Here is a 68,440-nt window from a genome sequence, read left to right as displayed (position 1 = left end):
GATGACTGATATGGAACGGTCTCGATCCTGCGGCTCCTACCTCTCGGCGATGGAATTGTTTGCAGGACGACTTGTCCGACCTCAGCTCAAAGTCCCTTGCTGCTGGGTATCTGGTTGACGCGCCGCGAGAGGGCAACTGCCCCTCAATAAATAGGAAGGCTTCCCACCTCAGCTTTCCTCTCCCCTCTCATACCTTTAGTACAGACTACGCACGCATCTGGTCTCCAAAACATGGCCGCTCCTGAAGTTCAAACCATATGTTCCCTGCCGCAAAGGCAGCGAAAGAAAAAACACCCAGATCTCGCGCCCAAGGAACGTCGTCATGATGCCACGTTACTAGAAACTTGCGGCGAAGGCCAATATTCACAGCATAATGCAGAAGGCTTGTTGACGATGAACGGTATGCCGCTGAAGGGAAATCGTACTGGAGATAAATTCCTGCTGACATTTCAAAGACCAGGAAGTCGTGATGGCACTCGATTGGTCCGGCCACAATTGGTCCGATGACATGCAGTTTGTCTCGCACCCCATGGACAGGTGTTATGCTTCCAATTCTGGTGGCGAAGTCGACGAACACCTCGGCAGTGCGTTGAAGCCTGTGGCGGCTCAGCTTGCAGCGGACAATCCTCAGGCAATATCAGGTAGTCACCACCTGCCACACTGTTCATTTCGCGGGACTGACAGAATTTTATTCAGGTTCCATCGTACGGGTGGAAGATATCCAGGAGGGGATAGCAAGGCCACTGAGAAGTCTCCAACGCTGATAGACCCAGCCGCCCGGCAGCGGTGATGGGCCCACGGTAGATGTTGCCGATGACAATTTGATCCAGACAGCGTTGACCTGGCCCAAAGCCGGTACTGCCAAGCAGTCGGTGGATCTTTCAAGGCTCGGTATGGACCAACTCAGAGGTCCTCACTACTCCTCCCCTCTTTCCTCGCCGGGCTCGAGCGCATCTGCTCCTGCACCCGCCAATGCTGAGAGCCTCTCTCTGAAGAGCCCCCTTAATGACGATGCGGGCTTTCAGCATTGGCTGAATGAAGGTCAACAGCACGTCATCGCACCGATATTCAACAGGACGAAGCGATTACTGGGGGACAGCCATCATGGCAGTGGCGCTGATGATCAACAGGAAACAAAACGTTTAAGGTTATCCTCCGCGGCTGAACCTCGCACTTTGCTGCATCAACCAGGTGTTTTCGATATTGCCTCGATCCCAGTCGACGATGGGATTGATTCTCAAGACCAGGGCCTCGACTATTGGAGACTCGTCGCATCAATGGCAGTCACGACGACAATCTCGATGACAATCGATTGGCTGTGAGGGCACTTGCCCGCTATCCCACGAGCGGCTCCTATCCAACCGCGGCTCATCAGGGCGGCCTTATCAGTTCTCCTGCAAGCCTTGGCTCTGACCCTATTGCTTTCTTCTGCCACGACGAGTCAACCTCCCTAGACGGCACACAGCGGTCGCTGCAAAATGGGCCCCATTCCGCAATATCGTTCCGTGGACCGCAAGAGATGGAACAATCTGGACAATGTAAATCATGCGCGATTTTTCGTGCAGCTCTCTTTGAAGCACTGTCCTTACTATCCAACCCATTCCCTAAGGATGTTTCGGGCAAGGCAAGGCATAGCCAACCCGTGAGCAACACCCTGAAGCGGCATTACAACTTGCGCGGAAGGTCTACGGCTCCAGAGAGCAGTCGCAGAGTACCTGCCAACGCAGAGTCTCTGAGTCCTATCGACGAGAATCGCAATGGGAGTGATGATAGAATTTCTGGTAGCGACGACGAGGACGATCCTCTAATCGTCAATAGCGGTAAAAGGGTGCTTGCCAAGCGCCGCCGGTGGTCAGCGCTAGAGGAACGTCGGCTAAGAGCATGGAAGAGGAGAACAAGTCGGAGTCCTGGATCGCTTCCAAGCTCAATCGGACGGTGTCGGCGGTCAAACAACAGTGGCGCAAAATGAGTGAGGAATAATAGTGTACCGCATCTGTAACTGTTGGTGAAATGTTATTTCAATACACATCGGAATAAGGAGGTCACACAGCTAGGTTCAAGATGCATGTTCTATTTCTAAAGGGGCAGTCTGAAGGGGCTATTTATACACGAGGTCTTAGGGACTTCTGGGGACCTCCTGAGTAAGGTGCTCTACCCACACATACGTGGCTGTGCCCACGCATAAAGGGGTAGCCTTCCTTACTCATGAAGTCCCCATGCGTTCCTAATACATAGGCCAGGAATCCCTTCTCCAGGTCCATCCCTATCGGGGCTGCCCCAGTCCACCGACAGTAACTACTGAGGGCCAACTCGCTCCTCCTACTTACAGCATGATGGATAACATGGATAAATATTCATAGGGCGAACCAAGTAGTATTTTATATAGCTACTTCAAGCACGCTCCTATCTTACCTCTTCCCGACAAAGCCGTCGTGCAGCCAATCCCGAGCACGAAAAGGGCTGGCAGCGAATCCCCGAAGCTTCAGCATCATCCTTCGATATATCTCACCTACACAACACAGCAACCAGAATCTACCCCACGGACCTCGGAAATTCACCTGCACATGCATTTTCCTGAGCACAGCCTGGGCTCCTCGAAGCACCCTGAGCCGCCCTGAGCCGATCCTGAGCCGCCCTGAGCCGATCCTGAGCCGCCCTGAGCCGATCCTGAGCCGCCCTGGGCTGCCCTGATGACCTGAGCTGCCCTGAGCTGCCCTGAGGGCCTGAGCTGCCCTGAGCTGCCGGAATACCGCCTGAGGCCCTGGGCTGCCCTGAGTTGCCGGGAAACAGCGACAGGCTTTACCCAGCTTGCGTGCAGGGTATCGACTAAACCATTTATGACTAAGTTGCCACCATTTCTAGGACACTGATTTCACTCGTTCCCACGCCCAGTGCTGAGCGGCTGAACATTATGCTGCATGCTTGTCCGAGTTGGCGATACATGGAAGACCCATGGCTTACCCCGCCTATCGAGCTTGCCAAGCTGCCGTACAGTACAGTAGTATAAGGTTTATAACATACACCGAAAACTTTTGTGCGCCAGCTTTACGTGTTAGGGCTTTGTGAAATACACTCGTTTCAGTTCGGGCCCGTCACCACCGGCTATTGTTTTATTAGGTATCATTCGTGCCCTCCGCAAATGCCAAAGATTCCCGATGCAAGCTTTCTACCATGTCCAGATCACACAAACATTTTGCTTTAAGATACGAAATTGCAACTTGACACATTGAGGGCAGAATCACCCATAGTCTGTGCGACGCGTTGGGTGCATGACCTCAATCATGTTACCATACTTGCGCTTTGGCAAAGCTTGCTGTCCCGTGTTTCTCACGGACACTATTTAGACCTTCTGCTGATGCTATGGTCGCCGCCCTGCCGTCTAAACCGTTCACCAAGAAGTCGCTTCTTTGCATAGCGTCTAATGAGGCTAGGTGATAACTAATCATAACCTCAGTCCAGGATCTGTAATGTTCTGAGCCCCAGTTCTCATTGGGCGGAATCATTCATACATACTGATCGATATGCTGGGACGGCTCTATTCAGACGCACACCTTGGCCGTCTCACGAGACGTGCATAAAGTGCTCGTATGTACAAAGAGCCCTCCCAGCCCAGCATCAAAATTTCGCTCTCATTTGCCTCCAAGCGGAGTCCACATATCTACATGATCCTTAACTGACTTTACTTTTGTAGCTGGATCCTTTCTCCTCACGGTAGCGAACCAGGTTAAGGGAAATATGCACATTAACATTGAAAGCCAGCTCGGACAACACAAGAGCACGTTGGCGCTCAATTTGGATCGGGGAGTTCGCGGCGGCTGGGTTGCCGGGGCCTGGTGTGTGTTTACTGTACTCACAGAATTGTCGCTCAAGGTTGCAGCATCGCTGACCGGAGACCATCATCCTTGGCGCGGGGGCAGCAAACGGCGCCTATCAATTCTCCTTCCTCGATAGAACACCGGAGCTACGCTACTGTATCATGCCCAAATACGTCCTAGGTGTGCAGCCATTATCCCTGCAGCATAATATCTTTCGGAACGAGGGGCTAGGGGACGTAGAAGTGCATTTGGCTGCAGTGTCGCGACTTGCAGAACGAGGACATCTAAGCTGCCTGGGTGTGGCAACCATCCCACGAGTGGGGTGAGATGCAGGAGCGTGTCACGCTGCAATACATACTAGGGGGGCCTCAAAGTCCGCCAATCCCCGTGACTGTGGTGGCCGACTTTGAGGCCCCCGTATTACAGTACTGTACTGCAGAGGAGCACTCATCTCGACAAAGGTCGTACGAAGCTGAAGCATGCTGTGACTTGTAGAGCAATGGCACCTTGTAAGCAGCACGTCTTCCTGCAGTAGATAGAAGCGACTACTAACCTTAGTAAATGTACCATCCAGTTCAAAATGCGCTACGTCTCCTCACTCTCCTGGCAGAGACGCGCAAAGTGACGATCATTTCTGTCGGCCTCGACAAAGGCACTTTCCGGCTCTATTTGCGTGCTTCTTGACGCAGGCATCGGCTCCGAGCGCTGATGAACATTTCCATGCCGCAGACTGATTTCTCTCCTGTCAGCCTTGGCAAGGTCCTAGAAGCGGTTGTCGCGGAACGCCGGAACGCATCTCCTACACAGCGGAGGCCCGTAGCCTCCTCCCCGCAAATCACCTCGGGGCGAGAAAACGTAGGTCAGCGGAGCAAGCACCCATGCTCCTGCAGGAACAGACTTACATGGTATGGCGAACTGGCAAGGTGGTCCTTCGATATCAAAGGCGCGTACAACGGGGTCTGCAAAGAGCGAGTGCTGGAGAGGATGAAGCGAGGGGGATACCAGATAGACTGGTGGATTGGAGGGATGCGTTCTGCTCCGGGACGGACGGCCTCAGTGGTAGTGAGCGGGCACACGTCCGAGCAACGAGTCTTGCCCCAAGCAGGTCTGCCGCAAGGATCACCATTGTCGCCAATTGCGTTGCTGTTCTTCAACGCAGACTTGGTGCAGAGACGCATCAATGCCAAAGGCGGCGTGAGGGCGTTGGTGGACGACTACTCACTCAGCCTCGGTGACGGGGCCAACGGCGGAGGCGAACCGAGAGGGCATCCAATCAATCATTGCCGAAGCGCTCCAGTGGGAAAGATGCAGCGGCGCAACGTTTGAAGCGGACAAAACGACTGTCATTCACTTCACAAGAGCAATGGAGCGCACCTGCGACACACCGTTCATGACCAAAGGACAAGAGGTCATACCGAAGAGCAGCGTGAAACTACTAGGGGTGGTCGGGCACAAAGCCGGTCCATGGAGCAGATGGCTAGAGCGGCCGCCAAACGGCTCACGGCCGCATGTCTTTGCGAAGACTGAAGATGATATCCCTGCAAATGGCGAGAAAACTGTTTGTCGCGACGGTAGCGCCAACCATGCACTCCGCCTCTAGTGTGCGGATGCACACGTGCGGCGTGAGAGAGGCGGCTTAGCTAGATAGGGCCCAGATGGTTGGGGAACAGGGCTGTCACGGGAGCCTCCGGCACAGTTGCAGCGGTGATAGCCGAGGCTGAGGCCGGCATCGCATCGTTTCGAGAACGGCACGGTCAAGTCGCGGCGAGGTTCTAGATCGGCCTGCGGACGCTCCCCAAGACGCATCCTCTGGCATCATCAAAGGTCAAAGCGAGCAAGCGACTCGTCTCGTCGATGCGAAGGATTGCCTCGATGATCGCGGAGTCAGACACAGAGCGAATGGAGATCATCCACGAGTACTCTGGCACCACGGAACGACCGCGTCGTGGGCGAGCGGGATCAGATACAGGTGGTCAAGCCAAACGACGTGGAAGGTATCGTCGTCGCCACTTCCAGCTCGCAGAGGAAGGAGGTGTCGTTCACGACACTAGCCTCAACAGCACGAGCGAGGTGCTGGCCAGCTACTCGGTCACCCTCGGATCGAGGGATGAGCAGAACCCGTACATAGCAGAAATCGCGGCAGTGGCAATGGCGCTGGCCAGCTGGACTGCGTCACCGAGATTTGACGATCATGACGAGCAACTGCTCGGTATTGAGGTAATCAGGCGGGCACGCCAACAGTCTGGCCAGTGCACAATCCTACAGATATACGACCGCATCGATGCAACAGAGTCCGGGTGGGCGAAAAATATGCCTGTCAAACGATTGTCTACATCTTTTCGAACCCGGCACCAGAAGCCCTCATTATGCAGCTGACCAACCAGTGTTTGGATGCTGCTCTGGCCTTGATGTAGGTCTCTTCTCGTCGCCGCAATCCAATTATAAATGTCTTGTTGGCCGGCAAGAGTACTCGAATGGCTATGAAGATATGTTATGATATCCCGAGGAGCACTACCAGACGCCACAAGATCTGAAATATTGGTAGCGTCGCGCTCTTCGAGTCGGCGATGCACTGGGTGTGCCGACGGGTCCCCGCTTGGTGAGTGGTTGTGCTCAGCGCACTCCTTGTCTGGTCGATGGCTGAGAGTCCAAGTGTGTCCATCTAGTGACTCTTTAGCTAATATTGAGAACTTGCAACCCGTTTTGCGACTAGAGGTTTGGCGTGCTCGTTCGACTGTGTCGGTCGGTGGCAGTCTGTTCCGGTCGCGGGCGCACACTATTTTGACCCTCCCATTTGGAGTCTTCTTCTCACGAAGAGAGCATGCAAGTGGGCATTGATTGTGTAACAATAGGGGTGATGTGTTGTATTTCCTTGTGTCTGCGTCCTCCTTTTCAATGCCCTCTTCTAGGCTCCCTATTTATATCCCTTGGTTCCCTATTGATATCCCCTTCTCAGTTGTATAGGTACAATATCTAGGGCCGGGCTCCTTTCCCAGCCCCCTTTGCATACTGACTTTCCTAGTCGCCGAGGGCTCTTTCAGCTTCACCCGTATATGCAGTCTCTCTACAGCTTGTGTGGCTGCCTAATGCGGTCTCCTAATAGCCTTCTGCAGCCTCAGAACTCTCTGCAGGCTGCCTTTCTGTCTAGCCTGTCGGGGCCTTAGCTGTATACCCTTATGGTCACCCCGAGCTCAAGATCTCAGACGTGCTTCGCGACACTTCTGGAGGCGGTGATGGCCGAGCGGATTTCCTTTCCGATGGAAACGTTTGGGCTGTTGCCTACTAACCGCTTTGGAGCCAGGAAGAGGGGTTCCGCAGAGCAGGCTCTCGTGCTCCTACAAGAGAACATTTACAAAACATGGCGAATGGGAAAAGTGCTTGGTCTTGTGAGCTTCGACGTAAGGGCGCATATAACGGAGTGTTCAAAAACAGGCTTCTACAACGGCTCGCAGCGAGAGGCTTGGCAGATGATCCCCTGGATGGGTCGATCGTCGTCGAAGAAGCAGGCCTCAGGAGCTCCCACGTCAAGGCATATCAGCACCGTGGAGAGCTCCTGCTAGGCCTGTACCTGTACGACTACGTATCGCTCGTCAGACTCAAACGCGATAGCAACGACGGGAGCTGTGCAGGTTGGGGAGAGGCCCCTGTCGAGGATGGGCGACCGCCAGGAAGACGTTGGGTTCAGGTGCTCAGGCGGCCGGGAAAGCAGGCCACCGTCCGCCTTCAAATACCTGAGCAGGGACTTTGCCCACGACGATGAGGATTCGTGTCATCGGGGGATTGTGCGGAAACCGTTTCGCCGGCGGATATGGGAGATCCCAATTTTTTTTCACCATTGAAAGGCAGCCGTGCAGCAGCTTGCGCTAACTTCTTTGTACCATGGGAGTTCTTCCTGTGCGAAGAAATGGGCGACATCAACAGCATCCGGGCGCGGGCGCGAAAGGCGCTGGCTCCGAGAATAGGATGTCTCATCAATAACGTGCAACTGCTTCGACGACCAGCCGAGGACGCAGAACGCGACGCCAAGCGATGGGCATCCTCCTCCGGAGATGGCCATCCGACGGTCGGACACGTGGGGACGGACGATGCGGGCGCAGAATCTACAGTGATGTATCAGTCTAACAGCATCGGAAACGCAACGCGGCTGATCGACGTTGTCCGAGGTGCAGTGGACTCGAATTAGATGGCGGCTAAGTCGCCGGAGCTCATGGCGATGATGCAACAGCTCTGTCGGTTCCAACAATCCGTGTTGTGCTCGACGGCCGAGCTGGAGCCCGCCGTGGTTACCCGAACGTGGTAGGTAGGTAGGATTTATTTCGCCCGGAGGAGGTCCCTATAAGGCCTTTACACAGTCTAGAGTACAGTTCCGCACGTTTGTTCCTTGACTCCCAAGCCCCACAGATCATCTTACGCTGCGCCAACCGTACCACTGTTTTGCTCCATGACAGACCTGCTTGAAGGTCAATTTCTCCAAGTGTTCAGCATCCTATTCCCAGCAACTGAAGCGCGATGTGTCGAAGTTGAAGCGTGGTTGTGTTAGTCATTGATGGTGGTTGGTACGCCGATTGTGTTTTCTCATGACGCTGTTCCCTGTTGACGGGCGGGAACCCGGGTGTGCCCTGTTTCACCAGGGGTGCCTCCAGCCGGCTTCGAACCGACCCTTCTGCGACGCAGAGGCTCCAGACGTGTCACCACTACGCCATGGAGGCACCCGAACGTGGGGCGAGACGGATAAGTATGTAGGGGCGGGTATTTTCCGGGGCCGCACTACCACCGCAAAATCAGGTCAGGGCCATCAAGTCGCAGCAGATGAGTGCTTCGAAGGGAGGGAGAGGATGATCCATGGCATACCGTTACAAGATATAACCGTGGTCCGGAAGGCGACCGCCGCGCTGCGGCGCTGCATCGCGGAGAGTCATGGCCGGCCACGGGAGGACGATGTCGAAATGGCGACGGCCGACTTGACTTCGATGAGACCGCAGACGACGCAGAGGCGGGAATGCAAGCCCAATTTGGCCTATCAGCCCTTTCTCGGCGACGGGCAGAGAGTTGGCAACACGGCTGACAAAACGCAGTCGATCGCTTTCTCAATCATATGCCACCAGTTCTGCCAGTTCGTCGGCGGTTTCGAGGGCGGGACCGGTGAGTCGCAAATCATCGAGGCATTCGTTGAGTTGTTCAGTAGGTGGAGCCTTTCGAATCGTCTGCTGATCACGGCGACGTCAGGGACTGCCGCAGCGCGGATCAACAGTATCAATCCACCCAGGTTCTCCAAAGACCAAGGGGCGGCCGCGAACACGGCCAGGGATGTCGACGAGGTGCGACTGACAAGCAAGCTTTCGGATGGATTGGCAAGAGAATGACGCGCTGGTCATAGCGGAGAATTGTTGCAACCCCACGATAGAGTGATGGTGAAGCCAAGAGATTGGCGGAGTGGTTGGCATGACCGGATTACCAACTGTTGTAGAGACGAGTTGCGGGGTGTCGCTCCTACACCCTTCCGCTGCTGTCTGGTTTGGGGCAGCAATGCTACTCGGCGCCAGTTCACTTTCTGGCTGCAGTGAAGACAATGTTGCTTATCAAAGGGTGCAGTCCTTATAGCTCAGTACTACCAAGCAGCCAGAAATGAGGTGCTGTCAGTCGCCTAAGATAGAGGACTTGCTGCACTGTTGTGAAGCCAGAATCGGCCGCAGGTACGGTAACAGGAACCTAGGCATCCATGATCGGCGGAAGTGTCTAGGAGTGACACCCCGCGTTTTCTGTACCCAACCTTCTCCCCCGAACTTGTGCGACAGCTGGTAATTTGGCCCTACAATCATCCGCGAACCACTTGGGTTCACCAGCATTCCATTGCATCGTCTGAGAGGAGTTGGAGCCGGCCCAATCCCTCCATAGTTTTATTTTGCCACACAAGGTTCAATCCTCAGTTCCGAACCTCCGGGCTGCTATACTTCCTCGTTGAGGCCCCACGGCCTCCGCGGGGACGGGACGACGAACTGGGTCTTGACGAAGCAAGGTGGCTTCAGTTCGTTCTTCGGATGTACCCCAAACGTAGAGTGACTCGACCTGAAGGATTATCAGAGTGTGTCACGACATGGTTGTCGTCCAAGGTCGCCGGGTCTTAGGTTGGCCCGTCCATCTCACCCACGCCAGCGGATGACACGACGACAGAAGAACCTTCTTCTTCCGACCTGACACCGACTCAGAGGCATGAACCTCCACGAGGTTGCACTATATGACCTCATCCATCGCCACCGAGACTGGATGGCCCACTGACAATCACCCACAGTCCCTCTCTATAGGAAGTCCCAGATTAGTACCTCTCCCACTCCAACTCCCAAGCCCGCAAGGTATCAGGCAAGCATGGGCTTCGACCTCCACACCGGCGAGACCAACGACCCGAAGAGTGTGCGCAACTGGTGCATCCATATGATGGCCAACATTGCCTCCATGTCCGCCATCGCCAGTAATTCGCCTAAGACTGCGCGCGCCTGAAGAGTGTTGCTAACAATTCCGCACGTACCAATGCATCCATCAGTGGGCTACGACACGTCTGTTATTTCGGACACCATGGCTCTAGACTCGTTCCGCCTCGACATTGGTCTCCTCTCAGCGTTGGGCACGTATCGTGACACTCTGTGAGGCAACATCGTGTCCACGTTCCAAACCGGGTTCTTCTTCGGCTCGCAGCTGACCTTCCCACTCGCCTAGAAAATTTGGTCGGAGAAAGGCCATCTTTGTCGCCGCGACTGTCTTCGTCACCGGCGGTGTGTTCACGACGGCGGCAACGGCTTGCTCGCCATGCTCATTGTCGGATGTGCCGTTGCCGGTCTTGGAATCAGGGCATCGCCGCTGATTGTGCCCGTGTATATTGCGGAGACGGAGATTACGTCTCAGGGAGGTGACATGCTAGGATTCTGGGTAAGACTCAGGAAAGCAAAGCACAGAGCGGCAGTGGTGATTCTGACACGTCAAAGATCAACTGCGCCTGTGACCTCCTCGTTCAAGGCCGCCCAGTGGATCGTTCCCCTTGGCCTGCGGCTCGTTCGCGGTGCCCTCCTTCTCTTGGGCATGCTGAAATGCCCCGAATCGCTGCGATGGCTGGCGAACCACGACCGTTGGGGAGAGGCAGAGAAAGTGTTCGTCGGCCTCCGCGCCCTGCCCGCCGACCCCCAATACATCCGAGGCGAGCTCTCCGAGATCCACCAGTAGGTCGAGGAGCGCACGGCGAACCGCATGACGTTCCACGAGATGTTTAAGCGCCCCTTCCAAAGGGGGTAACCGCGTCTCCGTTGGCATGTTGCTCTTGGTATGCCAGAACTTCCCCGGCGTCAACATTATTACCTACTGTACGCTCCCGATCTCCGTCTGTGTCAGTTGTTAGTGTACGCTAGGCTGACTTGGCAGACTCACCTCGCATCTTCGAGACACTTGGCCTCGCAGGACCATCACCAGGCTCTTCGCTGCAGGCTTATAGCCTTTGTATCTTTTCGTTCCTGCTTCTCAACGCCTTACTGCTCCGAACTGGCAGGACGTGAAGTTTCAACCAAACAAGCTACTAACTAACTATAGTGTCGCATTCAGACCCTTCCGGATCAAGACGCAATGGATGTTGACGACACGATACCTCACCGCACCGCCGTCGCGCAGGTTTCGCTTTCGTTCTTGTCAGTTAAAACTGACAGGTTGCAGTGGGTGAAAAAGGATTATTGATTGTCTGTCTAAATGATGGTAAGAAGTTTGCTTTTATACCAGTAGTGCTTTGTTTTGCCTTAGGTGGCGATGTTGCCACTTGCCACCTAGGCTGCTTAGGTGACGTTGTTATCTAGAACGTTCAACACCATCGCTTTAATCCTTAGTAATGTGACAGCGACATTATTGCGCAGTTCATCCAACAGTTCTACAAGCCCTCCGCGCAGGACCCCTGCCTGCGTTATGGCATGACGAGGCTGAGAAGCTTGGCACTTGGGCCGTTGAGCACGACGATATTCTGAGGAATTTTCACGACGGAGCGCAAACGAAAAGAACCTCACGCTTCTCTCCAGCGTCGTAAGGCTTTAGGAGATCGCCAATTCGGACTCGCTACTATTGCAAGGAACCGTACTTTAGCAGGATGAGCCCGGAGAGGACGGCGGGTTTCTTCCCTACTCCAAATACATCTAAAAAAGCGGTGCCGTTGGGACCAGACACGGGTGGTGGTGGGAAACAAGGATGACACCGAGGCAAAAATCAGTAGTTGGGCCCAGCGACGGAAGCGGGCCAACGGCCTGGCCTGTCTTTATTAGGCTTATTCCACCCCATAATTCTCAGTTCCAAGAAGTGATACTAGAGACTAATTGAACGAAGGTAAATAGCCATCTGTCGGGTAAGAAATGGCAGCGATAATTTATTTGGCTTTCAAAACATTTGTTTAACGCGCTGCGCGAAAAAATGATACAAAAACGCAGGAGCCCATCGCCGAGGCAACAACTGTTGCGATTGAACTTACTTCTATTCAATTCTGTCTGACAGCTCTCAACATACATATATACATAGTGGCACGTCCGTGCCACTATCCAGTGACTCACCACTTGTAAGTGCTGCCTAAACATGTCTTGGTCCATGTCTCATATCAAGTCAACAACAACCCCGTTGATATTTTTCAAGAACTTCCTATTGTTCGGATCCTCTTAGTCATTGCTGTTGGTACAAGGCAAAGGAGCGAAGATAGGGTTGTCTCGGCATAACCTAGATATTCTATCGCACGGAGGATGAGCAAGTGAGCATAAAGATCAGGGACTGGAAGACTCTTGATTCTTCTAACTTCTATCTAGAGCGTAGCATGGGCTGCATCTTTATAGGCGATGCGAGTGAACAAACTAGAACCTGATGGAAGGTTCTGTGACTGTTAAGCTGGTGACTACTGTGCGAGTCAGGGTTTCAGTCTGTTGGAGGCTGATGTACCCTGTGTGACATATTCTATTCGGACTTGGTATCCATGCCGAAATGGCCCGATCTTCCCATCTCCTTTCCCACACTACCTGACCGAACTCATCCACGACGAGCTCTTCGGCCTCTTCCAAGGCCCGTTTGCCCCGGAGATCGTCAGTAGACGCCCAGGTTGGCTTCCAAATGACCTTATATTCGATGGATCCGTTCCATGCCTTTCGTACCTCCCCCAAGCGTAAAAAGTCGTATTCCTGAGTGGTGCAAGTCGCAATGCGCTTCTTTTGAACACGATACGAAACAGAAGCAGCAGCGCGTGGCGCAGACTTCCTCTTACGCCTGCTTCGGCGCGGCTTGGTTACCTCGGACTTTTACAAACTGTGATCGCTTCGGAAGCACCTGCTGCACGTGTGATGGGCACTCAGGCTCGATCATTACGTTCTCTGCAAAATACTGTAAGAACTGCAAGTGCAGGTTGTCTGCGAGAGAACTCATAATACCTTGATTTGCCAAAACGCTACGCTGATGTGTCTTAGTTTGCTCACTGACGACCCTTTCGCACTCTGAGGAAAGAGACTGAAGACGGTTGGCGTCCATTGTTGGGCCTATGGTAGGTGCTGGGGATTGCGCGAGGCATGAGGTTGTCCCCTGCATCAATGTCTCTGGGCCCGTCGAATTGACAACGGAACGCCAAACTTGACGTCGGGGTTTCATCAGGCTCCGAGATGGTCTGAATGGGTTCACTTGTGCTTCCTGATTTGCTGCTGGAGCCAGAGTTGCAGCTCCTTGAACTGGACGGCGAGGAGACGGGGTCGAGGACGGGAAGTTCCACGTGACTGCAGAATGGTGGGATGAGTGACCTTGACTCGGAGAGGGCCAGCGGTATGTCTTCTTCAGAGTTATCCGGTCCATCTTCACAGTGGTCACGTAGGAAACAAAGATATGGAAGAAAAGTGTTAGATGGTGAGGAATCCGGGGAATGGGGAATCCGTGACCCATTTATAGACAATCTGAGCCCCCCATGCCCTCAGCTATTGAGTAACGAGAAGAGGAAGACGGGGCCAGCTTTGCCGAAGTCATCACTGTGACGTATCAGTGCCTCCTTCCCAAGGCGCAGCCCTTCCACCCACCTTGAGAGTCGTGGGCGGTAAGGGACAAGCTGGGGACAAGCTGGGACAAGCTGGGACAAGCCGGGGACAAGCCGGCAATGCCAACAGCCCCTTGTCCCTTTCCACTCTCCACACTCTCTTCCCTCTCACTGGTCTGGTCACCAGCCCTCCTCTTCCTCCACGAGCATCGCTTCTCCTGCCCCGAGTTGAGTTGCATCGCAAAGCTGCAGCAGAGTAGGAGCAAGCACCCAGTCTCAGTGCGCGCCGGGAAGCAGCTCGCCCAGGTAAGATCACCGGACCACATACCCCATAAACGTCACCTTTAGAATAGTCCGTCGTTGGGCGCCCTGGCACGAGCCGCGGCGAGGAAAGCTGTGTACCCGAAACTCGTACGATTCGACATAGCCTGCGAGGTTGAGGAAGGATCATTCTACCTTCATGCGGACACTGGAACAGAGTGAACCAAAATGGTGTTCTGTTGAAGTCATGTAGGTAACAGTACAACTTGCAAGGCGCGTTCTGTCCCTGAAGAATATGTCGATATGACTCGCTCGCGTAAGTCAACTTCGAGAGGAGACGAGGGCAAAATTTGCCCATGAAACGATGTTGGTGCTCATGTACGGAGTTGCTGACTTCCAAACTTCAACGCATTTCTTCCGCCTCAGTAGAGTCAACAAGCTTTACTCAACGACTCTACCTATCTCTTAGGGCGTAAGTTTGACAAGGTAGAAGAAACGACTCTCCAAGCTCTACCCCGACTATAGGGCTTCAAGTGGCCAAAGCGACTTACACTACTGTCCGCTACCCAGAGCCCGCTCAATGGGTGGTTATCGCTCTTGGGTGAAAAATGGCATACCTACGCTACGGCCGAATTATCAAAGTGTTTGATCTCTCATGTTTATCAATGGTGGAAGCTCTCATAAGCTACTAAAGCATACTAGTGTTTGTCCTTTCTGAGGCAACCTCTTCGCTTTGACAGTCTGACTTGGCTCCTGTGACTCTTGGAGGAGCACTGCCGTCTTTTTTGCCATCGCCAGACCTATTGAAATCCGAAGGCGTTCTCCTCACCGCAGGCGGATATAGCTTCTCCTGAATCGGCAATCAGCGTTGGGACTTGTCTGCGAACAGGTCCACCCACGAGGTCAATAGTAGCTGGGAAAGACGAATCGTTCGTAGAATTATAGTCATAGGTTTTAAGTTTTCGTCGCACAAGTATGTAGACGTCAGCATCATATCGACGGCTTATTTGGTGGCATCTCTTCATAATACGTGACGTCGCCCTTGAAAAATTGTCCCATGTTCTGTCTCGCTTCGATGCCGGATTCATTCCCGATATTGTAGACCGTCTAGATTTCAGAGCTTTCGCCGCCGTCTTTTCATGGATAGCGGTCTTTAAAACCTTGCTCTGCAACATTAAGTAGCCATTTGCTGCTCAAGGTCGCCATGATCTTGTCTATATGTCGGCTGTGCTCACTACCTAATGCCGTAGTACATACTGCCTGCTAAGATCTGCGTTTTTCAACACAGGTGATTTAAGCAAGTGGTCCGGGCATTCCAGGCAACACAGCCAGAATAAGCCAATGGTACATACGCAGTAACATGAATCCTGCTCTTCTTCGAAGGTATGACTTCTCACCACACGACGGCTATGCACCATTTACGCTGCTTGCAGGGCTTGTCACACAACAAGAGGCACGGACAGTATGGATGACTGAGCAACGATCGGGAAGGAGATCCCCTGTGAATCGGGCAACGAAAGACTCTTGATTCTCTATCTAAGTGATGGTGAAAAATTGGCTTCTTATACTTGTGATTTTGGGCTGAGTGGCGATGTTGCCACCCAGGCAGCATAGATGACGACGTCACCTAGAAGGTTCGAATCCATCACTAATATGGCATTACGAACTGCTTGCTGCCTGTTAGGCAGCACAGTGAATGAGCGTTCCGATCTTGCCGCTGCTTGTTCATTCGCTATACCATAGTTACCCCACAGTTATGCAATGTCGGTACAGCTGGGTATAATTGTGAGGGTTTTGTCGGACAGTAGTGTCCACACCTCGCACGCGACAGCGGTTGATCTTTGTGGCATCAGTCGCTTCTTGTTCTTTAGATAATTCTCATCAATTGACTAATGCCACAAAGATCAACCGCTGTCACGTGCGAGGTGTGGACACTGCTGTCTGACAAAAGACAAGACAGAGCTGAAGAATATGTGCTTCGCGTATATTCTATCAGCTCATCATCCTGGGACTGTACTGTAGTCATTTTTACGATCATTAAGTCACTCAATAGCGACCGTACGTGCGGGAACCTGTCGCACGCCTAAAAAACTGGGGCACTGATCATTCAGGCTCCAATGGCAATCTTTGGAAGAGAACACCAAATTGTGCAGATATCCTCTGGCTACGTAAGGTTATTCCCTTGTGAACGTGGGAACTCTAATTGGAACCACGGAGCGAAAGTGAAGTGGGGGCTGCGATGCGCTGGCAGAGGCTGTCTCTACAGTGGTCGGGCATAAAGGAACAAGGGAAACCACAAGCTCCTGTCGGAGGTTCTTTAGAGATCAACAATTGAATCACTGGCTCCGTTCTTCACTCTCTGTTTCGTTGTGCTTGTGCGCCTCACAGAACCATGGGAGGAGGGAGCTATTTCAAGATCAACATGTAGTACTGAGTGCAAAGTATAGCCGTATCACGCTCCGGTTTGTATCGGGCCGGCCACCATGCAGTTCTACCATATATGTTGCAGGTTTATGCGAAGCCATCGAAAGAGCACAGTTGTATTCTTGGCCGCCTCTGGTGGCAGGTTACGAAGGGCAGTATCCAACCAGCACCGAATCGAAGCGGTCACAATAAGTCACTGGCCTTCAAGCGTATACGTCGTACTGTCCTTGCTGTGTAGGCAATTCTGTCCCCAACAGGAAGTAATAGGTATGAACCGGCGAGGTTAAAAGCTGCCGAGTAAAGATTGACGAGGTTTAGAGCGGCAAGGTTTAGAGCGGCAAGGTTTAGAGCGGCAAGGTTTAGAGCGGCAAGGTTTAGCGTGGCAAGGTTTAGCGTGGCAAGGTTCGACGCGGCAAGGTTTGGTTTGATGCGGCAGGTACCACAACCAAACCCAACTGGTGCATTCGCGCTAACCTCACGTGTTGAGCAATATGTACAGTAAAGCCCGGACGACGCGATACCTGGATCACAATGTACCTTTGAAAGTGATGAAAGAGTGAGTCTATGTAGAGCAGCTTCAAGTGCATGCGCCCAGACCGCGGCGTCCGAGGTTACCTAGTAGAACGGACCAGACTTTCTGGCCGGCATGAGTGGTGCGAATCGGATGCACTAGGTACCGGTACACTGCCGCCTATTTGGAACCATGAGACACTTTTGGCAATCTCCGCATTCCAAAGTCCTTAGAGGATCATATGTAGACAGGATCTGTTCATGCTAGGGACGTTGGCAGTCGGGAGCCATGTACGCTATTTTCAGCGTGTTTGGGCTGCTGTGTTGCGAGACAGAGAAAAATGGCCGCAATGGCCATCATTTTTAATCGTCGACAAGTATGTATCTCCTATGTACGAACGAGCTACTGTTAAGAAAACAGTAGCGCGATACTTCGATGTGGATAATATGCACCGTCTATTGACCCAAATCTGGGACAAGTTTATACTTTCGAAGGCGGACGCTGTACCTGAACCCCTGTATGTATGTAACACCATAGCAGGCATTTCCTCCGTCTCTAGCGAACCCGACATGAAGGCATTTCAGAAGCAAATGGTTTGCCTGCTACTTTTGTCCCGGCCTTGAACCGCCCATCCCTTCCTGACTCCGTCCCCTTGCGATGTGGTCAACTTAGTCACGGTTATTAATAAGTGTTGTGTGCTGCTTGCATCTGGCTTTCACCAGGCTACTGGTTGTGTGACGCTTCTTTGCTCGCATTGTGTGTCGCTGCACCCTCGGGATACTGACACCGTTCATTCTGAGATGGCCCCGCTATGGTCTTGGCACTTGCTTTGGCGGAGTTTGTCAGTGCCCAACGCCCACTGCCGCAACCTCAAGCCCGCAGTTCAGGCCGAGAAAGGCGTTATCCGCCTGGCTCGCATGCCATGGGCGCTGGGGTGTCGAGTCGTCCGCCCTTCGAGAGAGTGAGTTCAATATCGCCATCGGCTTCTCAATGAGCAATACTGGCTGGAGCTTCTCTGTATCTGCGCAGCCCGCGGCTGGCAGACCAATATATTCCCCCTCCGTCTCTGAGATTCCAATTTCGATAGTCCGGACTGCAAATGACACCTCAGGAGCAGCTTCACAGGCGTGGAGCTCGTTTGGCGGGGATGTCCAGGGCGCGAGCAGATCGACTCTACAGCCTGCTAGAACCAGGAAGCTGGATACACCGAGCCAAGAGCTGAATCCACCAGGCCGGTTTACAACTCTTACTAGCTTTACAAGGTTCGATACTCCTAGCATTATTTTTCGCTCAGGCTGTCCGAGTCAAAAGCCAAGAAGGTGTAGTAACAAGGGTTATGTCAGCCCAACCCTTCAAACGCCCGGGTTATACCGTCCACCTTTGCATTCGAGACCTCGGAGACGGGAAACCAGGTCGATTCAACAGCAGGCTTGGCAGCATCAACAGCAGCTGAAAAGCTCAACTCATTGAGACCTCCAGAGCCCTGGACTGCTTCCGGTTCGAGAACGATCATCGTCCCGAGTTCCGCCAGCCCCAAAGCCCAAATTTTCACCTGGACAGGTAGGATGGATGTGTCACATCATGAGCAAATGTCTTTGGTCCAATCAAGCGCCCCGTCATTTTCGGAAAAGTTTACTATTCCCGCCACTGTAAGCAAAGTGATTCTAGCTGACACACGAAATGTGTCGACAAACACCCTGGAAACGCCCATGACCCAGCCACAGCTTTCAGCAAGCAGGAAGATGCCCACAGCTTTCACGATTAGTCGTTCCGCTACAACAGAATCGACCCGGGAGTGGTTCACAAGATCAATATCATCCGTGCTGCACTTGGATCCCAATATATCATGGCAATCAGACATTCTAAGGCCGGCTTCCATACTTCACGTCTCCTATTCTCCAACATCATCGAAGGAACGCCTCAACTCCAATATTGCAATGCAAACAACGCCTTTGGGCCTGTCTTCTGCTTTCGGTACCGCCGACCCCCAACCGTACAAATCTATATCGACGCCCTTAAAGGAGAGCCAATTTTCTCGTCGATAGTTTCAAGCTTGATTCCAGTGCTCTCAAGCGGTAGACCTATCGAAGCGGGCAATGCAACGCCCCGGCTAAGATCCACCACAACTAGTTCTTTTGCAGAATCCTTACCAACTCATGGTAGCCCTAGTGATGATAGCAACTTGGACCCTCTCGCGCCCCCTCGCAGCAGACCTTGGTCGAAGGTTAGCTTCTCGGATTTGAAGCACCCCTTATCAGATTCCGCACGGCAATTTTCAACAAGCAAAGGAGCCATACACCGGCATACCAGCCTGAGTCTCTCGAATCAGAAGCCCTCGCCTGGGGGAGGTTTCGACAAGTTTGGAACATCGCAGCCTTATCCGGTTTTCGAACCGACGCATCTGGAGATACTTGATATTAGCATCTCAACGTATTCAAATCCAATGGATTCGACTCGGCCCTCTGTTACTCCGAATTTGAGTTCAGGGTCCTCGGCTTTCGTCTTGACCGGACCCCCTTCGACACAAACATTCCAAGTGGCCAGTACAGAACTCGTGGTTCCTGATCCTCCGCCTCCCACTACATTAATCACTGAGCCGACTTGGGTTATTACACAATCCAATGCAGGAGACGGAGGTTCTCCTGGGATGCAGCCGCCGGTCATCAAGTCTCATCAAGCTGTTACTCCTGAGAACTTCTTGCCTCCAGATAGCCCTGCAGCAAAGCTCACAGTAGCCTCGTTACACTCAACAACGGATGTCCGAGCTTTGATTCAAAGCTCCGTCGACGCAAGTCCGTCCGTCGAGCGAACGACTGAATCATTTACCATGCGCACCAGTCAAGCCTTTAACGGAGTCCCTATAGATGTTACCACCATCTTGTTCGCGAGCCAAGAAGTTGTACCCTCAATCGGTCTCAAAACATCGCCGAGACCAACCTCGGCTTCGCTTGAGGCTGCAAAAGCTTTCTTTTCCAAGCCTCTCCCCACAAACCCATCTGATAGAATCTCGCCCAGCGGCCGCTATCAAACGCCTCCGCCGGAAACTGTTCCGATCCAAATAGGGTTTCTATCCCCTTTAAACTATACTTTTATTTCGAAGAACCTAAGCGCTGCTTCAGTTATTCTCCAACTTTTACCCCGAGCTCTGGCCGCTACCAGCACGTTTCCTCTGACACACTTCCAGTGTACGCGTTGGAGCCCTATGATACAAGAGACTCCTGGGGCTACATCACCACTGTGGCCAAAGTACATTACCCTGAAAATTTGGTAGACAAGCTCCAGATAGACTTGTGGATGCCTAGCTCGCGAGTTTATCACCACGAGGAGGATGCCGTCAATAACCTCACTGCTCTCATCAATCCGAAGATTGACGTCCGAGACAACGTCAAATCCGGCCGAGTAACGACTTACGGCGCTCTTCCCACGAGCACTAGTTTGGTTCAGAGCCACGACGCGTTTGATTCTACTGAAGCAGGAGGTCAAGGTCCGAGAGAGAGGTGACATCTATCGGCATCATCACGGGCACCGTTGGTGCTAGTCTGCTTTGCAGTACCGCGCTGTTCTTGCTAATCAGCCGGCTCAGGCGCGGAAGAAATTCACCTCGGAGTTCCGAATTGAGAACTGCCAATCGAAGTGGTCGCAGAACGTCACATCTTGACTGCGGAGCAGCAGCAGAACTTTCAGTCGATGACGGTCTCCTTGGCCACGATGCACGGCCTCTTGATTTGCGGGGTCACACCCGCAAAGTAAGTCTAGCAGCCAAGGAATCAAGAGTCATAGGAGGTTGATATCTGCTCCTCTTGCCGTTTCCAATTCACTTGGATGGGTCAACGAGTCTGAAGCGAGTGTAGATACAAAGACGTCACATAAGATGCATATTGAGCGACACACGTAGGGTTATTGATAATCTGTAGCAAGACGAGATTGGAACAGAGTCGTTAATGCACGGGATGGCTCCGGACAGACAGGTTCCGACAGACATATTGCAGGGATTATCGCGCTAAGCATGGGTTAAAAGCCATCGCGCCTTGACTACAACCTGAACGGGCACAAGTGCCATTTTTCAGTCTGAAGGGAAATCCACTAGTATACAATCCTGGGTAGGCCGCTGTTGCAGTTCCAACTGCGTTTCATCCTCCTTGGAAGCCTTCCGCTTCTTGCACCGCGGCTTAGGCATATCGGGTTCCTCACCCTTTCGGGCCTTTCCCGCTCTATCTGGAGACTTCCCAGTAGCAGTCGTCGCCTTCTCTATATCCTTCGTGCTCCGTGTTCGACTACGTCTCGTTTCCCGAAGAAGCTGTGGCGAAGTTGCTAAAGGAGAGGACGGGGTCGAGGAAGGGTCAGGAAGCTGATCAACTCCCTTCAGCAAATCCGAAGTGGCTCGGTCCGCTCGAGCGGCAGTATGCTCTGCGGCCTCACGGCCGGTCATGGATCGCCTTTTCGTGCTACCGTGCGATTTGAACCTCTTCAAGCCAGGCGAATGCAGTGCTTCCGGCAATTCCGGAGGCAGGAGGGCTCTTGACTGTACCTGCGCCTGGAAATCTGCTATTAGACGGTCATTCTGTAGGCGAAAGAGTCTCGAGAACTCCTCTGCCTGCTGTCCGCCGAGGCTCCCTGTACTTGAACGACCTCCAATCCCGATTGAAGAACCATGTTCCTACCGCCATCTTGGTAACGATCCCCTGGATTTTTTGTGACCTCGGGAGCTGGCTGCTTTGCATAAGACATGGTCCAGCTGCGTACCACCGCAGGTCCGTCGAGTAACCGGCGTGGATGAAGGACATTGAGTGGGACATTGAGTGGGACAGGCCAGGACCTGACAACAGCCTCGTACAGCCAGTGTCGACAGGGCAGGCCGTATCTGAGTGGGAACTCACACGCGAAGGGACATCCAGGTTCGTTGAGAAGGCCCAATACCTTACCGCTCCTTCTCGAGCTCAGTGTTTTGCCTCCATCTTAGAGCTTTTTGCTGCCTCCCACTCCGGAGCTAGCTTGCTTAGAACGTAGTGTGGAACCTTCCCGATAAGAAGGCGGAAAGCAGCTCGGTCCAACAGCCTTGGGACGTCAGCCCTGCTCCGATCCTCGTCTTCAGTGATTTTTTGAGTTAATTTCTTCAAGCTTTCGGCCAGTTTTTGACAGGATGCCTGCAGGGGGAAGCTGCCTGTTCAGAGACTGTTTGACCACGACATGGTAGCTTTCGTTCCTCTGCGTGCTGTTACATCCGAGGTTCGGGTACTGTCGTGTGTGTGCTCGGACAAATTGGCGCTCTTTCGGTTGCCAATTATTCTTGAGATAAAGGCGTTCCGGCTCCCGAATTTCTGCGAGCAGCTCGCCTCGCCGTTCTTCAAGTCGCGCCTCATCGGGAGCTTGTATGTAATCCCAAACAAACCGAAGTAGCTCTTCCCTTCGTTCCTTCGTATATTTGCCCGAGTCTAACAATCGCTTCTTGAAGTTCTCTGCGGCATGCCATTCACAGAGCTGCAATATTTGCCCATCTTCACCCTGAGGATCAGCTCGCTTGGGACGCCGCCATCGCGGCAGCGAGCCCTTTGGTTTGATCCCCGAGAACGACTTGAGGTGGTGGGCAATCGTACCAGACCAGTTCTGCCAATTGAGCATTCACAAATTCGAAGGCTTCAGCTGATTCAGATGTTATAAAGGCGAAAGCCAGAGGAAATGTCTTGCCTGTGTTTGTGATTCCCACTATGACAGATAAAGGCAGGTGGAGGCAATTGGTGTTGAACGTCGCATCGGTTTGCATGAGGAATCCGCTGACGAATCTTCTACCCAGGCGGATCTGCTCGGAAGAACAGAAGAACAGGTGCTCGAGTACTCGCGCTGTCCGTCGTCCTTGGTCGTCAAGAAGGTATTTGAAGAAGCAACGAACACGGAAGTCCTCGAACTCCAAACAAGTGAGCAAGACGTCAAGCGCTTCTTGACTGCTGCGTCTCCTTCAGACCGGCTCAGGTTGTAGAACTCCTTTGCAGAAAGACAGTTGCCTAAGCCGTGTTGGTCGAGAATCCGGGTTGATTCAGTTGCTGACAGGCCGGCAGTCCGATGCGCGAGGGCCAGATCGACTGCCGCAGCCCGCTCTGGGATACGGGATCTATGGCAGGCGTAGTGGAAGGGATTTTGAAGTGGCGGATGCGTATGGTACGCGTAAGTGAAACCGACCACCCAGCCTTTTCGCTCTTCTATCCTCCGCGGCCGCTCCGGATAGTTTTGTAGGAGACATAAAGACTATAAGGACACTCCTTGGCCTTGGTGTACGTAAGCTCCTTCTTTCGGTCCCCTCCCTCTGTGACGATGTCCGGCAGCTTTCGAGTATTTCGGGTACCTCTACCGTGATGGATACAATTCACTCGCAGGCGGTCGCGTACCTTGCTGGCAGTGACCAGAGCGAAACCCTGGGTGAATGCATAGTTTTGGAACCAGTGAAGGGCTTCCTCGGGGCTGTTCACTTCGTCACCGGTAACAGGAGCGCGGAGATGCTCTTGCGGTAGGGCTTCTACAGCTTTGTCGAAGCCGGAGCGGACATCATCGGGGAGGCTGTCGCGGTACTGGATCTCCATCGCGTTCGCGTTCGCGTCGGACGAGATGCTGGATCTCCATTGAACCTGAACAACGCGATTCTTATTGCGACGCGCACCCTAGCAAGGGGCGATGAACGATTATTCCCGTTCAGGTTGTAGTCAAGGCGCGATGGCTTTTAACCCATGCTTAGCGCGATAATCCCTGCAATATGTCTGTCTGAACCTGTCTGTCCGGAGCCATCCCGCCTATACGACATACCTATCCTTTAGGCAATTGCTACACCGGCATGAACAAATGGCTACACCGGCATGACTCTTATACCGGCATGACTTTTACAGCCTCTGATTCGCTCCATTCGTTCCTTGATCCACAGGTACATCCGCGTGAAGGCGGTGAAGCCAAATCTCTTAACAAGGCCCCATCTTCAACTGAGGCGAGCCGCGAGCACTAAAATGAAGTCTAGTTTGCAACACGAAATAATGTCAATTCTAGTCCACCCTTAGGGACAGCTATCTACGTCTCTATTATCTAACTACTATAGAAGGAAGAGCCTCCTCGTCGCTGTTAAGCAGCTCCCACTCACTTCTTCGCCTGCCGCTGCTGGCCAATGCTCGTCCCTATGCTACTAGACGAAGGTGGTCTTGAACTATCAGACTGGTTCTGCCGCTGTCGTTTTCGAGGGCGTGATTGGTAGCTCCGTCGTCGTCGGTTTCTTACCGAGTTAGATCCAAAGCCAGGTTGGGACATAACTAATGCCGAATTGGCGGTCTTGATCGCGATAGGAAAAGTGTCGCACGCACGGAGCAGAACATGGTTAACAGGGCAGTCGATTCGACGATGAAAGAGAGAAAGAGGGGGACTACTTCAGTACAAGGGAAAGAGCTGGTTTGTGGTGCAGATAGCCTTGAAAACGAGGCTGTGGCGATGTCTGATACAGCTTGTGTTTGAGTGTTGGTCTCAGCAAGGAGTCCGAAACACTACTGCTCCTGCAGTCCTGTGGCTTTGCAAAGTCGGGAACAATTATTCTCAGTAGGCTTCGCAACGAAGGAGTAATTAGCGTGATAGCTGGCTGGCGAAGATGCGTGGCGTCGCAATTTGCAGAGTAAAGCCCCGGGGTACAACGGGAGCTGTTGGCAGAATCCAAATGCACTAACAACAAGGGATAGACCAATCAGAGGCCGTAAAAGTCATGCCGGTGTAAGAGTCATGCCGGTGTAGCCATTTGTTCATGCCGGTGTAGCAATTGCCATCCTTTAACCCTAAATTGCCCTTTGCCTTGAGAAGTTGAACACTTTTACTAAATTTAAAACTTCTCATTGGAAACCTAATGCTTGGATTAAGAAAATGTTTGCCAATGCGAGTATCATCAATCGATACATTGTGTGTGTTGCGAAGAACGTCTCTTGGTCGAGTTAGCCAGGTCACCCATGGGCAGCTACGCCAACAAGGGAGCTGACAACCGCGTCTAACGAGGAGGCTGAAAGCTCCTATTAAAGACTGGAACGTCTCCAGTCGAGAGGCTGGGGCCCCAGCCTGCCTTAACCATATACATATACTACGAGTTTAGGACAGAAAGAGAGGAAGACAGAGACACGAAATACGATGCAACTACCCCATTACTACATCATATGCCTTTTCTGCAAAGTTTCTTTGTGAGTGTGCACCACTGTGCGAAGGGTCTGAAAACGTCCGAGAAAGTAAGAATCCAGGATTACAAAGTCCGGAAAACAAAGGGGTACCATGCTTACCCCCTTCTGCTCACCCCTTATGCTCCGCCAAATGAGACAAACCTCACCCAAAATCTGATTTTTGAACTGCTCATATTTCGGCGAACTATGTACATATAAATATAAAAGATACATCATTTGAATGAGAATTGAACACACTAATTGGTTCTTGGTCTTTTTATGACGCGACCCTGTCGCGTGGTGCGCTGCGGAGGCCCAGATACGTTGACCTCAATCACCGAAGCTGTCTCCGTCTCCGACTCCACCACCTCCTCTAACCAGTCGCAATCCACCACAACGGCTTTCTTTGGACTCCCAATTTCGGGGACGGCCTCACCGGCCGCCAAAGCTTCGGCGAGACGCATGAAGCGTCTATTTGGGTTAGGGATCGCTCTTCTCTTTCTTCCTCTCTTCAGCCTGTCCACTTCCTCCTCCAGCCTAGCAATTTTACTACCATGTTCTGCTAGTGTCTGTTCTTGAGTTTCCCAGCCTTTCGCTGTCTTGGCATATCGCCTCCGAGTCGTAGGTGTTCTGTTCTTGCCAAGATCACGAATATGGCGGCTAGATTTCGGGGTGTCGTCAGAGTCCAAAATGGCCTATGTTCCGGGATGCCGTAACTTTGTCTCCTTGGATCTCAGGATGCCCCAACGCCTTGGAACGCGAGATTGGCCAATTTCCAGTGGTTCTCCAACCGGACAAGATGTTTCTTGTTGTCATTCCCGTTTGACGTGCCGTGGCATACGCACGTATAAAATTGACCTTGTCAACAGGCGTGGAATCCGTCAAAGAAGCCAGTCTGTCAAGCTCCTTCCGGTAGGCTGTCTTTATAGCATTGAAAACAACGTTTTCTAATGGCTGGAGGCTACGAGAACAGTGAGATGGAAGATAACAACAGTAGACATTGTTCAGAAAGCACGTAGCCATCCACTTATTCTGTCGTCAAATCAGCAGGGCCTCATCGCCGTAAAAACAAAGTACGAACCGTTGCATGACTCCCATGTCCATCCAGAATGATAAGCCTGGCCTCAGAGTCGTCGTCAGGTCGCGTCTGAGGCAAATAGACTTCCTCAAGCCATTCGACGGCAATGTGGTTGTCCGTCCATCCATTTGGTGAAGTTATGTAGTTCCAATCCGCAAATTCTCGAAACTCGTCCTTAAACCACTGTGCCTGGAGATCTTTGCCCTTAAATATGATGCCAGGAGTCAAGGCGCGCCCGTCGGCGGTGATGGCCTCTATAAAGTGGTCCAGCTGCGGGACTGGGGTCCCTTGAGAAGAGTCTTCCGTTTAGGGTCCGAACTTCCAACCACCAGACTGTCCAGACCTAGCAAAGAAATTGTATTAGCTTATATCGCCTATGGAGAGTTGATTGCATACCAAAACCCGACATAATCCCCCCTTCATCAACATTCACGGTGTTCTCCGGCTTGATCCACCCGTACTCCTTCTCCCTGACGTCAAAGTACCAGTGCACTGCTTTGGGAGTAAATGAGTCGAATCTGTTGGCTTCCTGACGCCTACCGACCTTGCTTCTAAGTTCTGGATGGCGTTGAATGAACTTTTCTACCCAATGACGTCCCAATCTTGAGTCGCAGCCTTGCTGTTTCAGAACGGCAACAACGCAGGCGCGGATTTGACTCTGGGACGGAGCGTAACCCAGAGATTCTTGGCGAAGAGTCCATGCAACCAAGTTGGCCTCCTGGTCTCTGGATAGGAGTTTTCCAGGTTGTTCCTGGTCGGTTAATGCCGACTGACCTCGCATTCTGCTGGAAATAGTACTCTGGGGTATCCCCCATTTCTGAGAAGCCTGGCGCTGCGACAGACCGTTATCAGTGACATCGAGGATTGCCTCAGCCATCACGTTCTCTGTATAGATGGAACGAGGCCTTTTTGGAGCCATTTGTGACAGGTGGTGGAGGATGAGCAAGAGTGGAAAGCAAAGGAGGCAGGAGGAGATTAGGGGTCGAAATTGCCATTTCGCGATGCCGGGGTGTCACGAGTCACGACACCTATGGTCATCAGCTGACTTCACAAAATGTAAGTTCAGTCATTTCTATACCCGTTACAGGTGACTGTTTGTCAAAAGCTTTAAAATTGAGTAGATTCTGTATAAGTGAAGTTGGTCCAATTTGTATGGAGCGGCAACATTTTTGCGGAGCATAAGGGGTGAGCAGAAGGGGGGGTAAGCATGGGTAGTTATCCGTACAACACATTTTGCTGAACGTACAACAAAATGTGGCGCAGATCGCGGGCAGCGCCGATACCGCATTTTTGTGTGCACAGGAGACCGGCCCCTTCCAGGGTCCGCCAATGCCTTGAGGAACGGGACGAGAGTTGGGCATAGCCGAGCGCGAGCATTCGGGTTGTTTTTATAAAAACAAGTCTGTTGGAGAAGAGAGGTGGTAGTGCGGCTGCTTGGACCCGCTACAGCACCTTACCTGTTCACAAATGAGCTTCAAATTGATTCAGCCTCTTCACACAAGCAACCTTCAACGAATTGGTCATCGGAATTAGGTCATCATGGCCCTTGAGTGCAATAGCTGCAAGAAGTCGCCGCCTGAAGTTGCCCTCCTCAAGAGGTGCGCGAAATGTTCCACCACGCCGTACTGCTCCAGGGATTGCCAGAAGGCAGACTGGAAGGTCCATAAGAAGGTTTGTGGCAAACAGGCCGACGCCACGACATCGTTCCAAGATGGGCCTACAACGGGAAATTCATCGCCTCCGAAGGGGTTGGAACAGGGCGTCATCCGCCCCTTCACGCGTCTTGAAAATCGCACTTGGCTGCATGATCGATCGGAAAGAGATGTCTACGGGCTGCTGATCGACGCCTACCGACTGCGCGTTGAGGACATGTACAACATTGAAGGCGAAGCAGACGCGGATAGCATATATGGTGGTGCCGCCAACGGGTTGCGTGGCTTCAAGCGTTTCCTGGAGCGCGTCGAGCGTTGTCCCGGTATACTGCCGCCGTGGTGGGATGCAAAGAAGAAAGAGTGTGAGACACTCGGTATGACCCCATCGCAATGGCACGACCTACGAAGCGCGGTGGAAAAGAGCGACATCATCGAGCAATATGGGGATTCCCGATTCCCGATGCAGCTTCGGATGTTTGCCGAGTCCGTGTACGGTCGAGCTCCGAGCGGGACAAGTGGGACGGCGATGAGTCAAATGATGGTCGCGATGGAGCAGGGTAAAGCAGAGGGGATGGAGTCGCATATGATGGACATGTCAGCAGCCATGCTTGGTCGGCGGTGAAGGGATACGCTTGGTTAGTCGACAGCACCGCAGATCGAGTAGAAGCTGGCCGATCGTGGCTACGACGTACGAAAGGGTCAAACTATCGGGATGGTTAGTATACTGCCACTACTTTTCGAAACCTTGGCCTCGTATAACCGTCTCGTTTCCGCGGCCAAGTTCTTGAGTCTCTGCATTCCATCAAGTATGGCCTGATCCAGCCCATTGCCAATGAAATCATGGTACCTCACGGGACCAAGAAGCTTGATGCCCCGAAGCGAGGTGCACCTGGACAGTTGCACATAGAGGCTCGTAAAATCGCACTTGGAGGGTTCACCATTGGTCACACGATTTCCACGCAGCTCCAACAGTACCTCCACGAAGGTTTTACCCTGGGCTTTGTAATCAGTGAGAACGAACGCCGGTACGACGGGCAATCCACGTCGCGTGCATCTTGCCGACAAGAATTTGAAGTGAGAGTTAGTCGAATCAAGTGTATGTGACATGGGGCGGATGAGAACCGTCCCCACCGGGAGGGAGGGTATCGCCAAGGCTTTCGTCTCCTCGGACTGCAGAAGAATACCGAGCGGCGGCCCGAAGTGGATGGTCACGTCATCCGCCAAGTGGTATCCTGGGTGATTGGGATCGAGTATTACGTCCACGGCAGTAAAGTCCGCCCCATTCACCACTTTCAAACCCGTGTAGATGTTTTTGTTCACAACCACAGGCATGCCCTGAGCGTAGAAGAAGACGCCGGGGACTTTGCAGGCAGAGTCGTCACCTTGTCCTATGGTTCGCGCTACGATGTTTGGAGAAAGCGTGCCGTTGCGCCAGGTGTGAGTCGAGACAAAGATACGGATATGCTGCCTGTTGAAGCGCGCCCAGCCCACGACGGCTTCCATGTTGAGGGCCCACCGGGTGCGGTTCAGCGGCGTTATAGCACGCAAACCGTCATGGAAGGTGATTTGGGAGCGTCCTACAATGTTGGCATTGAGCAAGCTCAGATCTTGCTGGGTCTGCCGGCCGTTACGGACTCGATCCAGGAGTGCGCGGAGTTGGGGATCGTTGCGTGCGCGGACTTGGTCTTCGAGGAGCACAACGGTTTTGAACATGTACCACAATCTGCAGCCGCTGTGGTGAGAGATGGTGGCTTGTCGCAGGGGGGTCTGTGTTCGGTCCGGCGGTCTGTTGATCAGGAGGCTTGTTTCCCGCACGGGGGCGAACTGGTAGAAGTCTCCCATCAGTAGAACGACAGGCATCCCACCAAACGGCTCGTCCGGACAGTCACGGAGTGCCTGCAGGTGACGACTGACGTTGTGCAGAGTGGCTCCTCCCAGCATACTGACCTCGTCAATCACGAGTACCAGCTTCAGTTTCCATATCCATTTCTTCGCCTCCGAGAAGGGGGGAGGCGGTTTGTTTGGATCGCGATGGGAATCTAACCCACAGGCCGAGTGGATCGTCGTGCCGCCAATCTGGGCCGCCGAACTGCCTGATGTGCCGGTTATCTGCAGAAGATGTGGCTGGTCTCTCGCCGCGAACACGCCCTTCAGGGCATCGATAATCCTTGACTTTCCGTGCCTCCCGGCCCGCCGGTATATTGAAGATGCTGACCAGCTGAGTCCGGATCGGCAGTATACTTGTCCAGAAATACGCAAACGAGTTGAAGGGCCATGGTCTGTAGATAGTTCAGTGTAAAGCTAGCGGCGGTGGTGCGTCCCATCTCCACGAAGCTAGTGACCGGACTGACGTCGACAAGCATCCGAGGGCCTTGTTCATCGAGGTCACTACCCGGGAGCGCAGCGGCGGACTCCATATCGCCGTAACGAGCTAGGGTATCGTCAATGTCGGTGCCATTCGCGGACAGTACGGTGCGCTGAGAACCAGCCTCGATATCATCCAGCATCCGAAGATGCAATAGTCGTTGGGCTTTGGCCGCTGCTTGGACATCGTCTCGAGAGATTGGAAATTGGCACAAGGCGTCACCTTGATCATGGGGTATATTCCGGTATAGATCGTCCTGACGTAGCACAAAAGGCTGTTCTTCTTCAGCCGGGTTCTCTTCGCACAGGTCGCGTATTAAACCTCCAAGGACGGGGGAGTCTTTCGTGGCGTCTGTATCTTGCACGGCATTTCGCAAAATCTGGAGTAGAGCTCTGTAGGCCTGACGATGGGCCATCGCTGGAGGCTCCTCTTCGTAGCGGCCATCGTCAAGTGGGTACTCGACGTCAATTGTGTCGTCACCTCCGATCGAGTGGCCCAGAGCTTCGCGTCTTTACGCGCGTCCTCGGCAGACTTTCTCAAAAGACAAATGTTGGAGACGTAGAAACGGAGGCGGGGACAAAGCCGCGCTCGATGCGTCGTCCATATGTCGGTTATATCGCCTTGGCTCTCAGAAATGAAGTTTTCCCAAGGGACGAATAACGCCAAATGTAGGACAGAATTTCTGCACAGGCCGTCAGACGGAGCCAAAACGGTGCCGGGGGGTTAGAGAGTACCGCTTAATATACACTGGGTGATCGTCGTCATGGTCGTCGCTGATGTATCCTTGGAAGATCGGGACGGCGTACTGGTCGGGCCGTCGAAGCTTTTGCATCCAGCCGTCACAGTCGGAATCCTGCCCATCGAGAAAAATGTGAGATTCATCTTCACTCCGACCCTTTCGACGCACCAAATGAATCATCGACATGTAGTCATACAGGCATAAGTCCCGTAGAACATGGCCCCGGTAGGCGTACGCATCTAAGCATAGAAGCGTTCGCCCTCCTTGCCTCAGAGGGATGGTCTCCGGGGGCTGTTCAGCGTCCGTCAGCTCGCCGGCCTGGTGGCGGAGATGTGCCCATAGCCGAAAGATTGTCCAGTAGAGGGCCGTCAAGTTCAGGAACGACCAATGCGGCACGTTGGTAAAGTCGGTGTCATATCAAGGAGGTGGTAACAGACCTCGACGGCCGAGAGTTGTCGCTCGGAGAAGATCCGATTTGCCGTTCTCATCAGGAACTGACGGCTCTTGTTTAAAACTGCCTGCTGCCTGTCGTCGGGCAGGGTGGGACCTGGCGCGCGACACCTCGCACCACCGGCTTCGCGGAGTTGGCGGGCAACCTCGGTGGCGAGCAATGCGCTTCCACATCGGCGTATCCAGTTTGGTGGCGTAGTTCGTGATGTAGTACACCATGGCCAGGCCCTTGGTTTTGGTCAAGATCATCGAGACGTCGTGATTATGACGAAGGCCGACCGCCAACGACTTGTTGTACCGGTTGACGAGTGGATGGTTGCGCCGGATCTGAAGCAAGCCATCCTCTGTGAAGCCTGTCTCCTCGAAGATCTTCCACGGTGCCTTGAAGCGGCAGGCTGTCCGTCTCTGTTGATCTGCCCCCCTGTTCGATGACCCCCCTTTAGAGAATACTTAAGGCAGGTGTATGTGTGGGAGTGCACTTGGCAACAGTACGCGATGAAATTGGATTCGTCTTCAAAGGCCGAAGTGAGAGCCAAGGTGCTCCTCATGACCTCCTCCACGGGTTCGATGGGCTTCCTCTATTGTCGCACGGCTTTTCCGGCATCTTCATCTAGGCACTCATGAAAGACGGAGTCTATGTATCGGATCACCTGGGCACGATACGATTCTTCCGCGGGATTGGCCATGTCGTCCATCAGGTTCGGTAACCGCATGTTGCCGTCCAGCCAGAGGAGTCCATGCAAGTGGAGGCTGCCTCGCTCGTTCGTTTCCACCGTGGCGTAGTAGTGGCTGATCTTCCCGAAGATCGATTCCTGGCCTGTGTTCACGTATTTGTCAAAGAATAGAGATATTTCTCGGTGGAAGAAGATGGCCGAGCTGACCGGATCCATGGTGCTGAGGGCGATTCTGTCGTACCTTTCACGGAGATCGGCCAAAAGCTCCTTTGCAGACTCATAATCATGGAGCCTATGAATGGCAAGCTTCATCTTTACCGGATTATTTATGTCGTTGGGACTGATGGTAATCCAGATTGCAGGCATACCGGCCCAAATGTCCAGAGCTTGGATCTTCCTCCGCATAAGCAGACGGGATTCGTTGAGAGCGGCTGTGCATGACCAAAATCGACAGCTCGCGGAGCAAGAGCGATATGTCGGGGTCCGACGTAGTCCTTGTCTCCCGCATCTCCGCCTCGGCCCTCTTCAGTCGGTCCTCGGTCAAGTTCGCATAGGCCTGCTCAAACCTGTTGAAGGAATCTTTAGCGACACGAACCATGCTGATGCGGCGGTTGGAGGAGCGGAGGAGGGTGTTGAATACTAAGAAACAAAAGACAGGATGGGTGGCGAACCGGCCTCCATGCCGTTGCAATACGTATTTGGCCCAGTAATTAAGCGAGTGATTCGGACGACGGTCGGCAGGGCCGCCTTGTCGTCTGTGACTCGAGTCGCACTTCGATTTCGGGCCGCCCCTTCCCAGAGGGTTGAGTCTGCTCGGTCGACAGAGTACAGTTCAAATCGCAAGATTCGGCGATGAAAGTAGGATCGATCGAGTTCACCAGTTCATCGATGCTTCTAAAGCTGTTTTCCTGCAAGCCTCGATCGGTGTCCGGGACTATGTGGTCCGTTTGTGTCTTCTCAACAGTCGACGGTTCCTCTCTTCGCATGCGGTCCATGATGACGGTCGGAACAGTGGAGCCGTCGGCATACTGCCAGCCGTCCATCTCTGCTTGGTTGATTGCGATACCCTCATAAAGCGGGTTGTTCCTTTGTAGCCATGCCAAGGCAGCTGCCACTCGAGATTTGCGCACCTGAAGCAGGTTTCTGACGTCTGCGGAGCCAGGCTTAGCCGAACCGCTCCAAGAGACGTGAATGTTCTCGATGGCCTGCAGCAAGGGATGAGGAAGAACCGTGGCCACGAGATCGTCCACTTTGTTCGGAAAGACGACAATATGTCCTTTCACGTGCTTGCGGTAACTGATTCCCGAACGGGTCTTGTTGTCGACGGTGAACTTAGTGATATAGCCAAAAGGTGCATGCAGGGCAATGAGTCTCTCTTCGACGGGAGAGAGGTCATCAAGCTCTTCGGGGTACCGGTGCTCACAACCGATGGCCATGTTGTTGACCGAGCAGGCCTTAGGCAGCCGCCCACTGTCGAAGCTGGCGCGACACTCGCGGCACACGTCAACTCCGGCGCCCTCGTGCGACGGAAGGCACGCATCACACTCCTGGAGAGCCATGGCCGTCTGTAGCAGCAAGGGTGACAGACGACCCCTCCACTGCATGGTGGTGAGTTCGCAAGGCGATGTCTTCCTGTAGCAGAAGACGCAGTGGAGACCGGCAACGTCCTCTCATCCGTAAACGCTTGGTAGAAAGACTTGGAGGCCTCAACCTGAAGGGCAAGTGGAACTTCGTGGCACCAGGATCGCGTTGATGACGCAAGCTCCTTGACGCGGAAACAGGCGTCATAGTGATGTAGAGTGGACTCGACAGAGTCCCGCTGGAGTTGAACGGTTTCTCGCATCGGCCGGGGCCTTTTGGGGCGCCTTGGCTGCGTGGGCGGTGGAGTGGGAAGTGCTTGCTCTTCTCTAGGTCGTTTTGGTGATGGAGTGGCTGGCGGCTGCGTGTGTGCGGCATATTGGTATTGAGCTTCACGGCGGCGGGTTTGGTCTTCGGCGCGCCGGCGATCCATATCGTGCAAGACACGGAGGATCTCGTCATGGGGAACTCTGACAGTCTGTGACCGGCGCTGATAGGACCGGCGCGATTCAAGATCCCTTAAGGTGCGGCGAACCTCTTCGGGTGAGACCGTGGCTGGGTGTTCTCGCGGCATGGTGCAGGGGATGGTTCCGAACGAGTGCATGGAAGAAGGAAAGAAACAGTCTATTACTGGCACCTGGGAGCAAGACGGCGACCACGACATGTGATCGAGAAACTCAGCAAAGGTTTCGAATGCTCATGGACGGGGTAGTCTGCCGAAGCTCAGAGGTGCTTGCGTGAAGGATAGATGGGCAGACGGAGACGTCGGGTTCATGGCTCCGCTATCGCAGGGGATGGCGGCGGTTACGAAGTGAGGGGCTTAGGGTTAGAAGCATCCCGCAAAACGGGAGGGCCAATCATGTGTTGTACGGTTCTTGGCGGAGTGGATGGCGTCCTTGCCCATACGACAAGGGCCCCATGACGTCGATTTCTGGGGTAGACCGTCTCCCAGCACAGGATCCGTATCCAAATGGACAATCGGGGGGCCGGGCTGGACCATGGTCGAAGTAGGGCTCCGGCCCGGGTAGCGGGGCCGGGCAGCGGGGCCGGCGGGGCCGGAGCCGGAGCGGTCAACGCGGGCGGTGGAGGCGAGAACGGAAAAAGAGGGAGAGTTGTTGTGTGGCTCGGGAAAGGCATGAAGCCGAGTGGAAGGTGGCGGTGAAGGCTGGCGCAGCTCGCACGGGGCGCTAAGTGGCCCGAGCTTACGGAGGGGGCGGAAGAAGGATCCTTTCGTCTCTTCGTTCCTCAAGGCACAAGGCACGGGGCGCTAAGTGGCCCAAGCTGACGGAGGTGGCGGAAGAAGGATCCTTTCGTCTCTTCGTTCCTCAAGGCACCTCAGCAGGACAGGAGACCGGCCCTTCCAGGGTCCGCCAATGCCTTGAGGAACGGACTAAAGCATTAGTTGGCCGGCGGCAAGTATCAACGCGCCCGGCAGTGCTAAGGACCCCGTTCCCGAACTTGGTCAGTATGCCTATCTTTCGCAACCTAATTCTCGTACATTCGTCTCGTTTCTACGGCCAAGTTCTTAAGTCTCTGCATTCCATCAACTATGGCCTGATCCAGCCCATTGCCAATGAAATCATGCTGTCTCACGGGACCGAGAAGCTTGATGCCCCGAAGCGTAGTGCACCTGGACAGTTGCACATAGAGGCTCGTAAAATTGCATTTGGAGGGTTCCCCATTGGTCACACGATTTCCACGTAGCTCCAAAAGTACTTCGACGAACGTTTTACCCTGGGCCTTGTAATCGGTAAGAACAAACGCTGGTGCCACGGGTAATCCACGTCGTGTGCATCTTGCTGACAAGAATTTGAAGTGAGAGTTAGTCGAATCGAGCGTATGTGACATGGGTCGGATGAGCACGGTCCCCAACGGCAGGGACGGTATCGCCAACGTTTTCGTCTCTTGAGACTGCAGAAGAATGCCTAGCGGTGGCCCGAAGTGGATTGTCACGTCATCTGCCAAGTAGTATCCTGGGTGATTGGGATCGAGTATAACGTCCACGGCAGTAAACTCGGCTCCGTTGACAACTTTCAAGCCAGTATAGATGTTCTTGTTCACAACCACCGGCATACCTTGGGCGTAGAAAAGACACCAGGGACTTTGCAGACAGAGTCATCACCTTGTCCAATGGTTTGTGCTATGATGTTTGGAGAAAGCGTGCCGTTGCGCCAGGTGTGAGTCGAGATAAAGATACGGATATGTTGCTTGTTGAAGCGCGCCCAGCCTACGACAGCTTCCATGTTGAGGGCCCAGCGGGTGCGGTTCAGCGGCGTTATAGCACGCAAACCATTGTCGAAGGTGATTTGGGAGCGTCCTACAATGTTGGCGTTGAGCAAGTCGAGGTCTTGCCGTGTCTGCCGCCCGTCACGAACTCGATCCAGGAGTGCGCCGAGTTGGGGATCGTCGCGTGCGGACCTGGTCTTCGAGGAGCACAACGGTTTTGAACAGATGCCACAATCTACAGCCGCTATGGTGAGAGACGGTCGCTTGTCGCAGAGGTGCCTGGGTTCCGTCCGGCGGTCTATTGATCAGGAGGCTTGTTTCCCGCACAGGGGCGAACTGGTAGAAGTCTCCCATCAGCAGAACTACAGGCATCCCACCAAATGGCTCGTCCGGACAGTCACGGAGTGCCTGGAGATGACGACTGACGTTGTGCAGAGTGGCCCCCCCAAGCATACTGACCTCGTCAATCACGAGTACCAGCTTCTGTTTCCAGATCCATTTCTTCGCCTCCGAGAAGGGGGAGGCGGTTTGTTTGGATCGCGATGGGAATCTAACCCACAGGCCGAGTGGATCGTCGTGCCGCCAATCTGGGCCGCCGAACTGCCCGATGTGCCGGTTATCTGCAGAAGATGTGGCTGGTTTCTCGCCGCGAACACGTCCTTCAGGGCATCGATGATCCTCGACTTTCCCGTGCCACCCGGCCCGCCGGTATACTGGAGATGTTGGCCAGCTGAGTCCGGATTAGCCGTATACCTGTCAGAAATGCGCAAACGAGTTGAAGGGCCATGGTCTGTAGATAGTTCAGTGTGAAGGTGGCTGCGGTGGTGTGCCCCATCTCCGCGAAGCTAGTCGCCGGAGTGACGTCAACGAGCATTCGAGGGCCTTGTTCATTGAGGTCACTGCCTGTGAGCGCAGCGGCGGTGTCCATATCGCCGTAGCGAGCTAGGGTATCGTCGATGTCGGCGCCATTCGTGGATAGTACGGTGCCCTGAGAACCACCCTCGATGTCGTCCAGCATTCGAAGATGCAACAGGTCTTGGGCCTTGGCTGCTGCTTGGACATCATCTCGAGATAATATTGGGAATTGGCACAAGGTGTCGCCTTGGTCGTGGGGTATATTGAGGTACAGATCCTCCTGACGTTGGACAAAAGGTTGTCCTCCAGCGAGGTTCCCTTACACGTCGCGTATTAGATCCAAGAGGACGAGGAGTCCTTTGTGGCGTCAGTATTTTGCACGGAATTCCGCAAAATCTGGAGTAGAGCTGTGTAAGCCTGATGTTGAGCCATCGCTGGAGGCTCATCCTCGTAGTGGCCGTCGTCCAGTGGGTACTCAACGTCAATTGTGTCGTCACCTCCGATCGACTGGCCCAGAGCTTCGTGTCTTTACGCGCGTCTTCGGCAGACTTTCTCAAAAGACAAATGTTGGAGACATGGAAACGGAGGCGGGGACAAAGGCCCGCTCGATGCCTCGTCCATATGTCGGTTATATCGCCTTGGCTTTCAGAAACGAAGTTTTCCCAAGGGACGAATAACGCCAAATGTAGGACCGAATTTCTGCACAGGCTGTCAGACGGGGCCAAAATGTTGCTGGGGGGTTAGAGCGTACCGCTTAATATACACTGGGTGATCGTCCTCATGGTCGTCGCTGATGTATCCTTGGAAGATCGGGACGGCGTACTGGTCTGGCCGTCGAAGCTTTTGCATCCAGCCGTCACAGTCGGAATCCTGCCCATCGAGAAAATGTGAGTCGTCTTCACTCCGACTTTTCGACGCATCAAATGAATCATTGACATATAGTCGTACAGGCATAGGTCTCGTAGAACATGGCCCCGGTACGCGTACGCGTCCAGGTATAAAGGGTTCGCCCTCCTTGCCTCAGACGGATTGTCTCCGGGGCTGTTCAGCGTCCGTCAGCTCGCCGGCCTGATGGCGGAGATGCCCATAGCCGAAAGATTGCCCAATAGAGCGCCGTCAGGTTCAGGAAAGACCAATGCGGCACGTTGGTAAAGTCGGTGTCATATCCAAGGAGATGGTAACAGACCTCTACGGCCGAGAGTTGTCGCTCGGAGAAGATCCGATTTGCCGTTCTCATCAGGAATTGACGGCTTTCATTCAATACGGCCTGCTGCCTGTCGTCGGGCAGGGTGGGATCTGGTGCGCGAGACGTCGGACGACCGGCTTCGCGAAGTTGGCGGGCAACCTCGGCGGCAAGAGCAATGCGTTTCCACATCGGCGTATCCAGTTTGGTGGCGTAGTTCGTGATGTAGTACACCATGGCCAGGCCCTTGGTTTTGGTCAAGATCATCGAGACGTCATGGTTATGACGAAGGCCGACCGCCAATGACTTGTTATACCGATTGACGAGTGGATGGTTGCGCCGGATCTGAAGCAAGCCGTCCTCTGTGAACCCTGTCTCGTCGACGATCTTCCACGGTGCTTTGAAGCGGCAGGCCGTCCGTCTCTGTGGATCTGCACCCTGTTCAACGATCCCCTTCAGAGAATACTTGAGGCAGGTGTACGTGTGGGAGTGCACTTGGCAACAGTACGCGATGAAGTTGGATTCGTCTTCGAAGGCCGCAGTGAGAGCCGAGGTGCTGGTCATGACCTCCTCCACGGGATGGATGGGCTTCCTCTGTTGTCGCAGGGTTTTCCAGCATCTTCATCTAAACACTCGTGAAAGACAGAGTCTACGTACCGGGTCACCTGGGCACGGTATCCTTCTTCCGCAGGATTGGCCATATCGTCTACCAGGTTCGGTAACCGCATGTTGCCGTCCAGCCAGAGGAGTCCATGCAAGTGGAGGCTGCCTCGCTCGTTCGTTTCCACCGTGGCGTAGTAGTGGCTAATCTTTCCAAAGATCGATTCCTGGCCCGTGTTCACGTACTTGTCAAAGAATAAGGATATTTCTCGGTGGAAGAAGATGGCCGAGCTAACCGGATCCATGGTGCTGAGGGCGATTCTGTCGTACCTTTCACGGAGATCGGCTAAAAGCTCCATTGCAGAGTCATAATCGTGCAGCCTATGAATGGCAAGTTTCATCTTTATCGGATTATTAATGTCGTTGGGACTGATGGTAATCCAAACTGCAGGCATACCGGCCCAAATGTTAACAGCTTGTATCTTCCTCCGCATAAGCAAACGGGATTCGTTCGAGAGCGGCTGTGTGGCCAAAATCGACAGCTCGCGAAGCAAGACCGATATGTCAGGGTCCGACGTGGTCCTTGCCTCCCGCATCTCCGCCTCGGCTCTCTTCAGTCGGTCCTCGTTCAAGTTCGCATACGCTTGCTCGAGCCTGTGGAAGGAATCTTTAGCGACACGAACCATGCTGATGCGGCGGTTGGAGGAGCGAAGGAGGGTGTTGAATACTAAGAAACAAAAGACAGGATGGGTGGCAAATCGGCCTCCGTGCCGTTGCAATACGTATCTGGCCCAGTAATTAAGCGAGTGATTCGGACGACGGTCGGCAACAACGCTTTGTCGGCTGTGACTCGAGTCGCCCTTTGATTTCGGGCCACCCTTCCCCACGGAAAAAGCTTCGGAAATGTTCGAGGAAGAAATCTTCGTGCAAGTTGTCTGCAAAATCCGCACCACGCTCTACTCGGACAAACGGCTGGTCTCCCGCAGTTTGGACCTGCATAACGCACGGCACAGAGTTGCCATGTCGATCCGGATTGGCGTTGACGATGTCGGCCAGAAACGACAGTTTATCGGTCTCGGCGAAGGCAGCCGGTCCATTGAGAGGAAACATGCCGGAAGCAGACATCTCACAGACGGCGTCAACTTCCAGGCCGATGGCAGCCGAGTCGGGGACAAGAGTCGCCGGCTCACCAGGGGATGGTTGAGTCTGCTCGGGGGACAGAGTACGATCTAAATCGCAGGATTCAGCCGCAAAAGTGGGGTTGATCGAGTTCACCAGTTCATCGATGCTTCTGAAGCTGTTTTCCTCCAAGCCTCGATCAGTGTCCGGGACTATGTGGTCCGTTTGTGTCTTCTCAACGGTCGACGGTTCCTCCTTCGCATGCGGTCCATGATGACGGTCGGAACAGTGGAGCCGTCGGCATACTGCCAGCCATCTATCTCTGCTTGGTTAATTGCGATATCCTCGTAGAGCGGGTTGTTCCTTTGCAGCCATGCCAGGGCAGCTGCCACTCGAGATTTGCGCACTTGAAGCAGGTGTCTGACGTCTGCGGAGCCAGGCTTGCCGAACCGCTCCAAGAGACGTGGATGTTCTCAATGGCCTGCAGTAAGGGATGAGGAAGAACCGTGGCCACAAGATCATCCACTTTGTTCGGGAAGACGACGATGTGTCCTTTCACGTGCTTGCGGTAGCTGATTCCCGAACGGGTCTTGTTGTCGACCGTGAACTTGGTGATATAGCCAAAAGGTGCATGCAGGGCAATGAGTCTCTCTTCAACGGGGGAGAGGTCATCAAGCTCTTCGGGGTACCGATGTTCGCAACCGATGGCCATGTTGTTGACCGAGCAGGCTTTGGGCAGCCGTCCACTGTCGAAGCCGGCGCGACACTCGCGGCACACGTCAACTCTGGCGCCCTCGTGTGACGGAAGGCACGCGCCACACTCTTGGACAGTCTTGGTCGCCTGCAGCATGGAGGGCGACAAGCGATCCCTCCACTGTATGGTGGCGAGTTCGCAAGGCGGTGTCTTCCTATAGCAGAAGACGCAGTGGGAAACCGGCAACGTCCGTTCCTCGGTAAACGCTTGGTAGAAAGATTTAGCAGCCTCTACCTGGAGGGCAACCGGAACTTCGTTGCACCAGGATCTTGTCGATGATGCCTGCTCCTTGACGCGGAAAGTGGCGTTGTAGTGATGCAGTATGGATTCGACAGAGTCTCGTTGAAGTTGAACGGTTTCTCGCATCGGCCGGGGTCTTTGGGGAGCGCCTTGGCTGCGTCGGCGGCGGAGTGAGAGGCGCTTGCTCTTGTCTAGGTCGTTTCGGTGATGGAGTGGCGGGCGGCGGCGTCTGTGCAGCAAATCGGGATTGAGCTTCACGGCGGCGGGTTCGGTCTTCGGCGCGCTGGCGGTCCATATCTCGCAAGACACGGAGGATCTCATCGTGGGGACTCTGGCAAGCGGTGAAGGGCGTTGTAAGGACCGGCGCCGATAGGACGCCTGCGATTCAAGATCCTCAGGTGCGGTGAACCTCTTCGGGTGCGACAGTGGCTGGGTGTTCTCGCGGCATGGTGCTGCGAACGAGAGCTGGGACGAAGTGGGAGGGAATGATCTGCTATGGCGCCCAGCAAGAATCCGGCGTTGGAAGATCAGAGGGCTCACGGAGTGCGTAGGTCAGGGTCAAGACCCTTGGTCCCGCTGGTTGGTAGAAGAATGGCGGTCACGAAGTGAGGGGCGAGCCGCCGACCGGCCGGAGCATGGCCGGAGCGGTCAGGCGGCCCGGGGAGAGGGGCCGGAGCGGGCAGCAGGAAGCAGTGGCTCTGTTTGGCCGGAAGTAGGTGGCAGTGAAGAGTGGCTGGGGAGCGCACGGGGCACCATGCGGTCCGTGTTTACGGAAGGGGCGGAAGGAAGAGCCTTTCGTTCCTCAAGGCATTAGAAGTGAAGCTTTTCGCGATATCTCTCCACACCTACTACTTACCGCCGCCGCCGCAATGGATTATCCGTACCACCGCGAATTCGATTCAAAGAAGGCCGCCCAAGATGCCTGTCATACAGTCGCCAAGGCACAAGGCCACGCCCTGATTGTACGATCGGGAGGGATAACGACGCCTACATGACCTGCTCGCGGGCTGGCGGGCATCGCGATTCTACTGACCCCAGCGCCCATAGATCAAAACGCCGGGCGAACCAGGCCACATACAAATGCGACTGCGGCTTCCGCCTTATTATTAAGAGGAGCAGCGAGGGCGCCTGGTTTCAAGCCATCGCCGTCCTGTACAGACCACAACCACCCTCCTGTGCCCGCGATATTACACTCCACTTCCTCAACGGGGAGGCCGAATCACAATACCGCTGGGCTCTGCAATGCCTACTCCAATTGGCAGCCGAAGAGGGCATTCCGGCGCCGCGGATCATGGTCACAGATCGTGAGCTTGCCCTAATGAATGCAGTTGTTGCTTTCCCAGAATTACACCACGTAGTTCACCTGCTCTGCCGCTGGCATATCAACGAAAACGTTCTTACCAAGTGCAAAAAGCACTTCCCTGCTGCAACAAAGGAAGGAGATCGCGCAATCCGAGCCCCTACGTTCACAGCCTTCCTCAAAGAGTGGGCAGGCATCGTTAACGCCCCTAATGAGGCTATCTATAACACACTGGTCCCTGCGTTCGAAGCAGCCGGCCATCCGCAGGCCGCCGTGGATTACGCTATCAATACGTGGCTCGACCCTGGAAGGAGAAGTTCGTGATGTGCTTCGTTGACCGGCACCGGCACCTCGGGCATACAACAACCTCTATTATAGAGGGCATGCATTCTACGATGAAGCGGTTCCTATGGTCCTCGATGGGCGACTTGACCTCTGTTTTCCAGCGTCTTCGGGCCTTTTGGCGTTCCCAGTCAGACGAAATACTCAATTTGCAGCAAATTGCGATATATAAGGTATCAACGTCTACTCTCAAGCCGGTCTTCGCAAAAATCCGACCGAACCTCTCTGCCTGGGCCCTTCAGAAAATAGGGGTTGAATATCGCGCTGTGCCGCTTGACGTGGCTACTAATGATCGGGCAAATCCGCCGCTGGGCTGCTGTGATACCTACTTTTATTGTAGCTTTAAGAGCAGCCTTGGTTTGCCGTGCCGTCACGATATCTTCAAACGGCTCAAAAATACTGCTGCTGTCGCCGCCGTTCCGTTCGAAATGAATGAAGTTGACGTGTTCTGGCATCGCGAAAAGCCTCAGGGCATGAGCCTGACGACGACCCACAAGATCCGCTCCCTATACGCGGCAAAGGCCGGCCACAGGGCTCGTTGAACCTTCAAAAAAGCACACGTCGCGACCAGTCGGAATTTGAGGTCGTTGAGGGCATCGAGCGAGCTGAGGCCACAAGGCCGCCGCCGTCAACAGCGCCGGCAGCGCTGACGGGCACAAATTCTACACGCAACACACGCAGGGCAAGGCTGTCGCTGTCAACACCACTGCCAGCGGCGCTAATATGACGAGGCAGGCGTTGGAATACCTTCATACACACGGCGACTCGTACGAGCCGGGCACAGAGATGCCACGGGCGTATCAGCGCGCCGCTGCTGCTGATGACTCTGATGACGAGCTTGCTGGCGAGACGCAGGGCACGATCCACTGTTATCAGGCCACGCAGCCAGCTACACAGTGGACTTCACAGCGGGTCACGATGCCCTCAAATCGTCGAGAAGAGGAGGATATGCCTTGAGGAACGAAAGGTTCTTCCTTGAGGAACGAAAGGTTCTTCCTTTGCCTTTGCCTTGAGGAACGAAAGGTTCTTCCTTCCGCGTCCTTCGCCACACCTCCACATCCTCTACCCCCTACGCACGGACCGCATGCCGCTCCGTGCCCACCAGCCACTCTTCACCGCCACCTGTTCTTTTTCCCACCAACCTTCCTGTTCCTGCTGCCCGTTCCGTCCGCTCCCGCCCCGGTCCCACTCTCCGGGGCCAACTCTCCTTTCTCGTACCGATTGTTCACAGCCATCACCGTGCACCATGCCACGAGAACACCCCGTCACGGTCTCGCCGAGGAGGTTCGCCGCACTTTGGGTGATCTTGAATCGCAGAGATCCCAGCAGCGCCGTTCCTATCAACGACCTTCACCGCTTATCAGGGTTCCCACGACGAGATCCTCCGCGTCTTGCACGATATGGACCGCCAGCGCGCCGAAGAACGATCCCGCCGCCGTGAAGCTCAATTCCAATATACCGCACACGCAACAGCCGAACAACCCATCCCCGAGACGACCCCGAGAAGAGCAAGCGCCTCCACTCCACCTCCAACGCAGCCAAAACACTCCCTAGAAGACAAACGCAGCTGCCAGCGACTGCATCACCGAGACGACCTGAGAGGGCTATCACCTCCACTCCACCTCCCACGCGGCTAAGGCGCTCCTCCAAAGACACGCGCAGCCGCCGGCCGCTCCATCGCCGAAACGACACAGAGAAGAGGAGACACCTCCACTCCACCCCCACGCAGCCAACGCGCTCCTCCAAAAGACACACGCAGACGCCGGCCTCTCCATCACCGAGTCGATCCAGGGCGGAACAACCGCTTCGCCCTTCATCGCCCACACGGACGGGGCGCTTCCCACGAGGCCCGGGCCTACGCAAGAAACCGTCCAACTCCAGCGAGACTCTGTCGAGTCTGCGCTACATCACCATGACGCCCGTTTCCGCTCTAAAGAGCAGGCATCGTCAACAAGATCCTGGTGCAACGAAGTTCCACGTGCCCTTCAGGTAGCAGCTCCTAGATCGTTCTACCAGGCGTTTACGGACGAGAGGACGTTGCCCATTTCTCACTGCGTCTTCTGCTATAGAAAGACCCCACCTTGCGAGCTCTCAACCATGCAGTGGAGGGGTCGATTGTCGCCCTCCCTGCTGCAGGCGACCAGGACCATCCAGAAGTGTGGCGCTTGCCTTCCGCCGCACGAGCGCGCGGGAGTTGACGTATGCCGCGAGTGTCGCGCCAGCTTCGACGGTGGACGGCTGCCCAAAGCCTGCTCGGTCAACAATATGGCCATCGGTTGCGAACATCGGTACCCTGGCGAGCTTGATGACCTCTCTCCCGTTGAGGAGAGACTCATTGCCCTGCATGCGCCCTTTGGCTATATCACCAAGTTCACGGTCGACAACAAGACCCGTTCCGGAATCAGCTACCGCAAGCACGTGAAAGGACATATCGTCGTCTTTCCGAACAAGGTGGACGATCTTGTTACCACCGTTCTTCCCCATCCCTTGCTGCAGACCATTGAGAATATCCACGTCTCTTGGAGCGGTTCGGCTAAGCCTGGCTCCGCAGACGTCAGACACCTGCTTCAGGTGCGCAAATCTCGAGTGGCGGCCGCCCTGGCATGGCTGCAAAGGAACAACCCACTTTACGAGAATATCGCAATCGACCAGGCAGAGATGGATGGCTGGCGGTATGCCGACGGCTCCACTGTTCCGACCGTCATCATGGACCGCATGCAGGGAGGAACCGTCGACCGTTGAGAGGACTCAAACTGACCACATAGTCCCGGACACTGATCGAGGCTTGGAGGAAAACAGTTTCAGAAGCATCGATGAACTTGTGAGCTCGATCGATGGCACCTTCGTCGACGAGTCTCGCGACTTGGACTGTACTCTATCGACTGAGCAGACTCGACCTCTCCTGGTGAGCTGGCGACTCTTGTCCCCGACTCGGCTGCCATCGGCCAGGAAGTTGAAACCATATGTGAGACGTCTGCATCCGCCATGTTCCTCTTGATGGACCGGCTGCCTTTGCGGATACCGATAAGCTGTCGTTTGTGGCGGCATGGCCAACGCCAATCCGGATCCACGTGGCCGCTCTATACCATGCGTTATGCAGGTCCAAACTACGGAGATCAGCCGTTTGTCCGAGTAGAACGTGGTGCGGACTTTGCAGACAACCTGCACGAAGATTTCTTCCTCGAACATTTCCCAAGCTTTTCCGTGGGAAGGGCGGCCGAAATCGAAGGGCGACTCGAGTCGTAGCCGACAAAGCGACGCTGCCGACCGTCGTCCGAATCACTCTCTTCAATACTGGACCAGATACGTATTGCAACGGCATGGAGGCCGATTCGCCACCCATCCTGTGTTTTGTTTCTTAGTATTCAACACCCTCCTTCGCTCCACCAACCGCCGCATCAGCATGGTCCGTGTCGCTAAAGATTCCTTCCACAGACTTGAGCAGGCCTATGCAAACTTGACCGAGGACCGACTGAAGAGGGCCGAAGTGGAGATGCGGGAGACGAGGACTACGTCGGACCCCGACATATCGCTCTTGCTTCGCGAGCTGTCGATCTTTGGCCATGCACAGCCGCTCTCGAACGAATCCCGTTTACTTATGCGGAGGAAGATACAAGCTCTAGACATCCGCGCCGGTATGCCTGCAATCTGGATTACCATCAGTCCCAACGACATTAATAACCCGGTAAAGATGAAGCTTGCCATTCATAGGCTCCACGATTACGAGTCTGCGAAGGAGCTTTTGGCCGATCTCCGTGAAAAGTACGACAGGATCGCCCTGAGCACCATGGATCCGGTCAGCTCGGCCATCTTCTTCCACCGAGAAATATCCCTATTCTTTGAAAAGTATGTGAATACAGGCCGGGAATCGATCTTCGGGAAGATCAGCCACTACTACGCGACGGTGGAAACGAATGAGCGAGGCAGCCTCCACTTGCATGGACTCCTCTGGCTGGACGGCAACATGCGCTTACCGAACTTGATAGACGACATGGCCAATCCCGCGGAAGAAGCATATCGCGCCCAGGTGATTCGATATATAGACTCCGTCTTTCATGAGTGTCTAGATGAAGATGCCGGAAAAGCCGTGCGACAGGAGAGGAAGCCCATCGATCCCGTGGAGGAGGTCATGACCAGCACCTCGGCTCTCACTGCGGCTTTTGAAGACGAATCGAATTTTATCGCATACTGTTGCCAGGTGCACTCCCACACATACACCTGCCTTAAGTATTCTTTGAAGGGTCATCGACCGGGGCAGATCAACAGAGACGGACAGCCTGCCGCTTCAAGGCACCGTGGAAGATCGTCGAGCAGACAGGATTCACAGAGGATGGCTTGCTTCAGATTCGGCGCAACCATCCACTCGTCAACCGGTATAACAAGTCGTTGGCGGTCGGCCTTCGCCACAACCACGACGTCTCGATGATCTTGACCAAGACCAAGGGCCTGGCCATGGTGTACTACATCACGAACTACGCCACCAAGCTGGATACGCCGATGTGGAAGCGCATTGCTCTCGCCACCGAGGTTGCCCGCCAACTTCGCGAGGCCGGTCGTCCGACGTCTCGCGCGCCAGGTCCCGCCCTGCCCGACGAGAGGCACCAGGCGGTATTGAACGAAAGCCGTCAATTCCTGATGAGAACGGCAAATCGCATCTTCTCCGAGCGACAACTCTCGGCTGTCGAGGTTTGTTACCACCTCCTGGATATGACACCGACTTTACCAACGTGCCGCATTGGTCCTTCTTGAACTTGACGGCCCTATACTGGACAATCTTTCGGCTATGGGCGCATCTCCGCCATCAGGCCGGCGAGCTCACGGACGCCGAACAGCCCCAGAGACAATCCTCTGAGGCAAGGAGGGCGAACCCTATTATGCCTGGAGGCGTACGCCTACCGCGGTCATGTTCTACAAGACTTATGCCTGTATGACTACATGTCAATGATTCACTTGGTGCGTCGAAATGGTCGGAGTGAAGATGACTCTCATTTTTCTCGATGGCCAGGATTCAGACTGTGAAGGCTGGATGCAAAAGCTTCGACGGCCCGACCAGTACGCCGTCCCGATCTTCCAAGGATACATCAGCGACGACCACGAGGACGATCACCCAGTCTATATTAAGCGGTACGCTCTAACCCCCGGCACCGTTTTGGCTCCGTCTGACACTCTGTGTAGAAACTCTGTCCTACATTTGGCGTTATTCGTCCCTTGGGAAAACTTCACTTCTGAGAGCCTAGGTGATATAACCGACATATGGACGACGCATCGAGCGGGCCTTTGTCCCCGCCTCCGTTTCTACGTCTCTAACATTTGTCTTTTGAGAAAGTCTGCCGAAGACGCGCGTAAGGACGCGAAGCTCTGGGCCAGTCGGTCGGAGGGCGACGACACAATTGACGTTGAGTACCCGCTTGACGATGGCCGATACGAAGAAGAGCCTCCAGCGATGGCTCATCGTCAGGCCTACAGAGCTCTCCAGATTTTGCGAAATGCCGTGCGGGACACGGACGCCACAAAAGACTCCCCCGTCCTTGGAGGTTTAATACACGATCTGTGCGAAGAGAACCCGGCTGGAGAAGAGCAACCTTTGTCCAACGTCAAGAGGATCTGTACCGGAATATGCCCCATGATCAAGGTGACGCCTTGTGTCAACTCCCATATCTCGAGACGATGTCCAGGCAGCGGCCAAGGCCCAACAACTATTGCATCTTCGGATGCTAGACGACATTGAGGGTGGTTCCCAGGGGACCATGCTTTCCGCGGATGGCGCCGACATCGACGATACGCTAGCTCGCTACGGCGATACGGAGTCCCCTGCTGCGCTCCCGGGCAGCGACCTCAATGAACGAGGCCCTCGGATGCTTGTCGACGTCAGTCCGGCAACTAGCTTCGCGGAGATGGGACACACCGCCGCGGCCAGCTTTACACTGAACTATCTACAGACCATGGCCCTTCAACTCGTTTGCCTGTTTCTGGACAAGTATACTGCCAATCCGGACTCAGCGGGTCAGCATCTTCAATACACCGGCGGGCCGGGTGGCACGGGAAAGTCGAGGATTATCGATGCCCTGAAGGACGTGTTCGCGGCGAGGAACCAGCCGCATCTTCTGCAGATAACCGGCACGTCGGGCAGTTCGGCGGCCCAGATTGGCGGCACGACCATCCACTCGGCCTGTGGGTTAGATTCCCATCGCGATCCAAACAAACCGCCTCCCCTTCTCGGAGGCGAAGAAGTGGATCTGGAAACAGAAGCTGGTGCTCGTCATTGACGAGGTCAGTATGCTGGGAGGAGCCACTCTGCACAACGTCAGTCATTACCTGCAGGCACTCCGTGACTGTCCGGACGAACCGTTTGGCGGCATGCCCGTCGTTCTACTGATGGGAGACTTCTACCAGTTCGCCCCGTGCGGAGACAAGCCTACTGATCATCAGACCGCCGGACCGAACAGAGACCCCCTTGCGACAAGCGACCATATCTCACCACAGCGGCTGCAGATTGTGGCATCTGTTCAAAACCGTGGTGCTCCTCGAAGACCAAGTCCGCGCACGCAACGATCCCCAGCTCCGTGCACTCCTGGATCGAGTTCGTAACGGGCGCCAGACCCATGAAGATCTGAGCTTGCTCAATGCCAACATTGTAGGACGCTCGCAAATCACCTTCCACGATGGTTTGCGCGCTATAACGCCGCTGAACCGCACCCGGTGGGCCCTCAACATGGAAGCTGTTGTGGGCTGGGCGCGCTTCAACAAGCGGCACATCCGTATCTTTGTCTCGACTCACACCTGGCGCAACGGCACGCTGTCTCCAAACCTCATAGCGCGAACCATCGGACAAGGCGACGACTCTGCCTGCAAAGTCCCCGGCGTCTTCTTCTACGCCCAGGGCATGCCCGTGGTTGTGAACAAGAACATCTACACTGGCCTGAAGGTGGTGAATGGGGCTGACTTTACTGCCGTGGACGTGATAATCGATCCCAATCACCCGGGATACTGCTTGGCAGATGACGTGACCATCCACTTCGGGCCGCCGCTCGGCATTCTTCTGCAGTCCGAGGAGACGAAGACCTTGGCGATACCGTCCCTCCCGGTGGGGACAGTACTTATCCGGCCCATGTCGCATACACTTGATTCGACTAACTCACTTCAAGTTCTTATCCGCAAGATGCACGCGACGTGGACTGCCCGCTGTACCAGCGTTCGTTCTCACTGATTACAAAGCCCAGGGTAAAACATTCGTCGAAGTACTGTTGGAGCTGCGTGGAAATCGTGTGACCAATGGTGAACCCTCCAAGTGCGATTTTACGAGCCTCTATGTGCAACTATCCAGGTGCACCTCGCTTCGGGCATCAAGCTTCTTAATCCCGTGAGACACCATGACTTCATTGGCAATGGGCTCGATCAGGCCATTCTTGATGGAATGCAGAGACTCAAGAACTTGGCCGCGGAAACGAGACGGTTATACAAGGACCAAGGTTTCGAAAAGTAGTGCTAGTATACTAACCATCCTTATAGTTTGACCTTTCGCACGTCGTAACGCGGCACGTAGACGTCCTACACTTCATAAGGTGACCGGACCGCACGCCAGTCGTCCGGATCTCGCTCCCCTCCCTTCCCTGGACGTAAGCGCTTTGCTCCTCACAATAATTTACCCACCATTCCTCGAACGCCTGGCGGCTGTAAAGCCACCTCGGCGGCCCGTCTCCTTCCCGAACAGGTCCAGGATATGGTCGCAGAACATCCACACTCCTTCGAGATGCTGCGGATAAAATGGCTTCCTGTCCTTGCGCGCGACCACGACGGTGCCAACTTGTGACTGCCAGTCTGGAGGTGCAAACCCGGAGTTGGCATCAATATTGAGGTACGTAGCAATCTGGTTGTCGAGGTCTGCCTCGTTGACGGACTGAGTCCCCGTCCGATCCAGGACCAGCGGGACCTCGATGAGCCCTGGGACGGACGGCACCGACTGCGAAAACACGACATGATTCGCAGGGATTGTAGTGGCAGACCAAAGGGGAAACTTGCGTTTCTCGGCCTCACATCGGACAATGACAGCTTCGACATGCCCCGACTTGCTGTGCGTTTCCCTCAAACCTGATGTACCCATCGGCGGCGAGGCATGCGTGGGCGGCGGGTGGGTTTGCTGCTGGCGCTTGCTGGGGCGATGCCTCTGGCTCCGAATCGGTGTCGATGTTGTCCCACTTTGAGTAATCAATCGGAGGCATTGAGTCGATTCTTAACAAACTGTTACACTTTACTGCATGATTCGCGAACAGTTCAGACTCCTTTGCCCTTCGAGATGATGGCCTTACAAGTTACCTCCGCGTTCTTACCCCGCCCGCCCTCAACCCACCTTGTTGTGGCGGGGTAAAATGGCGTCAAGCAGCCACACTACCGGGAGCAAGCCTCATCGTCTCAGCAGACCTGCCAGTGTGGAACCAAATTCAGTCCCGTTCCTCAAGGCATTGGCGGATCCTGAAAGGGGCCGGTCTCCTGTGCCTTGAGGAACGAAGAGACGAAAGGATCCTTCTTCCGCGCCCTTCGCCACACCTCCACATCCTCTACCCTTACGCACGGACCGCATGCCGCTCCGTGCCCACCAGCCACTCTTCACCGCCACCTGTGCCTTGAGGAACGAAAGGCTCTTCCTTCCGCCCCTTCCGTAAACACGGACCGCATGGTGCCCCGTGCGCTCCCCAGCCACTCTTCACTGCCACCTACTTCCGGCCAAACAGAGCCACTGCTTCCTGCTGCCCGCTCGGCCCCTCTCCCGGGCCGCCTGACCGCTCCGGCCATGGCCTTGAGGAACGAAAGGCTCTTCCTTCCGCCCTTCCGTAAACACGGACCGCATGGTGCCCCGTGCGCTCCCAGCCACTCTTCACTGCCACCTACTTCCGGCCAAACAGAGCCACTGCTTCCTGCTGCCCGCTCCGGCCCCTCTCCCCGGGCCGCCTGACCGCTCCGGCCATGGCCTTGAGGAACGAAAGGCTCTTCCTTCCGCCCCTTCCGTAAACACGGACCGCATGGTGCCCCGTGCGCTCCCCAGCCACTCTTCACTGCCACCTACTTCCGGCCAAACAGAGCCACTGCTTCCTGCTGCCCGCTCCGGCCCCTCTCCCCGGGCCGCCTGACCGCTCCGGCCATGCTCCGGCCGGTCGGCGGCTCGCCCTCACTTCGTGACCGCCATTCTTCTACCAACCAGCGGGACCAAGGGTCTTGACCTGACCTACGCACTCCGTGAGCCCTCTGATCTTCCAACGCCGGATTCTTGCTGGGCGCCATAGCAGATCATTCCTCCCACTTCGTCCCAGCTCTCGTTCGCAGCACCATGCCGCGAGAACACCCAGCCACTGTCGCACCCGAAGAGGTTCACCGCACCTTGAGGGATCTTGAATCGCAGGCGTCCTATCGGCGCCGGTCCACAACGCCCTTCACCGCTTGCCAGAGTCCCCACGATGAGATCCTCCGTGTCTTGCGAGATATGGACCGCCAGCGCGCCGAAGACCGAACCCGCCGCCGTGAAGCTCAATCCCGATTTGCTGCACAGACGCCGCCGCCCGCCACTCCATCACCGAAACGACCTAGACAAGAGCAAGCGCCTCTCACTCCGCCGCCGACGCAGCCAAGGCGCTCCCCAAAGACCCCGGCCGATGCGAGAAACCGTTCAACTTCAACGAGACTCTGTCGAATCCATACTGCATCACTACAACGCCACTTTCCGCGTCAAGGAGCAGGCATCATCGACAAGATCCTGGTGCAACGAAGTTCCGGTTGCCCTCCAGGTAGAGGCTGCTAAATCTTTCTACCAAGCGTTTACCGAGGAACGGACGTTGCCGGTTTCCCACTGCGTCTTCTGCTATAGGAAGACACCGCCTTGCGAACTCGCCACCATACAGTGGAGGGATCGCTTGTCGCCCTCCATGCTGCAGGCGACCAAGACTGTCCAGAAGTGTGGCGCGTGCCTTCCGTCACACGAGGGCGCCAGAGTTGACGTGTGCCGCGAGTGTCGCGCCGGCTTCGACAGTGGACGGCTGCCCAAAGCCTGCTCGGTCAACAACATGGCCATCGGTTGCGAACATCGGTACCCCGAAGAGCTTGATGACCTCTCCCCCGTTGAAGAGAGACTCATTGCCCTGCATGCACCTTTTGGCTATATCACCAAGTTCACGGTCGACAACAAGACCCGTTCGGGAATCAGCTACCGCAAGCACGTGAAAGGACACATCGTCGTCTTCCCGAACAAAGTGGATGATCTTGTGGCCACGGTTCTTCCTCATCCCTTACTGCAGGCCATTGAGAACATCCACGTCTCTTGGAGCGGTCTGGCAAGCCTGGCTCCGCAGACGTCAGACACCTGCTTCAAGTGCGCAAATCTCGAGTGGCAGCTGCCCTGGCATGGCTGCAAAGGAACAACCCGCTCTACGAGGATATCGCAATTAACCAAGCAGAGATAGATGGCTGGCAGTATGCCGACGGCTCCACTGTTCCGACCGTCATCATGGACCGCATGCGAAGGAGGAACCGTCGACCGTTGAGAAGACACAAACGGACCACATAGTCACGGACACTGATCGAGGCTTGAGGAAAACAGCTTCAGAAGCATCGATGAACTGGTGAACTCGATCAACCCCACTTTGCGGCTGAATCCTGCGATTTAGATCGTACTCTGTCCCCGAGCAGACTCAACCATCCCTGGTGAGCCGGCGACTCTTGTCCCCGACTCGGCTGCCATCGGCCTGGAAGTTGACGCCGTCTGTGAGATGTCTGCTTCCGGCATGTTTCTCTCAATGGACCGGCTGCCTTCGCCGAGACCGATAAACTGTCGTTTCTGGCCGACATCGTCAACGCCAATCCGGATCGACATGGCAACTCTGTGCCGTGCGTTATGCAGGTCCAAACTGCGGGAGACCAGCCGTTTGTCCGAGTAGAGCGTGGTGCGGATTTTGCAGACAACTTGCACGAAGATTTCTTCCTCGAACATTTCCGAAGCTTTTTCCGTGGGAAGGGTGGCCTGAAATCAAAGGGCGACTCGAGTCACAGCCGACAAAGCGTTGTTGCCGACCGTCGTCCGAATCACTCGCTTAATTACTGGGCCAGATACGTATTGCAACGGCACGGAGGCCGATTTGCCACCCATCCTGTCTTTTGTTTCTTAGTATTCAACACCCTCCTTCGCTCCTCCAACCGCCGCATCAGCATGGTTCGTGTCGCTAAAGATTCCTTCCACAGGCTCGAGCAAGCGTATGCGAACTTGAACGAGGACCGACTGAAGAGAGCCGAGGCGGAGATGCGGGAGGCAAGGACCACGTCGGACCCTGACATATCGGTCTTGCTTCGCGAGCTGTCGATTTTGGCCACGCACAGCCGCTCTCGAACGAATCCCGTTTGCTTATGCGGAGGAAGATACAAGCTGTTAACATTTGGGCCGGTATGCCTGCAGTTTGGATTACCATCAGTCCCAACGACATTAATAATCCGATAAAGATGAAACTTGCCATTCATAGGCTGCACGATTATGACTCTGCAATGGAGCTTTTAGCCGATCTCCGTGAAAGGTACGACAGAATCGCCCTCAGCACCATGGATCCGGTTAGCTCGGCCATCTTCTTCCACCGAGAAATATCCTTATTCTTTGACAAGTACGTGAACACGGGCCAGGAATCGATCTTTGGAAAGATTAGCCACTACTACGCCACGGTGGAAACGAACGAGCGAGGCAGCCTCCACTTACATGGACTCCTCTGGCTGGACGGCAACATGCGGTTACCGAACCTGGTAGACGATATGGCCAATCCTGCGGAAGAAGGATACCGTGCCCAGTGACCCGGTACGTAGACTCTGTCTTTCACGAGTGTTTAGATGAAGATGCTGGAAAACCCTGCGACAACAGAGGAAGCCCATCCATCCCGTGGAGGAGGTCATGACCAGCACCTCGGCTCTCACTGCGGCCTTCGAAGACGAATCCAACTTCATCGCGTACTGTTGCCAAGTGCACTCCCACACGTACACCTGCCTCAAGTATTCTCTGAAGGATCGTTGAACAGGGTGCAGATCCACAGAGACGGACGGCCTGCCGCTTCAAAGCACCGTGGAAGATCGTCGACGAGACAGGGTTCACAGAGGACGGCTTGCTTCAGATCCGGCGCAACCATCCACTCGTCAATCGGTATAACAAGTCATTGGCGGTCGGCCTTCGTCATAACCATGACGTCTCGATGATCTTGACCAAAACCAAGGGCCTGGCCATGGTGTACTACATCACGAACTACGCCACCAAACTGGATACGCCGATGTGGAAACGCATTGCTCTTGCCGCCGAGGTTGCCCGCCAACTTCGCGAAGCCGGTCGTCCGACGTCTCGCGCACCAGATCCCACCCTGCCCGACGACAGGCAGCAGGCAGTATTGAATGAAAGCCGTCAATTCCTGATGAGAACGGCAAATCGGATCTTCTCCGAGCGACAACTCTCGGCCGTAGAGGTCTGTTACCATCTCCTTGGATATGACACCGACTTTACCAACGTGCCGCATTGGTCTTTCCTGAACCTGACGGCGCTCTATTGGGCAATCTTTCGGCTATGGGCACATCTCCGCCATCAGGCCGGCGAGCTGACGGACGCTGAACAGCCCCGGAGACAATCCGTCTGAGGCAAGGAGGGCGAACCCTTTATACCTGGACGCGTACGCGTACCGGGGCCATGTTCTACGAGACCTATGCCTGTACGACTATATGTCAATGATTCATTTGATGCGTCGAAAAGTCGGAGTGAAGACGACTCTCACATTTTCTCGATGGGCAGGATTCCGACTGTGACGGCTGGATGCAAAGCTTCGACGGCCAGACCAGTACGCCGTCCCGATCTTCCAAGGATACATCAGCGACGACCATGAGGACGATCACCCAGTGTATATTAAGCGGTACGCTCTAACCCCCCAGCAACATTTTGGCCCCGTCTGACAGCCTGTGCAGAAATTCGGTCCTACATTTGGCGTTATTCGTCCCTTGGGAAAACTTCGTTTCTGAAAGCCAAGGCGATATAACCGACATATGGACGAGGCATCGGGCCGGGCTTTGTCCCCGCCTCCGTTTCCATGTCTCCAACATTTGTCTTTTGAGAAAGTCTGCCGAAGACGCGCGTAAAGACACGAAGCTCTGGGCCAGTCGATCGGAGGGTGACGACACAATTGACGTTGAGTACCCACTGGACGACGGCCACTACGAGGATGAGCCTCCAGCGATGGCTCAACATCAGGCTTACACAGCTCTACTCCAGATTTTGCGGAATTCCGTGCAAAATACTGACGCCACAAAGGACTCCTCGTCCTCTTGGATCTAATACGCGACGTGCGTAAGGGGAACCTCGCTGGAGGACAACCTTTTGTCCAACGTCAGGAGGATCTGTACCTCAATATACCCCACGACCAAGGCGACACCTTGTGCCAATTCCCAATATTATCTCGAGATGATGTCCAAGCAGCAGCCAAGGCCCAAGACCTGTTGCATCTTCGAATGCTGGACGACATCGAGGTGGTTCTCAGGGCACCGTACTATCCACGAATGGCGCCGACATCGACGATACCCTAGCTCGCTACGGCGATATGGACACCGCCGCTGCGCTCACAGGCAGTGACCTCAATGAACAAGGCCCTCGAATGCTCGTTGACGTCACTCCGGCGACTAGCTTCGCGGAGATGGGGCACACCACCGCAGCCACCTTCACACTGAACTATCTACAGACCATGGCCCTTCAACTCGTTTGCGCATTTCTAGACAGGTATACGGCTAATCCGGACTCAGCTGGCCAACATCTCCAGTATACCGGCGGGCCGGGGGGCACGGGAAAGTCGAGGATCATCGATGCCCTGAAGGACGTGTTCGCGGCGAGAAACCAGCCACATCTTCTGCAGATAACCGGCACATCGGGCAGTTCGGCGGCCCAGATTGGCGGCACGACGATCCACTCGGCCTGTGGGTTAGATTCCCATCGCGATCCAAACAAACCGCCTCCCCCTTTCTCGGAGGCGAAGAAATGGATCTGGAAACAGAAGCTGGTACTCGTGATTGACGAGGTCAGTATGCTTGGGGGGGCCACTCTGCACAACGTCAGTCGTCATCTCCAGGCACTCCGTGACTGTCCGGACGAGCCATTTGGTGGGATGCCTGTAGTTCTGCTGATGGGAGACTTCTACCAGTTCGCCCCTGTGCGGAAACAAGCCTCCTGATCAATAGACCGCCGGACGGAACCCAGGCACCTCTGCGACAAGCGACCGTCTCTCACCATAGCGGCTGTAGATTGTGGCATCTGTTCAAAACCGTTGTGCTCCTCGAAGACCAGGTCCGGGCACGCGACGATCCCCAACTCGGCGCACTCCTGGATCGAGTTCGTGACGGGCGGCAGACACGGCAAGACCTCGACTTGCTCAACGCCAACATTGTAGGACGCTCCCAAATCACCTTCGACAATGGTTTGCGTGCTATAACGCCGCTGAACCGCACCCGCTGGGCCCTCAACATGGAAGCTGTCGTAGGCTGGGCGCGCTTCAACAAGCAACATATCCGTATCTTTATCTCGACTCACACCTGGCGCAACGGCACGCTTTCTCCAAACATCATAGCACAAACCATTGGACAAGGTGATGACTCTGTCTGCAAAGTCCCTGGTGTCTTTTTCTACGCCCAAGGTATGCCGGTGGTTGTGAACAAGAACATCTATACTGGCTTGAAAGTTGTCAACGGAGCCGAGTTTACTGCCGTGGACGTTATACTCGATCCCAATCACCCAGGATACTACTTGGCAGATGACGTGACAATCCACTTCGGGCCACCGCTAGGCATTCTTCTGCAGTCTCAAGAGACGAAAACGTTGGCGATACCGTCCCTGCCGTTGGGGACCGTGCTCATCCGACCCATGTCACATACGCTCGATTCGACTAACTCTCACTTCAAATTCTTGTCAGCAAGATGCACACGACGTGGATTACCCGTGGCACCAGCGTTTGTTCTTACCGATTACAAGGCCCAGGGTAAAACGTTCGTCGAAGTACTTTGGAGCTACGTGGAAATCGTGTGACCAATGGGGAACCCTCCAAATGCAATTTTACGAGCCTCTATGTGCAACTGTCCAGGTGCACTACGCTTCGGGGCATCAAGCTTCTCGGTCCCGTGAGACAGCATGATTTCATTGGCAATGGGCTGGATCAGGCCATAGTTGATGGAATGCAGAGACTTAAGAACTTGGCCGTAGAAACGAGACGAATGTACGAGAATTAGGGTTGCGAAAGATAGGCATACTGACCAAGTTCGGGAACGGGGGTCCTTTAGCACTGCCGGGCGCGTTGATACTTGCCGCCGGCCAACTAATGCTTTAGTCCGTTCCTCAAGGCATTGGCGGACCCTGGAAGGGGCCGGTCTCCTGTCCTGCTGAGGTGCCTTGAGGAACGAAGAGACGAAAGGATCCTTCTTCCGCCACCTCCGTCAGCTTGGGCCACTTAGCGCCCCGTGCCTTGTGCCTTGAGGAACGAAGAGACGAAAGGATCCTTCTTCCGCCCCTCCGTAGCTCGGGCCACTTGGCGCCCCGTGCGAGCTGCGCCAGCCTTCACCGCCACCTTCCACTCGGCTTCATGCCTTTCCCGAGCCACACAACAACTCTCCCTCTTTCCGTTCTCGCCTCCACCGCCCGCGTTGACCGCTCCGGCTCCGGCCCCGCTGCCCGGCCCCGCTACCCGGGCCGGAGCCCTACTTCGACCATGGTCCAGCCCGGCCCCCGATTGTCCATTTGGATACGGATCCTGTGCTGGGAGACGGTCTACCCAGAAATCGACGTCATGGGGCCCTTGTCGTATGGGCAAGGACGCCATCCACTCCGCCAAGAACCGTACAACACATGATTGGCCCTCCCGTTTTGCGGGATGCTTCTAACCCTAAGCCCCTCACTTCGTAACCGCCGCCATCCCCTGCGATAGCGGAGCCATGAACCGACGTCTCCGTCTGCCCATCTATCCTTCACGCAAGCACCTCTGAGCTTCGGCAGACTACCCCGTCCATGAGCATTCGAAACCTTTGCTGAGTTTCTCGATCACATGTCGTGGTCGCCGTCTTGCTCCCAGGTGCCAGTAATAGACTGTTTCTTTCCTTCTTCCATGCACTCGTTCGGAACCATCCTTGCACCATGCCGCGAGAACCCAGCCACGGTCTCACCCGAAGAGGTTCGCCGCACCTTAAGGGATCTTGAATCGCGCCGGTCCTATCAGCGCCGGTCACAGACTGTCAGAGTTCCCCATGACGAGATCCTCCGTGTCTTGCACGATATGGATCGCCGGCGCGCCGAAGACCAAACCCGCCGCCGTGAAGCTCAATACCAATATGCCGCACACACGCAGCCGCCAGCCACTCCATCACCAAAACGACCTAGAAGAGCAAGCACTTCACTCCACCGCCCACGCAGCCAAGGCGCCCCCAAAAGGCCCCGGCCGATGCGAAACCGTTCAACTCCAGCGGGACTCTGTCGAGTCCACTCTACATCACTATGACGCCTGTTTCCGCGTCAAGGAGCTTGCGTCATCAACGCGATCCTGGTGCCACGAAGTTCCACTTGCCCTTCAGGTTGAGGCCTCCAAGTCTTTCTACCAAGCGTTTACGGATGAGAGGACGTTGCCGGTCTCCCACTGCGTCTTCTGCTACAGGAAGACATCGCCTTGCGAACTCACCACCATGCAGTGGAGGGGTCGTCTGTCACCCTTGCTGCTACAGACGGCCATGGCTCTCCAGGAGTGTGATGCGTGCCTTCCGTCGCACGAGGGCGCCGGAGTTGACGTGTGCCGCGAGTGTCGCGCCAGCTTCGACAGTGGGCGGCTGCCTAAGGCCTGCTCGGTCAACAACATGGCCATCGGTTGTGAGCACCGGTACCCCGAAGAGCTTGATGACCTCTCTCCCGTCGAAGAGAGACTCATTGCCCTGCATGCACCTTTTGGCTATATCACTAAGTTCACCGTCGACAACAAGACCCGTTCGGGAATCAGTTACCGCAAGCACGTGAAAGGACATATTGTCGTCTTTCCGAACAAAGTGGACGATCTCGTGGCCACGGTTCTTCCTCATCCCTTGCTGCAGGCCATCGAGAACATTCACGTCTCTTGGAGCGGTTCGGCTAAGCCTGGCTCCGCAGACGTCAGAAACCTGCTTCAGGTGCGCAAATCTCGAGTGGCAGCTGCCTTGGCATGGCTACAAAGGAACAACCCGCTTTATGAGGGTATCGCAATCAACCAAGCAGAGATGGATGGCTGGCGGTATGCCGACGGCTCCACTGTTCCGACCGTCATCATGGACCGCATGCAGAGAGAGGAACCGTCGACTGTTGAGAAGACACAAACGGACCACATAGTCCCGGACACCGATCGAGGCTTGCAGGAAAACAGCTTTAGAAGCATCGATGAACTGGTGAACTCGATCGATCCTACTTTCATCGCCGAATCTTGCGATTTGAACTGTACTCTGTCGACCGAGCAGACTCAACCCTCCTGGTGAGCCGGTGACTCTTGTCCCCGACTCGGCTGCCATCGGCCAGGAAGTGGACACTGTCTGTGAGACGTCTACATCCGGCATGTTTCTCTCGATGGTCCGGCTGCCTTCGCCGAGTCCGATAAACTGTCGTTTCTGGCCGACATCGTCAACGCCAATCCGGATCGACATGGCAACTCTGTGCTGTGCGTTATGCAGGTCCAAACTACGGGAGACCAGCCGTTTGTCCGAGTAGAGCGTGGTGCGGATTTTGCAGACAACCTGCACGAAGATTTCTTCCTCGAACATTTCGAAGCTTTTCCCGTGGGAAGGGCGGCCCGAAATCGAAGTGCGACTCGAGTCACAGACGACAAGGCGGCCCTGCCGACCGTCGTCCGAATCACTCGCTTAATTACTGGGCCAAATACGTATTGCAACGGCATGGAGGCCGGTTCGCCACCCATCCTGTCTTTTGTTTCTTAGTATTCAACACCCTCCTCCGCTCCTCCAACCGCCGCATCAGCATGGTTCGTGTCGCTAAAGATTCCTTCAACAGGTTTGAGCAGGCCTATGCGAACTTGACCGAGGACCGACTGAAGAGGGCCGAGGCGGAGATGCGGGAGACAAGGACTACGTCGGACCCCGACATATCGCTCTTGCTCCGCGAGCTGTCGATTTTGGTCATGCACAGCCGCTCTCCAACGAATCCCGTCTGCTTATGCGGAGGAAGATCCAAGCTCTGGACATTTGGGCCGGTATGCCTGCAATCTGGATTACCATCAGTCCCAACGACATAAATAATCCGGTAAAGATGAAGCTTGCCATTCATAGGCTCCATGATTATGAGTCTGCAAAGGAGCTTTTGGCCGATCTCCGTGAAAGGTACGACAGAATCGCCCTCAGCACCATGGATCCGGTCAGCTCGGCCATCTTCTTCCACCGAGAAATATCTCTATTCTTTGACAAATACGTGAACACAGGCCAGAATCGATCTTCGGGAAGATCAGCCACTACTACGCCACGGTGGAAACGAACGAGCGAGGCAGCCTCCACTTGCATGGACTCCTCTGGCTGGACGGCAACATGCGGTTACCGAACCTGATGGGCGACATGGCCAATCCCGCGGAAGAATCGTATCGTGCCCAGGTGATCCGATACATAGACTCCGTCTTTCATGAGTGCCTAGATGAAGATGCCGGAAAAGCCGTGCGACAATAGAGGAAGCCCATCGAACCCGTGGAGGAGGTCATGAGGAGCACCTTGGCTCTCACTTCGGCCTTTGAAGACGAATCCAATTTCATCGCGTACTGTTGCCAAGTGCACTCCCACATACACCTGCCTTAAGTATTCTCTAAAGGGTCATCGAACAGGGGCAGATCAACAGAGACGGACAGCCTGCCGCTTCAAGGCACCGTGGAAGATCTTCGAGGAGACAGGCTTCACAGAGGATGGCTTGCTTCAGATCCGGCGCAACCATCCACTCGTCAACCGGTACAACAAGTCGTTGGCGGTCGGCCTTCGTCATAATCACGACGTCTCGATGATCTTGACCAAAACCAAGGGCCTGGCCATGGTGTACTACATCACGAACTACGCCACCAAACTGGATACGCCGATGTGGAAGCACATTGCCTCGCCACCGAGGTTGCCCGCCAACTCCGCGAAGCCGGTGGTGCGAGGTGTCGCGCGCCAGGTCCCACCCTGCCCGACGACAGGCAGCAGGCAGTTTTAAACAAGAGCCGTCAGTTCCTGATGAGAACGGCAAATCGGATCTTCTCCGAGCGACAACTCTCGGCCGTCGAGGTCTGTTACCACCTCCTTGGATATGACACCGACTTTACCAACGTGCCGCATTGGTCGTTCCTGAACTTGACGGCCCTCTACTGGACAATCTTTCGGCTATGGGCACATCTCCGCCACCAGGCCGGCGAGCTGACGGACGCTGAACAGCCCCCGGAGACCATCCCTCTGAGGCAAGGAGGGCGAACGCTTCTATGCTTAGATGCGTACGCCTACCGGGGCCATGTTCTACGGGACTTATGCCTGTATGACTACATGTCGATGATTCATTTGGTGCGTCGAAAGGGTCGGAGTGAAGATGAATCTCACATTTTCTCGATGGGCAGGATTCCGACTGTGACGGCTGGATGCAAAAGCTTCGACGGCCCGACCAGTACGCCGTCCCGATCTTCCAAGGATACATCAGCGACGACCATGACGACGATCACCCAGTGTATATTAAGCGGTACTCTCTAACCCCCCGGCACCGTTTTGGCTCCGTCTGACGGCCTGTGCAGAAATTCTGTCCTACATTTGGCGTTATTCGTCCCTTGGAAAACTTCATTTCTGAGAGCCAAGGCGATATAACCGACATATGGACGACGCATCGAGCGCGGCTTTGTCCCCGCCTCCGTTTCTACGTCTCCAACATTTGTCTTTTGAGAAAGTCTGCCGAGGACGCGCGTAAAGACGCGAAGCTCTGGGCCACTCGATCGGAGGTGACGACACAATTGACGTCAGTACCCACTTGACGATGGCCGCTACGAAGAGCCTCCAGCGATGGCCCATCGTCAGGCCTACAGAGCTCTACTCAGATTTTGCGAAATGCCGTGCAAGATACAGACGCCACGAAAGACTCCCCGTCCTTGAGGTTTAATACGCGACCTGTGCGAAGAGAACCCGGCTGAAGAAGAACAGCCTTTTGTGCTACGTCAGGAGGATTTGTACCGGAATATACCCCATGATCAAGGTGACGCCTTGTGCCAATTTCAATCTCTCGAGACGATGTCAAGCAGCGGCCAAAGCCCAACGACTATTGCATCTTCGGATGCTGGATGATATCGAGGCTGGTTCTCAGCGCACCGTACTGTCCGCGAATGGCACCGACATTGACGATACCCTAGCTCGTTACGGCGATATGGAGTCCGCCGCTGCGCTCCCGGGTAGTGACCTCGATGAACAAGGCCCTCGGATGCTTGTCGACGTCAGTCCGGTCACTAGCTTCGTGGAGATGGGACGCACCACCGCCGCTAGCTTTACACTGAACTATCTACAGACCATGGCCCTTCAACTCGTTTGCGTATTTCTGGACAAGTATACTGCCGATCCGGACTCAGCTGGTCAGCATCTTCAATATACCGGCGGGCCGGGAGGCACAGGAAAGTCAAGGATTATCGATGCCCTGAAGGGCGTGTTCGCGGCGAGACCAGCCACATCTTCTGCAGATAACCGGCACATCAGGCAGTTCGGCGGCCCAGATTGGCGGCACGACGATCCACTCGGCCTGTGGGTTAGATTCCCATCGCGATCCAAACAAACCGCCTCCCCCCTTCTCGGAGGCGAAGAAATGGATATGGAAACTGAAGCTGGTACTCGTGATTGACGAGGTCAGTATGCTGGGAGGAGCCACTCTGCACAACGTCAGTCGTCACCTGCAGGCACTCCGTGACTGTCCGGACGAACCGTTTGGCGGCATGCCCGTCGTTCTACTGATGGGAGACTTCTACCAGTTCGCCCCGTGCGGAAACAAGCCTCCTGATCAACAGACCGCCGGACCGAACACAGACCCCCCTGCGACAAGCCACCATCTCTCACCACAGCGGCTGCAGATTGTGGCATCTGTTCAAAACCGTGGTGCTCCTCGAAGACCAAGTCCGCGCACGCAACGATCCCCAACTCCGTGCACTCCTGGATCGAGTTCGTAACGGGCGCCAGACCCATGAAGATCTGAGCTTGCTCAATGCCAACATTGTAGGACGCTCGCAAATCACCTTCCACGATGGTTTGCGCGCTATAACGCCGCTGAACCGCGGTGGGCCCTCAACATGGAAGCTGTTGTGGGCTGGGCGCGCTTCAACCAGCGGCATATCCGTATCTTTGTCTCGACTCACACCTGGCGTAGCGGCGCGCTTTCTCCAGACATCGTAGTGCGAACCATCGGACAAGGCGACGACTCTGCCTGCAAAGTCCCCGGCGTCTTCTTCTACGCCCAGGGCATGCCCGTGGTTGTGAACAAGAACATCTACACTGGCCTGAAGGTTGTGAATGGGGCCGACTTTACCGCCGTGGACGTGATAATCGATCCCAATCACCCGGGATACTGCTTGGCAGATGACGTGACCATCCACTTCGGGCCACCGCTCGGCATTCTTCTGCAGTCCGAGGACGAAAGCCTTGGCGATACCATCCCTCCCGGTCGGGACAGTGCTCATCAGACCCATGTCGCATACGCTCGATTCGACTAGCTCTCACTTCAAATTCTTGTCGGCAAGATGCACGACGTGGATTACCCGTTGCGCCAGCGTTCGTCCTCACTGACTATAAATCTCAGGGTAAAACATTTGTAGAAGTACTCTTGGAGCTGCGTGGAAATCGTCTGACCAATGGCGAACCCTCCAAATGCGATTTCACGAGCCTCTATGTTCAACTGTCCAGGTGTACTCGGGGTTGACTAGCGGGGTCCAGGCCCCCTCTCCTACGGAGAGGGGTCACAAAACTTGTTTCTTTGACGGTTGTTGGAATACTAACCTGCTGAGTAACCCGTGCAATCGGGATACCATCACGGTTCATGCACGACTCACGTGACACCTACCCGCGATCAGGGCACGCAGCCCCGGCTGCATGCCCCATACCAGGTGCACATTCCGTTTCTTGTGAATAGCTTCCTCTTCCTAGTTAGTTACAATTGAAGTCATCACCGGTTACCCTACCTGTCGTGACTGTGACTCAGCCTACAGCTTGTGCGCATGCGTATCTGTAGGCACATAGGTGCCTACCATCACTGATCAGTGGTTCCAGGTCCCGAAGGAGCCACAGAGCAGCAAGGTAGACGAAGAGTCACCGATCTGATCCGCCTGCAATTCACCGTGCCGTTCGGAGAAAGTGATACTTTCCTCTACGGGTAGAAGAGACAAACTCCGTGATTCGTTCCGCCGAGCAACTCACCGACCGTTCGAAGACGACAAGTTTGTGCTAAGAGCAGGAGACACTCCTTATTCCGATCCGCCTTCAACTCACTGTGCCGTTCGGAAGAAAGAAGCAGAACCTACGGCTAACCTATTGCTATTCCTAACTGCCGTTCCGCCGAGCAACTCACCGACCGTTCGAAGGAAAGGAAAGACATAGCAGCTGCGTCAGCAACGCATTCCGACTCCCTCGCGATTGTGCTTTAATCAGTACAATTGATTACTACCATTCACCTCCGACACTATGTCTGCAGGACCTAGCAGCAGTGCCCGGGAGGCAGTAGTAATACCCCGTCCCTACTATCTATATTGCTCGCGATCCCCAAGCCAGGAGAGAGTGCAAGGATGGCTGGACAAATATACTGGCATACCGATCGACCTGTCAGACATTGACCTATCCCTCTGGCATACCCTGTGAACCCAGAGGAAGAGCCAACGCCACGCCACCTGATCACAACTCGCCCGTGCGTGGACCGACTATGAGAGAGCCAATGTAGGAAGAATCGACACTCTTATTATGTTCCAAGAGCACTTCGAAGGATGGAATAGTGCACTCTTCGGAAGGATTGAGCCAACGATTCGAGCTGCATTCGTCAACTATCTTCGTACGAAGGAAGTGATCACTGGCCCCTTGAGAAGATGCCGACATGACTATCTTCTCGCTTCCCTCGTCACCGAAGAATATTGGGAAACCCAGGATACCCCGGTCACCTCCATCGACGAAGGAGCACAACCCGTGCCCGCAGCGATCCCTTGCCCTCACCACCTATGCAACCGCCTGTACAACCTGTCCAGCAGGCCACTCAATCCGTCACCCCAACCGCTTTTACAAACGCTCCGACGAGCTACACCTTCCTCACCGCACAAGGATAGCTCCCAGGTAACACCAGCTCCCTATTACCTACCCCAATTCAGTGGCGATTCCCCCAAGAGCCAAGTCAGATCCGCCACAATACACCCCATACCGCACATTGCCACCACGAGACGTGCCGAACACCCCGACCAATGCCCAGACTCTCGCCCTCTTCGTCAAGATTTGGAATAAGGAAGATGCCTACTCAGGTCAACCTTACGATCTCCTTGACGATAAGATCAGGAACTTCTAACCACCTGCCGTTCGGTTGAAGTCCCCGAGAGTCAGCTACACGCCTTTCTCCCCGCCCTTACAGGTCGAGCAAAGACCTACGACCTTTATCTTGACCCAGACCTCACGTTCGCCGCCGCTTACCGACAACTTAAGCAACATTTCGATACCAACGTGAATCTGGAGCATTACCATACGGACTGGTCAACTATCACCTTCAACAGTGTCATGTAACCACAGTGACAAGGACCTCCACGCTGTGCTTGATATAATGCTTGACAAGCTCCAATTGTGTCAACGAGCGATTGGGCCGGAAATAGCTGGCGAAAGCAACCTCCGCAACGCAGTCATCCGCGCTTGCCGTGGAACGCCTGAGCTCAAGCAAGCCTTGTACCGGCCGCCCATTGCGAACAACTCTTTGCCGACCTCCGCGCCTCTATTGAACTTGCGATCACGGACAACGGTAGCACCCAATGGTATACCGACCGCAAGTATCAACAGAATAGACCCCCTTCCGCAACAATAACAGCGCGAACCCAAACGACAGCCGCAGAGAAAGAAGGCGTGCTTCATCTGCGGCAAAGCTGGCTGTTGGTCTACCAAGCATACCATAGAAGAACGGAAACAATCACGGATGTATTTCCTTAATGCCCACAATGCCTCCGACACGACCCGGACTTCGCCATGTTCCTCGCCGAATTCGAAGGTCATGAACTTGACGAGACCCTGTCCTGACTATGATACTGCCAATGAAATTGACGATGAAGACCCAGCGATTGGCTCGCTGTTCTTCACGCAATCATTCCTCGCAGATTACGCTGTTTTACACCGTCTGACTAAGGAAGATGCCTATAGCGCTCCTCAAAAGGCCCGGCACAACAATTCCTTGTCGATGACCGTTACACAACGCGTTATCAGGGCATCATGCTCGACACAGGTGCTTCCGACGTTTCAACCGCTGGCCTAGACCAATTCCATGCCTGGCAGCGCGAAGACCACTGCGCTACCCTCGATACCACCCGCGCAGGCCAGGCAGGCATCTCCTTTGGAGATGGACCCCGGATTGTGTCTGTCGGTGCGACCGCGATTCGCACGGCATTCGGGCCCGTTGATTTCCACGTTCTTCCCACTAAGAACCGTTCCTCCTCTCCCTAGCCGATATGGACCGGCTAGGCTTGTTTTTCAACAATCAGACCAACGAAGTCGTCCGCGATGACATTCGCGTTCCCGCAGTACGTAAATGGGGCCACGCATGGTTCCATGTAGGTGAAGAAGAGACTGCGAGTATTCCTGACCGAACGCGAATTGCGACGACTTCACCGACGATTCGGTCACCCGGCCACAGCTAGACTCCACCGACTGCTTAGATGTGCCGGGCATGATGATATTGATGAGCAGTCAATCCGTGAGATCACGAGGATGTGCCACCACTGTCAAATCAACGGCACCTCCCCCCAACGCTTCAGGTTTACCCTTAGAGACGACCGCGAGTTCAATTTCGAGATAACCGCGGATGTAGTCCAAATAGGCGGAAAGCCTGTGCTACACGTGATCGACGAAGCCACAGCGTTCCAAGGCGCCAGGTTCCTCCCTCGATGACCGCCCGAGACACCTGGGAAACGCTACGGATGCTGTGGATAGACACCTACCAAGGCCCCGGACTTTATGCGCCGATGCACTAACTTTGCAGCAGAGGAGTTCCAAAAGAGGCATCGCTGATGGGTATCACTTGCAGGCAGGTGCCTATCGAAGCCCACAACTCGATTGGAAGGTAGAAAAGGCACACGGCCCCTCCGCCGCGCCTACGATATCCTCCAAGCAGAGTTGGGTGAGTCGAAGCCCAGATGCCCTCCTCCAAATGGCTGTAAAGGCAGTCAATGACACAGCCGGCCCGGATGGCCTTGTCCCTACCCTCCTCGTCTTCGGCGCATACCCACGAATCAACCACGATTCACCGCCCTCTCCCCTATGATCAAGCGCGCAGAGGCTATTCGGAAAGCCATGGCAGCCCTGCACGTGCTGCCGCTGCCCGTCAGGTTAGAGATGCCTCAACACGAGGAATGGACCAAATGTAGAGCGCGCTGCAGAGCTTCCCCTGCAGAGCGAGGTCCTCGTGTGGAGAGAGGCTGACGGCTGGACCGGCCCGTGGATCGTTATCGGCAATAACGGCCACGAAATAACAATCAATCATGTCAATGGCCCCCGCAACTTCAGGATCACAGCGGTCAAGAAATACCACCGTGATCCTCAGGCCCCCTCATCACAACCCGACGACTCGCAGCCAAATCCCCGACGAGTCGACCCAATGCACTAACCCGATCAAGATGATGCCCCTGCCCTGTGCTCCTACCTGAACAACGCCGACGAGGACGCCCCAAAGGCTCAAGAACAAGCCCAAGACCGGCGTAGCCAACCTGTCAAAGAAGGAAGTTAATCACTATGATCACGCTGTTCAATTGCGCCGCGAAGGCCACATCACCACACCAGGTGCCCCCTTTGAACAGTCCGATGCCCAGAGATTAACAACCTAATCGCACAGGGTGTGTTTGAGTTCATTCGTTT

At 54.7% G+C, this 68,440-nt stretch overlaps 16 protein-coding genes across 16 annotated transcripts; 10 read left to right on the top strand and 6 right to left on the bottom strand.

Moving 5' to 3' along the window:
• Positions 1–231: 231 nt before the first annotated feature.
• HRG_12004 (uncharacterized protein) lies at positions 232–1,322 on the top strand (the record flags this gene model as incomplete). Its single annotated transcript, XM_044870474.1, has 5 exons — positions 232–400; positions 456–641; positions 697–704; positions 774–1,110; positions 1,192–1,322. The coding sequence occupies 5 exons, from the start codon at positions 232–234 to the stop codon at positions 1,320–1,322; spliced, it is 831 nt and encodes a 276-aa protein (XP_044714453.1).
• A 3,519-nt stretch (positions 1,323–4,841) lies between these two features.
• On the top strand, positions 4,842–6,229 carry HRG_12003 (reverse transcriptase (RNA-dependent DNA polymerase) domain-containing protein; the record flags this gene model as incomplete). The annotated part of the gene is made up of 4 exons (XM_044870473.1): positions 4,842–5,046; positions 5,078–5,373; positions 5,616–6,024; positions 6,066–6,229. The coding sequence occupies 4 exons, from the start codon at positions 4,842–4,844 to the stop codon at positions 6,227–6,229; spliced, it is 1,074 nt and encodes a 357-aa protein (XP_044714452.1).
• Positions 6,230–10,178: 3,949 nt separating this feature from the next.
• HRG_12002 (sugar transporter domain-containing protein) lies at positions 10,179–11,027 on the top strand (the record flags this gene model as incomplete). The annotated part of the gene is made up of 4 exons (XM_044870472.1): positions 10,179–10,281; positions 10,354–10,443; positions 10,546–10,736; positions 10,824–11,027. 4 exons carry the CDS (start codon positions 10,179–10,181, stop codon positions 11,025–11,027), a joined length of 588 nt encoding a protein of 195 aa, XP_044714451.1.
• Positions 11,028–20,317: 9,290 nt separating this feature from the next.
• Positions 20,318–20,681, top strand: HRG_12001 (uncharacterized protein; the record flags this gene model as incomplete). Its single annotated transcript, XM_044870471.1, has 2 exons — positions 20,318–20,422; positions 20,607–20,681. 2 exons carry the CDS (start codon positions 20,318–20,320, stop codon positions 20,679–20,681), a joined length of 180 nt encoding a protein of 59 aa, XP_044714450.1.
• Positions 20,682–26,212: 5,531 nt separating this feature from the next.
• Positions 26,213–27,140, bottom strand: HRG_12000 (DDE superfamily endonuclease domain-containing protein; the record flags this gene model as incomplete). Its single annotated transcript, XM_044870470.1, has 3 exons — positions 26,213–26,217; positions 26,278–26,550; positions 26,660–27,140. 3 exons carry the CDS (start codon positions 27,138–27,140, stop codon positions 26,213–26,215), a joined length of 759 nt encoding a protein of 252 aa, XP_044714449.1.
• A 662-nt stretch (positions 27,141–27,802) lies between these two features.
• On the top strand, positions 27,803–28,537 carry HRG_11999 (MYND finger domain-containing protein; the record flags this gene model as incomplete). The annotated part of the gene is made up of 1 exon (XM_044870469.1): positions 27,803–28,537. One exon carries the CDS (start codon positions 27,803–27,805, stop codon positions 28,535–28,537), a length of 735 nt encoding a protein of 244 aa, XP_044714448.1.
• Positions 28,538–29,123: 586 nt separating this feature from the next.
• On the bottom strand, positions 29,124–31,718 carry HRG_11998 (PIF1-like helicase domain-containing protein; the record flags this gene model as incomplete). Its single annotated transcript, XM_044870468.1, has 8 exons — positions 29,124–29,147; positions 29,203–30,008; positions 30,131–30,789; positions 30,942–30,962; positions 31,015–31,133; positions 31,188–31,337; positions 31,457–31,566; positions 31,616–31,718. 8 exons carry the CDS (start codon positions 31,716–31,718, stop codon positions 29,124–29,126), a joined length of 1,992 nt encoding a protein of 663 aa, XP_044714447.1.
• Positions 31,719–32,047: 329 nt separating this feature from the next.
• HRG_11997 (uncharacterized protein) lies at positions 32,048–32,741 on the bottom strand (the record flags this gene model as incomplete). The annotated part of the gene is made up of 2 exons (XM_044870467.1): positions 32,048–32,435; positions 32,512–32,741. 2 exons carry the CDS (start codon positions 32,739–32,741, stop codon positions 32,048–32,050), a joined length of 618 nt encoding a protein of 205 aa, XP_044714446.1.
• Positions 32,742–32,853: 112 nt separating this feature from the next.
• Positions 32,854–33,747, bottom strand: HRG_11996 (PIF1 protein; the record flags this gene model as incomplete). Its single annotated transcript, XM_044870466.1, has 1 exon — positions 32,854–33,747. One exon carries the CDS (start codon positions 33,745–33,747, stop codon positions 32,854–32,856), a length of 894 nt encoding a protein of 297 aa, XP_044714445.1.
• Positions 33,748–37,847: 4,100 nt separating this feature from the next.
• Positions 37,848–41,019, bottom strand: HRG_11995 (ATP-dependent DNA helicase PIF1; the record flags this gene model as incomplete). Its single annotated transcript, XM_044870465.1, has 4 exons — positions 37,848–38,577; positions 38,643–39,239; positions 39,592–39,791; positions 40,150–41,019. 4 exons carry the CDS (start codon positions 41,017–41,019, stop codon positions 37,848–37,850), a joined length of 2,397 nt encoding a protein of 798 aa, XP_044714444.1.
• Positions 41,020–45,743: 4,724 nt separating this feature from the next.
• HRG_11994 (ATP-dependent DNA helicase PIF1) lies at positions 45,744–49,547 on the top strand (the record flags this gene model as incomplete). Its single annotated transcript, XM_044870464.1, has 6 exons — positions 45,744–46,530; positions 46,617–47,026; positions 47,346–47,464; positions 47,516–47,946; positions 48,020–48,515; positions 48,833–49,547. 6 exons carry the CDS (start codon positions 45,744–45,746, stop codon positions 49,545–49,547), a joined length of 2,958 nt encoding a protein of 985 aa, XP_044714443.1.
• A 435-nt stretch (positions 49,548–49,982) lies between these two features.
• On the bottom strand, positions 49,983–50,441 carry HRG_11993 (uncharacterized protein; the record flags this gene model as incomplete). Its single annotated transcript, XM_044870463.1, has 1 exon — positions 49,983–50,441. One exon carries the CDS (start codon positions 50,439–50,441, stop codon positions 49,983–49,985), a length of 459 nt encoding a protein of 152 aa, XP_044714442.1.
• A 1,348-nt stretch (positions 50,442–51,789) lies between these two features.
• Positions 51,790–52,788, top strand: HRG_11992 (uncharacterized protein; the record flags this gene model as incomplete). The annotated part of the gene is made up of 1 exon (XM_044870462.1): positions 51,790–52,788. The coding sequence occupies one exon, from the start codon at positions 51,790–51,792 to the stop codon at positions 52,786–52,788; it is 999 nt and encodes a 332-aa protein (XP_044714441.1).
• A 1,072-nt stretch (positions 52,789–53,860) lies between these two features.
• On the top strand, positions 53,861–54,157 carry HRG_11991 (uncharacterized protein; the record flags this gene model as incomplete). The annotated part of the gene is made up of 1 exon (XM_044870461.1): positions 53,861–54,157. The coding sequence occupies one exon, from the start codon at positions 53,861–53,863 to the stop codon at positions 54,155–54,157; it is 297 nt and encodes a 98-aa protein (XP_044714440.1).
• Positions 54,158–54,549: 392 nt separating this feature from the next.
• HRG_11990 (uncharacterized protein) lies at positions 54,550–54,981 on the top strand (the record flags this gene model as incomplete). The annotated part of the gene is made up of 1 exon (XM_044870460.1): positions 54,550–54,981. One exon carries the CDS (start codon positions 54,550–54,552, stop codon positions 54,979–54,981), a length of 432 nt encoding a protein of 143 aa, XP_044714439.1.
• Positions 54,982–58,641: 3,660 nt separating this feature from the next.
• On the top strand, positions 58,642–59,857 carry HRG_11989 (PIF1 protein; the record flags this gene model as incomplete). The annotated part of the gene is made up of 2 exons (XM_044870459.1): positions 58,642–58,678; positions 58,779–59,857. The coding sequence occupies 2 exons, from the start codon at positions 58,642–58,644 to the stop codon at positions 59,855–59,857; spliced, it is 1,116 nt and encodes a 371-aa protein (XP_044714438.1).
• Between the last annotated feature and the right edge of the window lie 8,583 nt (positions 59,858–68,440).

The sequence above is a fragment of the Hirsutella rhossiliensis genome, assembly GCF_020360975.1.
Source record: "Hirsutella rhossiliensis strain HR02 chromosome Unknown scaffold00033, whole genome shotgun sequence".
Lineage (NCBI taxonomy): Eukaryota > Fungi > Ascomycota > Sordariomycetes > Hypocreales > Ophiocordycipitaceae > Hirsutella > Hirsutella rhossiliensis.
Note: the sequence above shows the minus strand (reverse complement) of the source record. Positions and strands in the feature narration are given on the sequence as shown.